Source organism: Suricata suricatta, chromosome 2, assembly GCF_006229205.1.
Source record: "Suricata suricatta isolate VVHF042 chromosome 2, meerkat_22Aug2017_6uvM2_HiC, whole genome shotgun sequence".
Classification (NCBI taxonomy): domain Eukaryota; kingdom Metazoa; phylum Chordata; class Mammalia; order Carnivora; family Herpestidae; genus Suricata; species Suricata suricatta.
In genome coordinates, this window is record NC_043701.1 from 149,932,886 (window position 1) to 150,004,974 (window position 72,089).

General features: G+C 43.7%; 2 long non-coding RNA genes and 1 pseudogene across 3 annotated transcripts; 1 reads left to right on the top strand and 2 right to left on the bottom strand.

Moving 5' to 3' along the window:
- Positions 1–13,698: 13,698 nt before the first annotated feature.
- On the bottom strand, positions 13,699–28,034 carry LOC115285670. Of its 2 annotated transcripts, XR_003905640.1 has the most exons (3): positions 27,884–28,034; positions 26,056–26,711; positions 13,699–14,227 (listed from the first exon to the last, which is right to left on the bottom strand). It is a non-coding gene; the product is annotated as an uncharacterized LOC115285670 (long non-coding RNA). The 2 variants fall into 2 exon arrangements; XR_003905639.1 differs by lacking the exon at positions 13,699–14,227 and having other exon boundaries at positions 25,630–26,711.
- A 2,977-nt stretch (positions 28,035–31,011) lies between these two features.
- On the top strand, positions 31,012–38,598 carry LOC115285669 (annotated as a pseudogene).
- Positions 38,599–48,157: 9,559 nt separating this feature from the next.
- LOC115285672 lies at positions 48,158–49,937 on the bottom strand. The gene is made up of 2 exons (XR_003905642.1): positions 49,833–49,937; positions 48,158–48,555 (listed from the first exon to the last, which is right to left on the bottom strand). It is a non-coding gene; the product is annotated as an uncharacterized LOC115285672 (long non-coding RNA).
- Positions 49,938–72,089: the final 22,152 nt, after the last annotated feature.

Consider the following 72,089-nt stretch of genomic DNA (forward strand, 5'->3'; position numbering starts at 1 on the left):
CTGTTTGACTCTTGGGCTTTACATTGTACAAGAGAATCAAGAAGAGCACAGGTAGCAGAATGAAGCAGTTAACGCCTGGCAGCAGAAGGCTCTGAAGGACCAATGGGCTGGTAATTTGAGGAAGGCCTTCCAGGTTTTTCACGGGAATGGCACAGCTGGTCTCTGAAACTGGAAAGGGATTATTCTGAGGACCGGCAGCTGTTGTTTGGACAGCCTGGACTTGACTGAACAGAGGGAATGTTCTGAGGCTACAGCTGTAGCTGTACCAGACTTTATGGAGAGGGATGCAGAAGAAGAGGTAGGGCTAAGTGGTGTGGAGGGACGAGGAGGCACAGCTGAGGGGACAGGACATTCGAAAGCCACAATATCCAAGTCTCACGTCTCAAGTCCTATAGGGTCTCTCATGACATTTAATTAGAATTTAATTAAATTCAATGGATGAATTTAGAGTCACTGTGCCCATTTTACAAACAAGAAACTGAAGTCTGGACTGATTCAGTGAATTTCCAAGGCCTGCCTGACTCCCAAGTCCCTGGTCTTAGCACTGTTCGGTACCACACTTGGCAACATTAACTCATTGACTCCTCACAACAGCACTATGAGGTTGACCCTATCAGTATCCTGTTTTATAGTCTGGGAAGTGAAGGCACAGAGAGCCAGATGGTAATCGGTGAGACCAGAATTAGAATCCAGGTCAGGTCCCATAATCTAGGCCTCAGGGCCAGTGACAGGTGCGGTGCTTGTTGAAGAAAACAATGTGGCCAGGGGGTGACGCGTGGTAGGGAGTGCACGAAGAGAAGAGCAGATTGAATTTGGGAGTTCCTATTTCCCACCTTTGATGTCCCTCTACTGTTGACCCGCCCTGAATTCTCCCAGAGCCTGGGAGGGCCCGAGCGGAGGCAGTGCTGGTTCTACTGATGAAGCAGTGAACTGAGCAGACTGCCCGGCGCAGATGAATTGATGAATCAGAAAAGGTCCTGTTGTTCATCAGCCCGGCAGGGGTCTTCACCAAAGCAGCCCAGGAAAGATTATTGGGCCCTCCTAATTCACAGCTGTTTATCAGCCTCAGTGGGACAGCCAGTGGGGAGAAAACCCACAGTCAGTTTTGTTTTCTCCTAGGCAAATGCTATAGATGTTTTTGTGTATGAAAATATACATTATGTAAATGGAAGAGAAGAGGCAAACATTCACCAGGAGGAGTGCAGGGGTGAAGACACCATGGCAGCCAGGTTTGGGAAGCTGGACGATGGGGCCTCCCACAGTAGAGGCAGCACCTTCACCTGTCCTGGGGAATGTCCTGACATGAGCTAATTTGTGCCAGAGGATCCCAGAAAGGACTAGGAATTACAGTGCCCAGGACCTTCTGAAAGTGGGTGTTCATATGTGCTGGTGGACTGCCTGGAAGTCCACTTTGAAGGGCAGGGGTATCTGCCCACTTTGCCCGGCCACTCTGGGTATCTGTGGCTCTACTTTCTGGGTCTGACTGGAACTCTCCCTCCCTCTCACTTTCTCTCACTCCTCTGGGTCTCTGAGTTCTTTGCTATAACTGGGTGTCTCAGAGCTTCCCTGCACGTCTCTGAAGTTTCTGGGACTCCAGATGTTCTGTTTTAGTACCCTCCAGGCCAGGCCCAGCAATTTGCCCCTTGGGCTACAACCCTAAGCATGAAGCCAGCGGTTAGCTCATTATTTTACTGCCCAGTGCCCTTTCCCAGGCGTGGCCTCTGAGTCCGGCCCAGCAAGGGTGTGGGATCCTAAGGCAGTTTTCATTTGTGGGAGACAGGGCAGAGCCCACCCCCAGTGAGCCACAAGGTGGCAGTAGAGGACTGTTGCATTATTCTTTTCCCTACTTCACTCCCTGTTGAGACACTGCAGGTTAGGGGGAGTATATTTGGGGTGTCAGCAAATTTGTTCAAACCTGAAGTTTTCGTTAAAAATCATCACTAGCCCACCAATTCTCATGACATTTAAAAGGTTTGTAGAGTTACTACTGTGCTAGACGTTCCTCGTTGAGCTGCAGTCTCCTTTCCTCTAACCTGGGGATAATGGAATAATCTACCTAGCGGAAGTAATGCCAAAGCAGACCTGGCACAAATGTAGTGCTCGATGACTTTTGAGCAACTTTCCCGTCACATGCTCGGATCCATTTTCACCACTGGCTGGTGCTATTCCCTTGGGTCAGTGTTCCCACTGGCACCCTAGGGCAGGATCATCCTTGGCTTGACCTGGCTGGAGTTTGGGGTGGGAAAAATTTCATAGTGTCCAGGTGCCTTAACAACTATACCTAACTAATCATTAAGTATCTGAATATGTATTTAAAAATTTTTTTAAATGTTTTATTTATTTTTGAGACAGAGACAGAGCAGGAGCAGGGAGGGTCAGAGAGAGAGGGAGACACGGAATCTGAAGCAGACTCCAGGCTCTGAGCTCAGAGCCTGACATGGGGCTCGAACCCATGAACCTGAGATCATGACCTGAGCCAAAGTCGGACGCTCAATCAACTGAGCCACCCAGGCGCCCCTGACTATGTATTTTTTGAATCACTGAATATATCCTATCAAGAAACGTGCAACAAAAGTCTGGATAGGGTTCATTTAAGCATTTTATTTATCTAACCACTGTATAGGTGAAAATGCCTGTCTTTACCTACCTACGAAGATAAACACGTGGATTTTTGCATATTTTGCTATTTCTCCACTTGGAATCAATTTCAGCACTATTCTGTACTTTTTCTTCATGTTGTCAATATTTATGTAACCACTATATTTGTCTAACCATCCTACATATTTATATATAATTTTTCCCAAACCAGTCTACAGTCTTCTGTAGGAAGGTAGTTGTATAATACATTTCTTGGATAGTTGGCACATCAGATTCCCTCTATATTTTATAAAATGTTTTTTTTTAAATTTTTTTTAATGTTTTATTTATTTTTGATACAGAGAGAGACAGAGCATGAGAGGGGGAGGGGCAGAGAGAGAGAGAGAAGGAGACACAGAACCGGAAACAGGCTCCAGGCTCTGAGCTAGCTGTCAGCACAGAGCCCGATGCAGGGCTTGAACCCACGAACATGAGATCTGACCTGAGCTGAAGTTGGAGGCTTAACCGACTGAGCCACCCAGGCGCCCCTAAAATGTTTTTTATACTGCATGCTTCATATCATTGCTGTGTGTACCTTGCCAGTGTTCTTCGTGAGGACCTTTTTTTTTTTTTTAATGTTTACTTATTTTAGCATGAATGGGGAGTGGTGGGCGGAGAAAGGAGGACCAAAGATCCAGGTGGGCTCCCTGCTGACAGCAGCGAGCCTGACTTGGGGCTCCAGCTCATGAACCATGAGATCATGACCAGAGCTGGAGTCAGATGCTCAACCCACTGAGCCACCCAGGCACCCCAGGTGAGGACCTTTTCTGAGCTTACTGCTGCTTCCGGTCATTCTGAACAGCCATCTTCTGGCAGGACTGGTAGCCACTCTGATCCAGAGGTTAGAGCGTCCAAGCCTGGGGAAGTAATGGTGAGCCTTAGTTTTCTCATCAGTAAAATGGGCTTAAGAGTTAGGATTGTGATCATTATTTGACACCCAGGGATTAGTAGATTGATGCTTACATGCCCCTCAAAATTCATCTGCTTAAATCTAATAACCGATTATATTTGGAGATGGGGCCTTTGGGAGGTGATCAGGTAATGAGGGTAGGGCCCTCAGGATTGGGATTTGTACCTTTATGAAAGAGACCCATGTTGCTGTGGTGGCTGCTGGGATGCACGGCAGTGAGTGGTCATGCTGGACAACTGTGTGACCTTTCACCCACACCCTGTGGTCCTGGTGGTGGCACAGGGCAGAAGCCACAGGCAGAAGAGAGAGAAAGACTGCAGAGAGCTCCCTCACTATTTCCATTGTGTGAGGAGGACACACAGTAAAAAGACAGCTGTCTGTGAACTAGGAAGCCAGCTCTCACTAGACACTGAATCTTCCAGTACCTTGACCTTGGGCTTCCCAGACTACAAACAACAGTGTGGTAATTTTGTTATAGCAGCCTATACAAACTCTGTCCATTTTGGTAGATCCTAGAGTAAGAGTCCTGTTAATGAGCTTGTAATTTTAAAAATAATGATTTTAGGGGCACCTAGGTGGCTCGGTTGAGCGCCTGATTTTAGTCCAGGTCATGGTCTTGAGGTTTGTGAATTCAAGGCCTGCATCAGGCTCACTGCTGTCAGCGCAGAGCCCATTTTGGATTCTTTGTCCCTTTTTCTCTGCCCTTCCCTGCTCTCAAAAGTAAATAAACATTAAAAAAAAACAATGACTTGGAGGCCTGGGTGGCTTAATCAGTTAAGCATCCGACTGGGCTCAGGTCATTGATGTCAGTTTGTGGGCTTGAGCCCAATGTCGGGCTTTGTGCTGACAGCTCAGAGCCTGGAGCCTGCTTTGGATTCTGTCTCCCTCTCTCCCTGCCTTCTGTCTCTTTCTCTCTCAAAAATAAATAAACATTAAAAAAGTTTTTAAGTGACTTTAAGAACTTGTTATGGAAGTGTAATATACACATAGAAAAGTATGCCTAAGTGTCTAGCTTGATGAATCTTTGCAGAGTGAGCACACCTGGGTATCCAGCGCACAGCTCAGGAACCAGCATTACCAGGACCCAGGGACCCCACAGGCCGCCCCCCACTTGGCCCAAGTAACGACTCTTTGAACTTCTAACCCCTAGATTTGTTTTTCTGGCCTTTGAACTTCATATAAATGGAATCAAACAGGCTGTATTATTGTAGGCATTTGTGAGCTTTTCTCATATAGTCAAGGCCTTTTTATTCTCATTATTTTATGGTATTGCCTTGTTATTGTACATTCTTCAATTTATTTATTATCTTTTAAAGTTTTATTTATTTATTTTGAGAGAGAGAGTAAGCAGAGGAGGGGCAGAGAGAAGGAGAGACAGAATCCCAAGCAGGCTCCACACTGTCAGCACAGAGCCCAATGCAGGGCTTGATCCCCTAAACCATGAGATCATGACTTGAGCCGAAACCAAGAGCTGGACACTTAACTGACTGAGCCATGCAGGAGCCTCTATTTATTATTTTTTTAAAGGCTCTTGGTTTTTTTTTTAATGTTTATTTATTTATTTTTGAGAGAGAGAGAGTGTGTGTGCACGAGCAAGGGAAGGGCAGAGAGAGAGAATGAGACACAGTGTAAAAAAATGGAACAACCACTGTTCTCTTGTACCTCCCTAGGCTTGGCATTTTCCAGTGTTTTTATGTTAACCTTTTTGGTAGGTGAGCTTTAAATCTGGGTTTCCCTGATGACTAATGAACTGGGGCTGCTCCTCATGTGCTTCTTGGTTATTGCATCACCCCTCAGGAACAATAGGTTTTCTTTTTTATATATAGAGAAAGGCACCCAGCACAGAGCCCAGTGTGGGGCTTGATCTCATGACTGTGAGATCATGACCTGAGTGGAAATTTACAGTCAGATGCTTAACTGACAAGCCGCCCACGAGCCCCAGAACTATGGGTCTTCTGTGTCTTCTTCTGTTAGATGATCTTTCCCTTTGACTTGTAGCAGTTCTTTGGATACTTCCTTGAGGCAGTAGGTTGCCTTCTCACTTTCTTTAACGATTTTTTTTTCCTGAACAGAAATTATTAAGTTGAAAATATCCAGTTTATCAACTTTTTCTTTTATGGTTAGTGCTTTTTACTTGCCATTAAGAAATGTTTATCTATGTTAAAGTCATGAAGGTATTCTCATTCGTTTTTTCTTTCAAAGTTTTATATATATTTTACCTCCACATTTAGATCAGCACTCCATTTGGAACTGATTGTTTGTATGTGGGAATTCAGCTGGCCCAGTACTGTTTATTGAAAGGTATATCTATACATATTTTTCTCTTAAAAATTTTTTTAAATCTTTATTTTTTGATAGTGTGTGAGCAGGGAAGGGCAGAGAGAGGAGACACAGAATCTGAAGCAGGCTCTGGGCTTTGAGCTGTCAGCACAGAGCTCGACTTGGGGCCCAAACTCACAAACTGTGAGATCATGACCTGAGCTGAAGTCAGACGTTTGACTAATTAAGCCACTCAGGTGTCCCCTGTACATTTTTTTCCTTTACCAGATTTAGGATGCTCCTTTCTATTTCTGTTATGCTAAGTGTTTTATGTATCATAAATGGACATTGTAATTTTATAAAAAATGCTTTTTTCCCCCTGCCTCTTCTATTGTGGTGAATTGCATTTATTAATTTTCTGGTCTTTGCCCAGCTTTGGAGTCTGCTCTGCTAGGCAGAGAGAAGGTCAGAAGGGCCTGGGATTTAGGGCTTCCCAGGAAATCTTAATCAATGACCTGGGTGAACTGCTGGAAAAAAAAAAAAACACCCTTTCCTGTGGGATACCTTGATGTGGGTGTTATCCACAGTCTCTCAGAGTTCTACAGCAGGATTGAGTTCCAGTTGTTTGCCATGATCACTTACTTTACAACGCACCATCTTTTGGTCCATCCTGCCCCTACCCAGCTTCTCCACCCTTTTTTTGAGATCAACTCTCAAATGGCTTGTACCAAATCCTTGTTTCAGGGTCAGCTTCTGGGGCACTGGAAGTCAAGACACAGTCTAATACAAATGATCACTCTCTTCAATATTTCTAATACTGCTAGAACCTTAGGATATTTGAACTCCATTAACTCCTTGTACCTCGTACCTTCTGCATTATTGCTGTCATGGATATGATTATTATTGTTGTTATTATTATTTGAGAGAGGGCACAATCAAGGGAGAGGCACAGTGGGAGAGAGAGAGAATATCAAGCAAGCTCCATGCTCAGTGCAGAGCCCAACGCAGGGCTCAATCTCATGACCCTGAGATCATGACCTGAGCTGAGATCAAGATGTGCAAGCAAGTGAGCCATCCAGGCGCTCCTGCTGTCCTCATTTTAGTTGTTTGTGTATATAATATGTGTATTTTTTCTCTTAAAAATTGTTTTTAATGTTTATTTTCGAGAGAGAGAGAGAGAGAGAGAGAGAGAGAGAGAGAGAGAGACAGAGTGCAAGCAGGGGAGGGAGGAGAGTGAGGGAGACATAGAATCCCAGGCAGGCTCCAGGCTCCCAGCTGCCAACCCAGAGCCCGACGTGGGGCTCCAACCCACGAGCTGTAAGATCATGACTTGAGCCAAAGTTGGGCACTTACTGACTGAGCCAACCAGGTGTCCTCCTTTTTTTCTTATTTAACAGCTTTATTGCAAAACTAATAGGCACCCAACAGAATGGGAAAAGATAGTGCAAATGGCATATCGGATAAAGGGCTAGTATCCAAAATCTACAAGGAACTCACCAAACTCCACATTTGAAAAACAAATAATCCTGTGAAGAAATGGGCAGAAGGCATAAATAGACACTTCTCCAAAGAGGACACCAAGATGGCCAACAGACACATGAAATGATGCTCAGCATCACTCATCATCAGGGAAGTACAAATCAGAACCACACTGAGATACCACCTCACACTGGTCAGAGTGGCTAAAATGAACAAATCAAGAGACTATAGATGCTGGCGAGGGTGTGGAGAGATGGGCACCCTCCTACACTGTTGGTGGGAATGTAAACTGGTACAGCTGCTATGGAAAACAGTGTGGAGGTTCCTCAAAAAACTATCAGTAGAACTCCCCTATGACCCAACAATAGCACTGCTAGGGATTTACCCAAGGGATACAGAAGTGCTGATGCATAGGAGCACATGTACCCCAATGTTCATAGCGGCAATGTCAACAATAGCCAAAACATGGAAAGAGCCTAAAATGTCCATCAACGGATGAATGGATCAAGAAGATGTGGTTTATCTATACAATGGAATACTATATGGCAATGAGGAAGAATGAAATCTGGCCATTTGTAGCAATGTGGATGGGACTCGAGGGTGTCATACTAAGTGAAATAAGTCAGGCAGGAAGGACAGGTACCATATGTTTGCACTCATAAGTGTAACAGGAGAAACTTAGCAGAGGACCATGGGGTAGGGGAAGGGGAAAAATAGTTGGGGAGAGGGAGGGAGGCAAAGCATGAGAGACTCTTGAATACTGAGAACAAACTGAGGGCTGATGGGAGAGGGGAGGGGGGAAGGGGGTTGATGGGCATGGAGGAGGGCACTTGTTGGGATAAGCACTGGGTGTTATATATATATGGAACCAACTTGGCAATAAACTATAAAAGAAAAAAAACAGCTTTATTGAGATGTAATTCACATACTATGCAGTTCACCCACTTCAAGTGTACATCTGAAGGTTTTTAGTAAATCCACAGATAGGTGCAACCATCACCACAACTGCATTTTAGATTTTCATTACATCAAAAAGAAACCCCATACTATGTCAGCTAGATTTCAATTAAAACAAAACAAAACAGGTAACATAAACTCCCTCCCAAAAAACAAAACAAAACCCAGCCCATAGCCTTTAGCTATCACCTTCTTAACGCTTTGTCCTCTCAGCTCTAAACACCACTAATATATTTCCTATGTCTATTTCCCTATTCTGGACTTTCCTATCAATGGAATCATATATTGTGTGGCCTTTTATGATAGACTTTTTACATGTAACCATGTTTTCAAGGTACTTCTGTTTTGTAGCACATGTCAGCACTTCATTACTTTTTTTAAAATTGTTTTTATGTTTTTAATTTTTTCTTTTTATTTTGAGAGAGACAGTGTGAGTGGGGGGGAGGTGCAGAGAGAGAGAGAGAGAGAGAGAGAGAGAGAGAGAGAGAGAAAGAGAGAGAGAATCTTAAGCCGCCCCACGCTCGGTGCTGAGCCCTGTGCAGGGCTCCATCCCACAACCCTGGGATCACAACCTGAGCCAAGATCAAGAGTTGGATGCGTAACTGACTGAGTCACCCAGGCACCCAGCATTTCGTTCCTTTTTATAGTCAAACAATATTCCATTGTGTGAGTACATCGCATTTTGTTTTCTATTCATCCACTGATGGACATTTGAGTTGTTTCCACCTTTCGGCAATTAGAAATACTGGTGCTATAAACATTTGTATACAAGTTTTAGTGTAGAAATATGTTTTCATTTCTTTTGGGCATATACCTCTAAATGTAATTTCTGGGTCACATGGTAAATCTAATAGTTTGAAGAACTGAGACATTTTACATTTTCACAGTGTGTAGTGTTCAAATTTATACACATTTCCATCAATACTTATTGTTAACTGACTTTTTTGATTTTAGACAACCTAGTGGGTGTGAAGTGGTATCTTTGTGGTACTGATTTGGATTTCTCTGATGACTAATGTGTCATGTTTCTTTTCATGTGCTTATTGGCCATTTGTATATTTTCCTTGGAAAAATATAGAGATCTTTTTGCTCATTTATAAACTGGGTTATTTGTCTAGTATTTTATTCTTTTTGGTGCTATTGTGAGCATTTTAGTAAGTTAATTTTTGGATTGTTCATTGCAAATGTATAGAGATACAAAAGGCTTTTGTATATTCACATTTTATCCTGTAACCTTGCTGAACTCATTATTAGTTCTTTTTTTAAACTATTTTAAGCATTTATTCACTTTTGAGAGAGAGAGTGTGAGTGGGGGAGGCTCAGAGAGGGAGACACAGAATCCAAAGCAGGCTCCAGGCTCTGAGCTGTCAGCACAAAGCCTGATGTGGGGCTCCCACGAGCGGTGAGATCATGACCTGGATGGAAGTCAGATGCTTAACCGACTGAGCTACCCAGGTGCTCCTCATTTATTAGTTCTAATAGTTTTTATTTTTTAGTGGATTTTCTGGGTTTTCTATAAACAAGATCATGTCATCTGTGAATAGAGACAGTTTTTACTTCTTTCTTTACAAAATGGATGTTTTTATTTCTTTTTCTTGCTTAATTGCCCTGGCTATCACCTCCAGTACATTTTATTTTTTAAGTTTATTTATTTATTTATTTATTTATTTATTGTTTGTTTTCTTTTTTAGCTTAATTTTTTTTGAGAGAGACAAAGACAGAGTGTGAGCGGGAGAGGGGCAGAGAGAGAGGAAGACACAGAATCTGAAGCAGCCTCCAGGCTCCACATTGTCAGCACAGAGCTCGACATGGGGCTCTCGTGACCTGAGAGATCATGACCTGAGCTGAAGTCAGATGCTTATAACCAATTGAGCCACCCAGGCACGCCATCCTCCAGTACAGTTTTGAAAAAAAGTGGCAAGAGCAGATACCCTTGTCTCTTTTTCCTGATCTTAGGAGAAAAGCAATGTGAATACAGATTCCCCACCACTTGTTCTGGCTTGCCTTGGTTGTTGTTTGCTTGCTTGTTTGTTTTGCGACCTCACTCATCTGTTAAATGTGGAGTCTGTTTCCCCTACAGTGTGGAGTCTCTGATGACAGAGGGAACAGTCTTGAACATGTGCCACCCTGGGCTGATAATGTTGTTAACAGGGCCCTTTTTGACTGTGTCTTTCCTTGATCTCTCTGTGAAGCTGTGTGCCTCATTTCGTATTACATCAATATGTTAGCCTCCACTAATTACTGGCTAATTGCTGTATTATTTTCTACAGAGCCCTGGAGCCAAAATTGTTCATTGGTCTGATCCAATTAAATTCAGGCAAGGGTAGTTTCAGAGGCCAATTTTTGAGTAGGTGGGCTATTCTTAGCTCTCTTTTTTCCTGGTTATCTCTAGTGAATTAGCTGGCCTATGGTTTAGTTTGTTGCTCTTAATTAAGAGGAACTATTGTTTTTAAGAGTGTCCTTAAACTTGAACTTCTCTACACTCTATTTCAAATAAAATCAATTCCTTTGGGGAGAGCTTCAGAGCTCTCTTTTCTAACTGGCTGCCTTTCCCCCAGGCAATGTCTGTGATCCACTATTTAGGGAGCAGAGTGGGTTTGGTAGCCTCAGTCTTCTCTGTCTGCTTTCCTAGTGTGGAACCTCTGTCCTAGCATGTCCTAGCAATGATGGGGCAGGAGGGTCAGGACTTCAATATTCTTGGCCTGCTGCCCCTGGGTTAAAGCCTCCATTCTTTAGGTTGAAAACAGGAACCCTTGACCTCTTGGCTACACTCACCAGTAACGTAGCCCCTTCAACTTGGAGTTGGAGATGAGAAGTGTTGGTAGCTTTCCTGTCCCGGTGAAATACAGTAACCCTTTATGAGTAAAACAATCCTGGGGCACTTTGATGGCTCAGTTGGTAGAGCATGAGACTCTTGATCTTGAAATTGGAGTTTGAGTTGTACATTAGGTATGGAGGTCACTTAAAAGTAAAATCTTGAAAACAAAGAAAAATACTTCTGTGTTTCTGTTTTATTCTCATACCGCTGTAACACAACACTTCTGACACTAGATGTGTGTGTTTCCCACCCATTATGAAGTTTTGAAACACCAGCCAGTTGTTCTTCAAGTCAGTTCGGTTCTGACACTACCTGGAGTTAGTGTTGGGTCCCACAGTCTAAGGGTTCACTCCTGCAAGACTGCCCCACTTCAAGTTAATTTGTTGATTTAAGTAATCTCTACAGCCAGTATGGGACTTGAACTCACAGCCCTGAGATCAAGAGTTGTATGCTCTTCTGACTGAGCCAGCCAGGCGCCCCCAAAGGAATGCCCTACTTCAGATGCCAAGGGCAAGTTTCAGTTTGTTGTCTGTACTTATGACTATAAATTGATGTTCCTATAACCCCCTCCTGGGGATTGATCACGTGCTAGAGTGGCTCACACAACTCAGGGGAATACTTATTTATGTTTGCCAGTTTATTATAAAGGGTATTATAAAGGATATGAATGAGCAGTCAGATGAAGGGATACATGAGGTCTGGAAAAGTCCCGAGAGCAGGAGCTTCTGTCCTCGTAGAGTTGGGGTGTGCTGCCCTCCTGGCATATAGATGTGTTCACCAACCCAGCTCTCGGAATCCCATCCTTTGGGAATTTTATGGAGGCTTCATTATATACGTGGAGGCATGATCTGTAAGTAACTCAATCTCCAGCCCCTCTGGAGGATGGGGGGTGGGGTTGAAAATTTCAAATTTCTAATCATGACTCGGTCTTTCTGGTGACCAGCTCCCATCCCGAAAGCTATCCAGGAGCCCACCCAGAGTGGCCTCATTAGGATAAAAGACACTCCTATCACCCAGGAAACCCTAAGGGATTTAGGAGCTCTGTGTCAGGAACTGGGGTCAAAGATCAAATATTAGAACAAAAGATGCTCAAAGTGCTTTTATCACTTAGGAAATTACAAGGGATTTAGCTCTGTGTCAGGAGCTGGGGGCAAAGGTACATACTGCTTATTAGTCTATACTCTTGGTCAGGGGCTGAGGGGAGAGGGACCCTTGTCTTCTTGGCTACATCTGTTCAGAGTAGAACTTCTGTCAGACTGAGCTTGGGAGAGGGGAGGAGGGAAGGAGCAGGAAAGAGTTCAAATCCAAGACTCTCACTGCCCAGAGTTTTAGTAGATTTTCTTGAATACATGTTTCTTCACTTATTGAATGCCCTTAGGACAATTTCCAGAAACTTTAAATGGTGTAGTTTTATTTTTTTAATGTTTTTTAAAAAATTTATTATTGAGACAGAGAGAAACAGAGCATGAGTGGGAGAGGGGCAGAGAGAGAGGGAGACACAGAATCCGAAGCAGGCTTCAGGCTCTGAGCTAGCTGTCAACACAGAGCCTGATGCGGGACTCGAACCCACAAACCATGAGATCATGACCTGAGCTGAAGTCGGCCGCTTAACTGACTGAGCCACCCAGGTGCCCCTAAATGGTGTAGTTAAAAAAAAAATTGTGTTTACCAGCTATGCTGGTTTCCCTGGGGAGTGGGTCATGGAGCTCCTCACTCTGCCATCCTGAAGGTGCTGCGGTCTCCACAGAGACCCTCCAGGAAAGGCCTTCCAGCTTGGTTCTGCCCTCAGGCACGCCCCCCTGCAACATGTGTAGGGAGGACTTGTTATCAGATACCTCAGGTCTTTATTTAGCACTTAAGTATGTGTGTCCCCATTTTGTTCCACTATTTTTACCAAAAAGCCCCCGTCCTTCCTCCTCTGCTCCAGCAGCAACAGAATTGCGGTGGCTCTCAGTATTCCCTGCTTACTAGTACCTCTCACTTTTCACTGCCTTGTCCTTTTCTTCGGGAAGAGGCCTTCCTTCATGAAGAAGGGTTCCAGGGCAAGTTAGAAAGGCTACAAATCATCTTGGAGCCTAAGGGCAGGCCCCAGAGTGTGTGTGTGTGTGTGTGTGTCCACAGGAATGAGCTGCAGGCAGCCTGACACCAGATGGCCTCCTGGCTGGCAAGTGGGGCCAGCAGCTGAAGGAAGCTGGGTGCTCTGCAGGGTTGTAGCGCAAATGCCTGACAGCAAGCTCTTGAGAGCCCAGACCTCCAGTTCAAAGACATCCATTTCAGGAGACAGCTGGCCAGCTGGCCAACACAGCCACTAGCTACACAACCGGATAAGGAGCCGAGCCTGCACCACCCACGAGGGTTCCCTCTTACAGACCCCTGGGTGATAACTGACCACTTGAGTGACCCCACTTTCCCCTTCCTGCCCCAATTCCTGCTCTTATGTTTTAAATTTGCCAATAAAGAGTGAACTCACGAAGTCCTAGATGCCCCCCCCCCATCTGCTTACCCCCTATCCCCTCAGGCACTAAGGGAAAGCAAGTGGTTGAACTTGGCTTCAGAGTTGGGCCTGCCTTGCTGTCCTGCTCTGGGGGAGCACAAGGACGTGAGGGAAGAATTGGGCTGTGCTCATTCCCTCCCCTGATCCTTTCCAGAAATTTTATTTCTTCTTCACATTCCCTTTCCCAGGCAAGTTCCCAACTTCTACTGCTTTATCCAGCTTATCTCCTCCTGTTCCCCCGGGACTCTGGCATGCCCTTCTCCAAACTTTTCCACTCCACCTTCCGCTGCAGGTGGTTGGCTTCCTCTGTGTGCCTCACCCAACCTGTGAGCCCTTTGGGGAGCAGCCATGTATCACAGGTACTGCAGCAGCCCTGGGGCCTGGTGGCCAGAGTCCACACGTGTCTGCTCCACACCCGGTGGCCGCTGCAGCTGCAGACGAGGGGCCTGTACAGTGGGCACCCGGTGCGGACTTCTCCGTCAGCACGTCAGGGGAGACTCTCCAGAGCGAACAGCAGTGATGGTCACTGCACTATGGCCACACCGTCTGGTCCAGGGGGAAGTCAGGCCAGGAATAAAGATTCGGAGGCTGGTTTTCTGCTCCTGAGCTGGTGCTGTCTCCATGGGCTTGGTGGGCAAACTTGACCTTCAGTGAGCCGGGGCTTCTGTTAGACCTGCAGAGACCAAGAAGCACCGTTTGCTGCCAGGAAAGTCAATGGAATCAACAACAGGACACCTACCAAGATATCCTGTTGTGGAGAGCTGGGGAGGGACATTTATGAAATCTGGGGCCGTCACATTGTTTTCTGTATTTGAGAAAAAAAAATGTAATTTAAAAAATGAATAGGGGCACTTGGATGGCTTAGTAGGTTAAGCCTCCGATTTCGGCTCAGGTTATGATCTGGCGGTTTGTGAGTTCTAGCCCCATGTGGGCTCTGTGCTGACAGCTTAGAGCCTGGAGCCTGCTTGGGATTCTGTGTCTCCCTCTCCAGCTTATGCTCTGTCACTCAAAAATAAAACATTAAAAAAATTAAAAAATGAATAGCAGACGCAGAGTACATTGAGCAAGCAGAAACTTGGGAGCCTCTCACAGCCCAACAGGATCTCTATGTAGCTTATGGTGCAGTGTCCCAGATAAGACTGAAAGTCTGACATCTGGAAAGAGGCAGAGGCTTGACTTCAGGCCCCCCAGGTAGGCTAGTACTTTACGCACTGCTCACCTACCCGGAGAAATGATGTAATAAACAACCTTTAGGGGCGCCTGGTGGCTCAGGAGTTTAAGTGTCCAGCTCTTGATTTCTGCTCAGGTCATGATCTCATGATTTGTGAGATTGAGTCCACATTGGGGCTGCCAGCACAGAGCCTGCTTGGGCTTCTCTCTCTCCCTTTCTCTCTGCCCCTCCCCTGCTCACGTGGGCGATATCCCTCTCTCCAAAAAGTAAATAACCTTACAAGTAATAAATGTTAAAAAACTGCATTTTCCTTTTAATTTTAATGTAAGTTTAAAAAAAATTTATTGAGAGACAGAGAGAGACAGAGCATGAGCAGGGAAGGGACAGAGAGAGAGGGAGACACAGAATCTGAAGCAGGCTCCAGGCTCTGAGCTGTCAGCACAGAGCCTGACGCAGGGCTCAAACTCATGAACCACGAGATCATGACCTGAGCTAAAGTCAGTTGCTCAACCGACTGAGCAACCCAAGCACCCCTAATGTAAGTTTAAATACAGGTATTTTCTAGAGTTTAATATAGATAAAATCATACACATATACTCATTTTTTTGTCTTTTCCCCATCAGCATAATTACTTTTAGATTCACTCATGTTAATGTATCAGTAGCTCACTCTTTTTATTGGTGAGTAGTGTTTCATTTTATGGGATGTGTCATAATTTGTTTATCCATTTGCAAATTGATGGACTTTTAGGTTGTTTCTTGATTTTGGCTATTACAAGTAAAGCTTCATGAGCATTAATGCATAAGTAATTGTGTGGGCGTATATTTTTATTAGACTTAGGTAAATAGCTAGAAGTGGAAGGACAGAATTGAATGAAATTTGTATGTTTAAATTTATAAAAACCTTCTAGGGCATCTGGGTGGCTTAGCAGTAAAACAGCCAACTCTTGATCTTGGCTCAGGTCATGATTTCATGGTTCAGGGGTTCGAGCCCCATAATAGGCTCTGTGTTGACAGCATGGAGCCTGCTTGGGATTCTCTTTCTCTGCCCTACCCCCTTGAGCATGCATTCTCTTTCTCAAAACAAATCAACATTTTTTAAAAACCCTGCTAAACTATTTCCCAAAATGGTTGAACCATTTTATGTTCCATCAGCAGTGTAGAAAGTTCCAGTCTCTCTACATCCTTGCCAACACTGGTATGGTCAGTCTTTCTGATTATAGCCATTGTAGTGGGTATGTAGTAGTATATCTCTGCTTTTGTTTTGTTTTAATTTCTTTCTTTCTTTCTTTCTTTCTTTCTTTCTTTCTTTCTTTCTTTCTTTCTTTCTTTCTTTCTTTCTTTCTATCTATCTATCTATCTATCTATCTATCTATCTATCTATCTATCTATCTATCTACCTATCTATCTATCTTACAGAGAGGATGTGTGAGCTGGGGAGAGGGTCAGAGAGAGAATCTCAAGCAGACATCATACTCTGGATGTAGCACTATGTGGGGCTGGATTCCACAACTCTGGGATCATGACCTGAGCTGAAATCAAGAGTCAGATGCTCAACCGACTGAGCCACCCAGGTGCCCCTCCCTGTAGTTTTAATGAACACTTCCTTAATGACTAATGACGTTGGGCATCTTTTCATGTGCATGCGTCATATCCATTTATCTTCTTTGCTGAAGTGATTATTCATATTTTTTATCCATCTTTTAAAGACAGGAACAAAATATTGTGTGAGGAGGGGCAGGGCGAGGGGATCGCTGTGAGGGCCCTCCCCTCACTGTCCCCTCCAGAAGAACCTAGACACAGCTCTTTTGTGACTGCTCAGAGCTTTTGGAATTGGGTCAGTGTTCCTTTTGGCCATGTCACTACATTGAAATGATGGGGGTGGGGGTGGGGAGTGGTTTTATTTGAGTGTTATATAAACATTGAGCAGTTGTAGTTTTATTCTGGGCCTTAGCAACAGAAGCCAGCGAGGGAGAGGAGCAGGGCGGGGACACGTTTTAAAAAAGAATATATATAAAAATTCTTTTATTTTGCAATAATTATAGATCCATGAGAAGTTACAGAAAAATGCTCGGCAGGTGTCATGTACCCTTCACCCAGTTTTCTCCAATGGGAACATCTTCCCTAACTACAGTACAGTACAAAACCAGGAAATTGGCAGTGCTCATTCAGATTCCTCTAGTTGTACATGTACTCATGTGTGTGTGTGAATAGTTCTGTGCAATTTTATCATGGGTGTAGATTCATGTAACTAGCCCTACTCTTTTTCTTTTAATTTTTAATCTTTATTTTTGAAAGATAGGGAGGGAGAGAAAGAGGGAGGAAGGGAGTTGGTGAGGGAGAGGAACAGAGAGAGAGTTACACAATCTGAAGCAGGCTCCAGGGTCCAAGCTGTCAGCATGAGCCCGATGTGGGGCTTGAACCCATGAACCATGAGTTGATGACCTGAGCTGAAGTCGGATGCTCAGCCAACTGAGCCACCCAGGCTCCCTGTAACTAGCACTGTTTTTTTTTTTTAATTATTAAAAATTTTTTAAAATGTTATTTATTTTTTTGAGAGAGAGAGTGTGAGCAGGGGAGGGTCAGTGAGAGAAGGAGTCACAGGATCCAAAGACAGGCTCCAGGCTCTGAGTTAGCTGTCAGCACAGAGCCCGACATGGGGCTCGAACCCTCAAACCGTGAGATCGTGACCTGAGCTGAAGTCGGATGCTTAACCAACTCAGCCACCCAGGCACCCCTAATTATTTTTTTTAAATGTTTATTTTTCAGAGAAAGAGACAGAGTGTGAGCCGGGAGGGGCAGAGAGAGAGGGAGAAACAGAATCTGAAGCAGGCTCCAGGCTCTGAGCTATCAGCACAGAATGCCATCCAGAGCTTGAACCCAGGAGCTGTGAGATCACGACCTGAGCCAAAGTCAGATGCTCAATGACTGAGCCACCCAGGCACCCCTAGCACTACTCTTAAGACACAAAGCAATTAGGGGCACCTGGTGGCTCAGTTATTAAGCATCTGACTTAAGCTCAGGTCATGATCTCACAGTTTGGGAACTCAAGTGTCACTTTGGGTGAGCATGAGCCCCCCCTTCAGGTAAAAGACAAGCCCTGATTCAGGTGAGCCCCACTTCTCTCTCTCCCTCTCCCTCTGCCCCTTGTGAGATTCTCTCTTTCTCTCTCTCCCTCTGCCCCTCTCTCACTGGGGAAGGGCAGAGAGAAGAGACAGAATCTCAAGCAGGCTCCACACCATCAGTACAGAGCCTGATGTGGGGCTCAAACTCACAAACTGCAAGATCTGTGACCTGAGCTGAGATCAAGAGTTGGAAGCTTAACTGACTGAGCCACCCAGGCGTCCCCAGAGCAATTGTTTCTTTCACCTCAAGACTCCCTCAGGCTGTCCTTTACTGGCCTTCACTCCCCGTCCCCCCTTCTCCTTTACTCCTAACCTGAAGCAGCCACTAATCTGATTTCCATTTCTATCGTTTTATCATTTCAGAAATGTTATATAAATGGAATTATATAGTATGTTGCCTTTTGAATTTGGGTCAGTGTTACTTTTCTCACTCAACTCACTTGAGATTCATCCAAGCTGTTGAACATGTCAATATTCTGTTCCATTTTATTGCTATTTCTTGGTATGGATGTACCACAATTTGTTTAAATTTCCAGTTTTTAGCAATTGTGAATAATGCTACTAGGAACATTTGTGATCAGATTTTGGTGTGAACATAAGTTTTCATTTCTCTGTGACAGATGTCCAAGGAAGAGATTGCTGTGTTGTATGGTGAGTGTATATTTAGTTTTATAAGAAACTACCAATTTATTTTCCAGAGTGGCTGTACCGTTTTACATTCCCACCAGCGATGTTTGCATGATCTCATTTCTTTGCATCCTCATCATCATTTGGTGTTATTACTATTTTTTATTTTTGTTATTCTGATTGGCATGTAGTGTACCTGATTGTGGTTTTAATTTGCATTTCCCTAATGGCTAATGATGTTGAACATCCTTTCATGAGCTTATTTGCCAATGTATATCTTGTTTGGTGAAATAAATGTTCATGTCTTTTGCTCATTCCTGATTGGATTTTTAAAAAAATTGAGTGGTTTGTCTTCTCATTGAGTTATAAAAGTTCTTTATATATTCCAGATTCAAGACCTTTGTCAGATATATATTTTGCAAATCTTTTCTCCAAGTGTGTCGCTTTCCTTTTCGTTTTCATAGCTGTGTCTTTTGAAGAACAAAAGTTTTAATTTCGATGAACTGTAATTACTGACTTTTGTTTTATTATGGATGATGCCGTTTGTGTTTCATTTAGGCAGTCTTTGCCAAACCCAAGGTCACGAAGATTTTCTCTTTTGTTTTATTCCAGAAGTTTGTGCTAATTACACACAATTATCTTCAGTGTTCGATTGCTGACCTGACCTACAGGACTCATACAGTTTGTACTCCTGTTTTATTCCAGGCATTGCCGTCCCAGCAGGAGGAAGAAACGCACTGGTCTGAGGATCTCAGGTGCAGGCTTCTTTGAACTACCACAGGGTTAGCCAGGACGCACTTTGATTTCAGGTCTCAAACCACTTGTGTATGCAAAGCCCCTCAAGTACTGGAAGCCTAAAGTCTGCTCGTGGTGGGGTCTTATACTGAGATGGTCACATGAATATTACCGCTGTATGACCAGCCTTAACTTTTAATATCTCCCAGATGCCATTAAGACTGGGTACAAATAACAAATTCTAGGATTCCTGGACAGTGTTGACAGGTTGGTGGTCCTGCTCTGAAACAACTCACAACCCGTGGTTTGGAACATCATTTATCTTTAGCTAATATAGTCCACGGTGTTAGGCAAGGGTCAGCACCTTAAGATAAACATATAGTTAACCTGGTTCAGCTGAAGTTAACCCATGCTATACACATTTTATAGTTTTAGGCTTTTTTTTTAAGTTTGTTTATTTTGGGGAGGGGAGAAAGCAAGCGGGGGAAGGGTAGAGAGAGAGGGAGAGAATCCCAAGCAGGCTTCACACTGTCAGTACAGAGCCCAATGCAGTGCTTGAACTCACAGAGCGAGATCATGACCTGGGCTGAAATCAAGAATTGGATGCTTAACCGACTGAGTCATGCAGGTGCCCCTATAGTTTTAGGTTTTACATTTAGGTTTATGGTCCATTTTGAGTTAATTTTTGTATATACAATTGATTTATATGTATTGGCCTTGTATCTTCCAATCTGTTAAACTGCTCAGTGAAGATTTTAGGGGTGTAGTTGTTTGTGCCATGCTTAGTAAAAGGCAAATGATTGTATCTCATACTTCCCACTAATAAGAATGAAGCACGATGTTTAGTAGGCTTCTTTGGGTCTGAGGTTGGTATATCATGTAGGTGGGACTGGCCCATTTACTAGCTACAGGGAAGGCTTTTGGTGTTGACTAGGGCCCTGAACAGGACGGGGCTCTGCAGTAAGTCAGGCTGTGCTGCTGGGAGCCCTGCCATTTGCACCCCACAGTCTGGCAAATTGTATTTGTGTTATTGGTGTTAGGAAAAGACGCTATCTAGAGTTTATGGCAAACCCCTATGGGAGAATCACAATGTTGACACTTAGGGTTTTGGATCAAGGCCGTGTCATCTCTAATTGAGAATTTTAGATAAATCATCCAAAAAACAAAACAAACCCAACAGCTTCTAGTGTGCTATTGGACCCTGATGGAGACACAACCCACCAAGAGAGTTCAAGTGACTCTACAGGCAGAACCGCCCATCTTGAGCTGGGGTCTGCCAGACTGAGTCATAAGGTCAGTGGGCCCAACAGCAGTTTGTAGTAAGATAGAAGCAGCTCACTTTATATTGGGCATGTGGCTTACAGGGCTTCTCAGCTCATAATTGGGGCTGCATGAAGGGTCCCTTATATACAGCACATAGAAGAGGGAGGAAAGGGGCCAAACTTCAGCCATGAATGTGTAGGTTGAGGTAAGCCAAAAATGCTGCTGACTTACCTGCCTGATATGAGGTGACCCTGAAATCCGCCCAATGGGCAGAAATTCAGACAATGCATCTGGTCATTCACTTTGTGTGGAAAGAAGTAGACAGGTTAGACTATGTATGAGCGCAGGGCAGTGACTATTGGCTTGGCTGGTTAAGCAGAAATCTAGAAGAAGAAAGATTAGAGGCTGTGGTTGATGAAAATTGTACTCCCATCCCCCAGAGGAATGTCCATATTCTAATTCTGGAAGCTGTAAATGTGACATTATTTAGAAAACAGGTCTTTGCATATGTAATTAACTTAAGGATTTTGAGATAAGAGCATCTGAGTTATCTGAGTGGGCCCTAAATGTCATCACAGTTGTCCTTATAATGCTGAGACAGTGGGAGACACATACATAAAGGAAGGCCATGTGACCATGGAAGCACAGACTAGAGTGAGGTAGCCAAAGGTCAAGTACACCAGGTCACCATAAACTGGAAAAGGCAATGAACCAATTCCCTCCTAGAGCCTATGGAGGGAGTGCAGCCCTGCTGATAGCATTGATTTCTGTCTTCTGGCCTTCAGAATTTTGGGAGAATAAATTTCTGTTTTCATAAGTCACTAAGTCATTTGTTGGTAGGCCTAGGAAACTGACAGACAAGGTGAGGACCTGTGGGACTGAGCAGGTAAAGGTCCATGCATCATGTATTCCCATGGATGAAGCATGTATAGGCATGTGTATGTTATGGCTTGCCCACTGGCATCACTCAGCACTGGCACAATGGGCACATGAACAAGGCAGCCATGGCGGCAGAGTTGAGGGGTGCATGGATCCAACAGCACAGGCTCCCACTCACCAAGGCTGGCCTGCGTATCACCTGGGCCAAAGTCCAAATTGCCAACAACAGGGACCCACACTGAACTTGCAAAGTTGCATTATTCCCCTGGGAGCTGAGCCAACTACTTGGTGGCAAGTTGATTACCTGGATCCTTCTGTTTTGGATCATCTTCCACTCAATGGTCATCTCGAGTGGAGCTGACACATATTCTGAGTGTGGGTTTGTCTTGCTTCGCTATCTGAGGGCGGATAGAGTGTTTAATGTGTCAGCGTGTGATTCTTTTAACACTGCATTGGACCAAGGAAACTACTTGGCAGCAAAGTGGGCATGTGACTATGGGGTACACTGGTTCTACCCCATAACCTCCTCCTTCTTCCCCTGGAGCTGCTAACCTGACACAGGGCTGGAATGGCCTTTTGATGGGGCAGCTGAGTCACCAGCTAAGAGACTAATCCTGTAAGGATGGAGTACTTACTGTAAGGATGGTAGTCCATTCTCTTTAGTCATTCCCACTGTATGAGGCTGTGCTACCTTCCGACAGGTAGAGTCCCAGGGAATGGAAGGAGAAGTGGCTCTCTCTCGTTAATCTACTTAGGTAATTTATATATATCTTTTAAAAGTTTATTTTGAGAGAGCACACATGCATGTGAGTGGGGGTGGGGCAGAGAGAGAGAGGGAGAGAGAATCTCAAGTGGGCTCTGCTTACAGCTTAGAGCCTGACACAGGGCTCGATACAACAAACCATGAGATCATGGCTCAGTTGAAATCAAGAGTCTGAAACTCAACTGACTGAGTCACCCAGTTGCCTCAGGAATTTATATTTTCTATCTCCAACCGTAGGCCCTGTAAGCCTAGATACCTTGGCTCCAGAGGGACATGACTGTATCAGCAAATGTGAAGCCATGACTGTCCCTTACTAAATTTGGATTCTTTGTGCTAAGAGGCTAGCAGGCAAGGTGTGGAGACACCATCCAAGGAGACTGGAGCCAACCTGAGCCCCTGATGCCCCTAAGCCAGGGTCTTTTTCTGTCTTCCTTCATCTTTCTGCTAACCATTTGGCCCTTTCTTCCTTCTGGGCCTCCACATTCTGTTCTGTTTGGTCTGATCTCAAATTTGTTGCTCTTTCCTCTTCTCTTCCTATTCCAGGCCACCCCTTCCCTTGCCAGCTTCTTCCATCTGGTCTAGTCAGTCTTTCATCCATCTATGAGCATGCCTTCTCTTTATATTTTATATCAACCCACCAGAGTTCTTCTCACACTATCCAGGCCCTTCTTTTTCTAATGAAAGCTGGAGCACAAGACAGAATGCTCTGGAGTTAGACTGCCTTGTGGGTTTGAATTCTGGCTCAGCCAGTATCTGTGTCCTTGGGTAATTAACATTTTAGGGCTTGGTTTTCCCCATCTGCTCACAATACTACTCGTATCACAGGGTTTGCAGGGTTTGAAGGAAGGTTAAGAGAGCTTACGGTGGACTGTTAGTAGTAATCAGTATTAGCTGTTTTCATGTGAGCTCTTTGAGAGTAAGAACCTTCGCTTTAATCTTTGAGAGGATGAACCTTCTCTGGCCATGAATAGGGACAAAGGAATACCCTGTTCTTATTGCTGTCTCTTTTCTGGCCCTTTGCGTCATCCCACTGGCAGGCTGTCTGCCCATGAGCTGAGTTCTCAGGTCTTCGTGAGGAGGGAGAACCTGGGACCAGTCCTCTGGGCTCCCACCAAGCCTAGCACTAGGGAAAATGGAGCCCTACCTCCAACTCTCCTGCCAGTGGTGAATATAGAATGTGTTTCTTTGGTTATTCATGGTGGCATGACCAGCAATCCTGAAGCTCATTGGCTTAGAACAACAGCCATGATCTCATGGGTAAGGAGGGCAGGCAGGGCTCAGGAAGCCACTCGTGCTCAGTGAGTGTGCACTGGGGTTCACTGGTAGCTGGAGTGGTCTTGAGGACCCATAATGCCTTCACTCACATGCCTGGTGTTTTGGTAGAGATGGGCAGAGGCTGGGCTTAGCAGATTCTTTCTGCAGTTTCAGGGTCTCTCAATATGATCTCTTTAGAAGGATAGTGGGAATTCTTACATGGCAGCTGAGAACCCCAAAACTGAGTGTTCTAAGAGACATAAAATCCTGAGCCCAAAGCTGTTCCAGTATTATTTCCTCTGTATTCTATTAGTCAAAGCAATTAAAGAGGCTACCCTACTTTTATATAGAAGTTCCAAAGAATTCATGGCCATCTTTCATCTGCCACAATGGAACAGCCAGATTCCCCCGAGACCCATGCAAGAACTGACGAGTTGGGGGGAAAGGAGAAGACCACCAGGCAGAGGTTACACGGCAGATGGAGGATCTACCAAGTGGGGGGGCTTCTTTCGGGGTCAGGACCCTTAGTCCCCAGCCGAGGCTGATCCATGGTCCCAACAGAGCAAGTCTCTATGCTCCCCTGGCATTTTTTTCCTTCTATAAAATACTAGTTGATGATTTCCAGCCTGTCCAGAACTGTCCAGGGTCTCACACATTTAACCTTGACTGTGGCTATGATATTTCTTGCTTCATGAGACCACAGTCATGGAAGCCAAAATGTCCTGGTGTAGGAACTGCCACTCTTATGAACATTTGCCATCTACCTTCCTAAAATCAGTCTGTACCCAGCCACAGGGATGAGATGCTGTGTTATACAAAGGGGCCTCATTAAGCAGTAATCCTCAAAGGTAGTAGGGTACTGTTTGTGTAAATTATTTAAAAGCCAGTGTACTTCTATCAGTCAGAGTTCAAATCCTCATAGCTGGTACTTATAATGGCTTTCTTCACTACTCATTCTGTATTCCTGTTGTCTTTAGCAAGCACCTCAGCTGGTTGTGATTCTTTACCTGACAGGGTGACCCAAATCTTCATTCCTGAATGGTCTGAGCAATTAGCAGTCATGCCTGACTTGGCTGTTATAGTTTTCCATGGACTTTAATCACAGGGCATGGTAGTTCTTTTTTTAAATTTTTTTAAGGTTTATTTATTTTGAGACAGACAGAGCATGAGCAGGGGAGGGGCAGAGAGACAGACAGACAGACAGACAGAATCTGAAGCAGGCTCCAGGCTCTGAGCTGTCAGCACAGAGCCAGCTCAGAGCCTGATGCAGGGCTCTAACCCATGAGCAAGATCATGACCTGAGCTGAAGTCGAATGCTCAACTGACTGAGCCACCCAGGTGCCCCAGGGCATGGTAGTTCTAAGAGACTCCCTAAGGAATCTTCTGTATTTCAGACATTTCTCTACCTCCACTGTATCCACTGTGAGTAGCAACCCAATTTGCCATTGGTAATCATGATCAATCACCCTACATAGCTCAATAATTTCCTTATTTGCCTGTTAGCTCAGGAGCATGAAGAGCCCAAAGTGGCCAGGTGGCAGTCTCAACTTCTAGTTCAGTGGAATCATTATTGTACCTCCTTTTGGAACTAGGGCTTCTAAATTTTTTTAAATCTTTTATTTACTTTTGATACAGAGAGAGACAGAGCATGAAAGGGGGGGGGGTCAGAGAGAGAGACACACACAGAATTGGAAGCAGGCTCCAGGCTCTGAGCTGTCAGCAAAGAGCCCGATGTGGGGCTCGAGCCCATGAATGTGAGTTCATGACCCGAGCCAAAGTTGGAGGCTTAACCAACTGAGCCACCCAGGTGCCCCAGAACTAGGGCTTCTAGATCAGTGGAGTTCGAGGTTATGGGAGTGGGAAGCAAAATTTTTGCTAGTGGATCATGGGGGATAATAGTGAGTGGAGCCACTTCCATTTCTACTTCTTGACTCCTAGACCCATGAATCCTGGTTATCTGCATCTGGCAGGACATTCTGACAGTCCCTCAAGGCATTTCTACCTACCTGGCACCAAACTGAATCTTTGAAAGGCCCTTCTACCATTATGTCAAGCCAACTACTTCAGGATGATGGGAAATATGGTAAGACCAGAGAATTCCATGAGCACAGGCCCATTTCTTCAATATATTTGCTGTGAAATGAATTCTTTCACCAGAAGTGATACCATGTAGAACACAAGATGGTAGATAAGGCATTCTGCAAGTCCGCAGATGGTAGTTTTGGCAAAAGCGTTGCACGTAGGAAAGGGGAGTCCATATCCAGAGCAAGCATTTATTTCCATAAAACCAAAGTGCTTGTTGTCCCTTCCATGATGGAAGCTGTTCAGCATAATCAACTTGGGAACGGTGCCATACTGGGGACTTAATGGTTTCTGTTGCTTGCAGGTCAGGCACTCATCAGTGGCTGTAGCCAGGCTGGCCTTGCTGAATTATCCATGTTGCTGAGCCCATGTATAACCTCCACCCCTGCTATCAGGGCCACTTTGTTCATAAGCCCACTGGGTGGTGACTGGGGTGGGTGGGAAAAGGGGATGAGTAGTAACTACCAAATGGGTCATCCTATCCACTTGATTATTAAAATACTCCTCTGCTGAGATCACCCTTTGGTGAGCATTCACACAGGACACAAATCATGTTTCTTTGCCCTGAGAGATCTACCCACACACCTCTTCCCAAAAACTCACCAATTTTCCAATTGGTGAAATTTTCCAAATTTCCAAACTCCTGATCATCTAACCAAAACTGGCTGCAACCCATGAATTGGCAGACACTTATGCCTCTGGCCATCTCTCCTTCCAGGAAAAGTAAACAACCAGGTTTATTATTCTCCAAGATTAGTATGTTTTCTGTGCAGGCCAAAATAGGGGAGTTGAGTCCGGATATGGTGCCAATCATCACCCCTGGCATCCTTCAAGTCCTCAGTGGTAGCACTAATCTCTTCAAACCTTCCAGGAATGCAGTATTGCTTTTGGTTTATTGTTTTCCTAGGTAGAAGTTCTAGTGGTTTCCATTCAGCCTTTCCTGCCATAATAGTCCTCATTCCACAGGTTAGGGAACCAATGTGAGAATTCTGCCAGTTGCTGAGCATGTCTATTCTAATTCTGGAACTGGACGAGTAACCGCAGGGTGGCATCAATGATCCACTGTGTCCACTGTGAGATGAACCTGAGTGAAAACCGCATGGATCACCTGTGCTCCATAAGCCGCTACTCTGAATGGTAGGTTTCCAGGAGTCAGTTGAGAGTCCACATCCAATAATCTCTGAAAGGTATAATTATTTCTCCTTCTCCAATGCACAGTGGCAACCCCGGCAAGTAGGTGTTAGTCCCTTTGGGGAAGGCTGAGAGAAAGAGTAACAATGTAAGTTTTTGGCAGGTTAGTAGGGTCCTTCCTCAAGGGGACCTGGCCTCCCCTTTATTTATGAAGTTCTGGGTCTACAAAATGGCATAAGCCTGGGAATTGAATGAAGGCTGTGACTCTCTATTTTTAGGATTCAAGTTAGAATTCTGTTCACCTGACCTAGAATTCGTCTACTAATACAGATCAAGTAAGAGTTTAGTAGTGTGCTCATCTATTTCTCTTCTAGGGATACTGTGATCAATTAGCCAACATCACTGGGTCTCTGTCAGACTATTCTGATTATTGCATTGACTCCGTTGTTCATAATGGTAGCCATGACTACCTTGCTTGTTGGTGATTGAGGGCCATTGCTTGGCCCCTGCCACTTCACATGATTCAATTATCTTCATTACATTTGGTGATCCAGTTCAGTGGCAGCAGTTCCCACTGTAATTTTGACCTTCAAGGACGTGGGGGGGGGTCCCTCACAAATTTATTTCTTACAGTCATGGTGAAAAGTGTCTCTTCTGGACCCTCCTGGGGTGGCTGAGCAGGTTTTGCTTATCAATAAATACACTCTAATATTACCATCTTCCTTTTCTTTGGATACCTCCCTCTACAGTATACCCAAGAAGTTCTGGCATTTCAACTTCATTTAGTATAGACCACTTTTGGGTTCAGCTTTCAGTCAACAAAAAAAGCCGGTTATAATACTTCCTAGCTCTTCAAGCTAAACAATGTCATCTGTACTTTCTGCTTCATAGGCCTACCTCATTAAATTTGGCCCAATCTAACTTTCTGTTCTTATTATGCCATTATTCCACACCCTAAATATGTATTCCACACATCACAGAGTGAGCAGAGAGGAGGCACCAGATCCACGCTGATGACTGAAAAACTTCTCACCAGACCCCAAATCTGATTGTCAGCCAACTGAAGACCGAGTGTGTCAGTTCAGGCGCTTTGGGTTAAAGTGAGGAGTACAAGAAGTTTGTTGGGGAGCAACTCCTGTGAGAGATAAAGCAGGAGGATGCAGGCCTGGGGAGAGGGAGATTTAGTCCCTGATGGCAGGCATGAGAGGGCTGCAGCCTCCTCATTCCCCACAGTAAAGGAGGTATACCTCCTTATATCTTTTTAAGTACTCCCTACACCCAAGGTGGGACTGGAACTCACAACCCGAAGATCAAAGCCGGATCCTCTGCCGACTGAGCCAGCCAGGCGCCCCTGCCTCCTTCTATCTTTGCCAGGCTCCAGCAACGGGAATTTTCCGGAATGTTTGACTGGTTTCCTGGCTGCAGCTGCCTTAAGAACCTCCAGGTGGCCTCTCGGCCCGCCCCTCTGCCAGCCCCGCCCCACGCCGCACCTGCCGGCCAATCCGCGGCACCGCTCCGGGCGCATCACAATAGCGCCCTCCCGGCCCCGCCCCTCGCAGTCCCGCCCCTCGTCACAAACAGCCTGGGCAAGTTGGGGAGAGGAGGACTTTCCCCAGAGAAAGCGGCCTCATCTAGGGAGACAGGCACCCAAGGAGCAGGTGAGCAGCTGACGTGCTGCGACAGCGCGAAAACAAGTCTCTCGGAGCCCCCACTGTCCCGCTTGTTGGTTAGGGAACCGTCCCCCTTGTTGGGCCCATCCTCCCGTCTCCTCATCTGCGTCACCTTGCAGATTCCTTCTGCTTACCCTGGCCTCTCATGTCCTTGACACCGTGTCTCCGACACCAATGTTGTTTCTTCCCAATAATCATTCCTTTCTTCCTCAAGGTAGTAACATTCTTTGGGCATCTTGAGCAAAGTGCGCGGAGCGGAGCCCCTGAGCGCCTTTCTCCACTGTCTTCCTTACAAGTGGTTTCTTCTTGGAGGGGACGCTCTGGCCCACTTCTGACCCTTATGACCCGGGACTTGGGACTGGGTGTGTTTGGTCTGGAGTTTTGTCTCCGGTAAACGACGTGTGGAGCTGTTGGGCCCCGAGGAAAGAAGATCCTTTTGGGGAGGTGGATTTGGAGCCCTGCTTACAGTGGTTGAGAGGTTGAACTAACTGACCCCGTGCGAGTGATACCCATTTCTCGCTTTCCGCCACACCTCCAGGCTTTCCACTTTACCTCACCTTCCCTTTTCCTTGAAGCCCTTTTCCCACTGTGCTTGAGGTGACCTTCCTTGGTCTTTTTTCAGTGGACCCTCCTGAACCTCACCTTCTCCCTCTGAGATGGTGGCAGGATTAGCTCTTGGACCCTTCCTCTTATTCTCTTCATCCCGCTAAGTGAAGTTATTGAGGTCGTGGGTTCATTCCCTTGGGCTGACTCTCCAAACTGCTGTCTCCAGTCTTTTTCTGGACACAAGGCCCAAATGGCCATCTACCTTATACACACCCATATGTGGGTGTCTAAAATTGATCTCAAACTGAGCATGGTCAAGATAAAATTACCGACGATCATGCTTCAGAAAACTTGCTCATCCATCAGCATTCCCCATTTGCCGGGAAGGAGCTGGCTTTGACCCTGTTTCTCTTCCATCTCGTATGTGGTTCATGGCTAAATCCCATTGCTCCCCATTGTTCCATTGCTCCTTCTCTAAACTACTGCAAGAGGCTATGAAGGGATCCTACTGCTGTTTCTGTGGATTGATATTGTCATTCTGGCTATAGCCAACTGATAAACTTTCATGGGAACTTTTATAATTCACAAAGACTTACAATTTTTTGTCTAGGAAACTTGCAGTGATATATAGAGGTAGAGAGAGAGGCTATAAAATATGCATTTGGCAAAGGTTCAGGAAATAGGAATGCTAGTTTCCTGCTTATAAGACTATAAATGGGTAGCAACCTGTTTGGAAGTCTTATTTGGCTGTATGTGTCAAAATTCTTACACTGATTCAAAAATTCTATTACTAAAAATTTATTCTAAGAGGGGTGCCTGGGTGGTTCAGTCAGTTGAGCATCTGATTTCAGCTACAGTCATGATCTCACAGTTCGTGGGTTCAAGCCTCACACTGGGCTTTGTACTGACAGCTCAGAAACTGCTTGGATTCTCTGTCTCCCTCTCTCTCTGCCCTTCTCCCACTTGCATGATTTTTTTGTAAAAAATAAACATTTAAAAAAATAAATTTTTATTCTAAGAAACAAGGACATGCACAAGATAATTATTGACAAGGGTATGCACTAAAATGTTATTTCAAAGGGTGGTGAAATGAAACTTTAGCATGGGACATTGTTGCTTTATAACTTCCAAATGATACACACAACAGCGTTTCTGACAGAAGCATCTGTTAAGTGGACTGCTTGGCAATGTGTCAGGCAAGGAGCTCTCTGAGGGAAGACTGGGACCCAAGTGTCCATGACCACTGTCCAGAGTTCACCTGGCAACATGGAATGAAGCTCAGCCATGACCTTTTTCTTGCTCCTGGGGGAGTGGAAATTCTGCCCTGAAGAGGTGGAGGCAAGAATGGAAGCAGGAATATCAGGTTCTCCAGCAAGGAGGGGGCGCAGACAGGTACCGGGGCTCCGGCAGGAGGGAGGGGACAACATTATTCTAGGGAAACTATAGGAACTTACTGTGCTGATGTCACAAACCTGCTCCCATGTCATCAATGAGTGCCCTTGACGCACTTACCCATGATCTTAGTTGATACCCAGGCTGGGGCTAAATCAGTGGTCGTCAAAGCTTAACGGAACAATTTTCTTTGAGGTCTCCAAGTGAAAACGAGATATAACACCATGGTCACTCATGATGCTGTGCTGTTCTAAGATCTTTGAATGCATTGATTCATTTAAGATTCATAATAAGCCAAAGTGGTGAGGCTCTCATTGTTATTTTATAGAAAGGGAGAACAGAAATGCAGAGAGGCCATGGCTCCTGTGGCAGAGCTGGGGCATGAACTCAGGAGTTGACACTCAGGTTCCATGTGCTCAGCCACTGTGATTTGGATCCCAGCGGGTCTTTTAGCCTTGCTCTCAAATGCCTTCTCCGTCTCACCACCTTGCTCTGGGAAAACGAGCAGTCTGAGGCTTGGAAGTAGGTGAACTGTCCTGGTTGGTCACGTCACAGACTGCTGCAAAATGTAAGATTTCTTCTTGATGCCAAGACCCCTTTTGGGCAGGGCCTGAAGCAGAGGATGAGCCTGAAGAAGCGAGAGCTGCAGATGCCTCCCCAGGCATGAGCCTCGTGTCCTTTCATGGGAGCTGGAGACTGAGGGGCAGGAGGCATGCTGGGCTATCACTGAGTCTTCATTTTATTCTCCACCAGGGCACAGGCCTGCTGCTGTCTATTCATGGAGTTTGTAAGTCAGCATGAAGGCCCATTGACTGAAGATGTGTGACTTTGCCCCCTCCCCCCCATATACTGAGGGCAATGTAGTGCCGATGCACAATTAAACAACACTGGATTCTTGAAACAGGTCAGAGCCCCAGCCCCAGAGTCATGGTGATTTACTTGTTTCTCTTCAAACTAAGAATCCAAGGACTCATTGCCCAGTTCCCTTAACCAGTCCCTTCCACCCTGGCTTTGAGACAGTCCTTTGTTGGACATGTAACTTCTGGATTTTAACTTGTAATGGGTCTTCCAGCAAGCATGGTGGAAAAGCAGAAACCATCTGCCTAAGGCAAGACCCGAGTGGTTAAATTATAACAGTAACCAGCAATATTAGAATGAAGAGAAGTAATCTTTTTTGGGGGGTTTGATACAGAACTATATCAGATGTCTCCAGAGTGATGAGCTCATGGACATAGCCAGGCTTTCCAAGTCACCCTGTGAAATGTACAGACTCTAAAATGTTTTTATTAATACAATATTTTATTAATGCTCTGTACATTTGCCTATACAAAATTAACCTCTGAACCATTGAACTTCATTTTTAGATTTTATAACTTTTCCTACCCTGTGAGATGGATAAGTAGGTCAGCAGGTCAACCATTTAATGGTGCACTAATAAAAAAACATGGAGCTAATTAAATTTAAAGGATAGTGCCGTGCCTATTATTTGCAGGGTCTCTTTTGCACATGATTGTCACGTCAGGGCGTAAGGTGAGGGGGCAGGCCTCTGGGGCTAGTGGCTATCCAGGAAGCACCAAAATGTGTTGGGTATAAAGTCATGCTGACAGTCTTGGTTTTTGACATCGAAAAGGCTTGTCTGAAGAGACTGGCCTCTTGGCTGAGGCTGAATCCCAAGTACTTGAGAGGAAGACATAGGCACAAGGCCACAGATAGAGAATGTTCAAAGGCATACGAGGCCAGCCCTTTCGGGATAAACACAATGTAGTAAAACTACAAAAAAAATCCAGGAAATCATTAAAGCTGAAGATAAAAGTGGACCTTAGAGTGGGTGAAGGGGTTATGTCCACATCCAGTGCCAATGGTTTCACCCTTGAGATGTAGACTCAGGCTCAGGCACACAGAGGACGTCAGAGATATTGGTGTGTTCTGTTTCACAGGCTGAGTCTTTACTTATGAATATACTGACCCTTGTTTGTTAGTGCTTTTTATATCTTACTTTTATGACCTCTCATATACAAAATATGACATTTATTCTTTTAAGGTGAGAAACATGATTCCATACAAAAACTTGAATCACAACATAATCTGTGGAAGCCTAGGAGGGTAACTCTTGAGTCTCTGTGACATAAATGTCCTACGCAAATGTGGTTCAGGAAAAACTCACCTTCAAGATGAGTTAAGGAAAAAGAACCAGCAAAGGGTCACTGTGAAGATACTGCATGAAAAGAGAAGTAAACACAAATGGATGAGGAAGAAGACCTGCCACAAGGTACCTGAAAAGTTTGACCAAACACCTTGTATCACACGACACAACTGATAAAGGAGTTACCTCTGCAAACAAGGGACACATGTTTTGATATGGGAGCCGAGGGGAAAGTGGCAGGACCTCAGAGGAGGTGAAATGTGACCTGGCAGAGCTTAGGGAGCAGGCAGTGGGGGAAAAAGAGAAAGGGAGTCACTGTTTGCTGTGATGCAGACTTACAGAAATATTTGGCTCTTCAAACTATTTGATATATAACTATGATTTGAAACATTTACAAAGAGCCTCTTTCTTCACTCCCACCCAATAGCTGAGCCCTCTGGACAGATGCCCTTGCAGGAATGTCTACAGTGGCCTGGAGGCTCATGATATGACTGCTTTGCAGTAGAGGAGGGCTTTCATTAGGAGAAGCTGTTCTCTGCCCTTGCCCCATTACTCCGTACTAGCTGGTTCTATATCTCTGCTTTCTGGGGCTCCATGAATCTCTAGGCTCCCTCTCATGGGTCTTCTACCCTTGTTCCTTAATCTAAGCTTCTTCTTTTATTTTTTTAATGCTTATTAAATTTTTTAAATGTTTTTTATTTATTTTTGAGAGACAGAGAGAGAGACAGTGCGAGCAGGGGAGGGTCAGAGAGAGAGGGAGATACAGAATCTGAAGCAGGCTCCAGGCTCTGAGCTAGCTGTCAGCACAGAGCCCGACATGGGGCTCGAACCCATGAGCTGTGAGATCATGACCTGAGCCGAAGCCGGATGCTTAACCGACTGAGCCACCCAGATGCCCCTTAATCTAAGCTTCTTCAACACCAGATCCCCAATCTCCCAGGTAGTACAGCCTTGGTTTATAGTCTCTGACCTCAAGGCCCTTTTTCTTGTGTCAAAAGTACCCTGGCCCTCCCTTCCCTAGGACCCTGGCCCTCCATTTGAGTCTCCATTTCTTTGTGTTCTGGCTCACTGCATCTGGACATCTGAGCACTGAATTAAAGATGGGGATGTGGGGACCTGGAAGTGAGGCAGAGACAACATTTTAGGTTGTATGTCATTACTATAGAAACATCCAGTCGTGTTCTGGGTGCAGCTTCACTGGGGTAGGACCAGAGATAGACCAGGAGGTGTGCCAGCCTCCACCCCACACAGTGTATCTGAGCAGCTGTTCTCCTGTTAGGTCTCTTCTCTCCCCTAATCTTCCCAGACCACTGGGCTCCTGGGAAGCATCAGGTTCCTAGGGCTCAGTGAGGAATTGGGGAGCTCCAGGATTGAGGGATTGCTCCACTTCTAGATCAGTGTGTGAGAGAGGTAGAACAAATATCGGATAAGGAGTCCATCACAGGATAGACAGGGCAGAATAAACACCAGCTAAAGGAGGTCATCAGATGACTCTTAGAATGAAAGACCAGAGTGAATGAAATGAGAGGTTCACTACATATCAGAGAAGACCAGAGAGTGGAGAGCAAGTCTGGGAATGAAAGTGCATGAAGAAGGCTGGATATACTAGAAATCCCATGTGGCCCCAAGAAATTAACACCTCTGACTCTGGCTTAGAGGTTGCCCAAGTCTTCAGGGTGTGGCAAGGTCAGGGCATTTAATGAAATAACATCTGTTAAGAAGGACCAGGCGATTTAAGATCTATGCTGCCTGAGGATCTATGGTCTGGGCCCATTTCTTGTTGTGTTCTGGAAGCCAGTGCTTATTACCACTTTATTCTTGGAGACACTGAGTGAATCAACAATGAACTGAGCCAAAGTTTAAAAATATCTGCAAGGAAATGTAGCAAGTGCTTAGAGTATGGCCAGATTGTGAATAGTAGGCTAAAGCAGCAGAATTACCTTTTGAAAAACTCGCAAGGCTGGAATCCAAAAGGCAGCTCTCAAAAGATATATTCATCAAATCTTTCCAGAAAAATCACATCCAAGTCAAAAGGGCTCTTTTGACTCACCTTCTGGAATTAGGAAAGTCCTTCACAACCTGTCAGCAATGTCCAAAACTGGTTCTCTAGCTTCTGAATGTGCCTGAGAATGGGACTCTGCCTCGCCTAGGGAATCACCCAAGAGGCCTCAGAGCAGTTAAGCTGGGTGCAGAAGGTGCAAGGCCACACTTGCTGGTGCTCCAGAGGGGTACGCCAGCCTGCAGAGGCTCACAGGGCTAGCGTGAGCAGCGGTGAAGGCCTTAGATATGCAGAAAGGATGAGAGAAATGACAGGTATGAGAAAGTGCCAAAATACAAAGCAACAAGCAAAAGGCATCTGAGCAAGTAAAATCTTACAAGGAGTCAAGAACTGGAGGAAAAATGACAAAACTGTGAACCCATCTGGAATGCAGGCAAGCGTCTTCAGTACTGGAGAGCCCCTGACCTCCTCACCCCTGCTAGTGGCTACAGGGCAAACTCTGGTCAAACACAAGACAGAAGTGATAATACCAGGAAAGTATTCATAACAAGCACAAGTAAAGACAAGCTCTGTAAAGTCATTTGTAGGTAGCCCTGGGGGTGGGGTCTCAAGGCAAGGCTTCTCTTGTTCCCGGAGTGAAATTTGGGCTGGAAGAGGGGCCTCCCCCTGGCCTCCATTTCACTTAGGGATTGAGAACTTTAGTATAAATGTAATTCTTTTCAAGAATGCATTTTTTCCTCCTAGTTTCTAGAATTTATTGTGAAGCGAAAGTTTTGTGAATCTGTGCCAAAGATATGTTTAAGGTTCTTCCTACTTGTGTATCTGTGGCTTCATGTGAAAAAAAATTTTCAAAATTAAGATGAATAAAAAGAATGCTTTTGTTTTATGTCATTTAAAAGAAGCTTCTGCAGACAGTTTGCTGTGCCCTGCAGGGTGGGAACTGTTCATCTTGTCAGAAGGAACTGGGATGTGAAGAATCCAGAGGTCATGACCATGTTCCCACTGGACCCTTAACAAAAGCAAGGTTGTCACTCATCATCTCATTTGGCTCTCAGGACTGTGCTGTACAGGAGGCGGTGTCCCCAAGGGTCACTGACGTTGTCATACCCCTTCCTCCACAGCAAGGACTGTGTCAGGAGAGCCAGCACAGGAGAGCTCGTGGTGCTTGAGTGGGTTCTGAGCTTTACCTCCATCAGAACTTACAATTTTTTTTTTAATGTTTATTTTTGAGAGAGAGAGACAGAGCATGAGCTGGGGAGGGCAGAGAGAGAAAGACACAGAATCTGAAGCAGGCTCCATGCTCTGAGCTGTCAGCACAGTGGGGCTTGAATCCACAAACTGTGAGATCATGACCTGAGCCGAAGTCAGATGCTTAACCGGCTGAGCCACCCAGGTGCCCCAGAACTTACAATTTTTGAAGTGAAAGAAATCCCTGAGATACCAGGTCACTTGCTCAAGATAGCACAACTAGTTTGTGACTGAGAGGTCCTGCCTTCCGGCTCCCAGGACTCCTGCAGCCTGTGCTCATGCTCGGTGTGCTTATCTCAGCCTCGCTCTCCTGTCTCCTCAGGCGATGGGCCAGGGGCCCCCTGCGGAGTGCCTTCTCCACTAGTGGCACGTGAAGCGAGGCCAAATGTTTGATCATGGAGGGGGCTGTCAGCTTAGGGCGCTGCTCCATGGGTGATGGGGTTTACTATCTCCATTTGTCCCTCAAGGGGGTGCACTGTACTGTCACCCCACCCTAGATGCTGTGGCACCCAGAACTGTGCAGGTTCTTATTGTTTTCATGAATTCTCTCTCCAGTTTTCTTAGGCTCTCTCTGCTTCCCCTGTGTTCTTTTCAGAGCACCTGATTTAAGGGCAGGGAGGTGGGAACAGTGAACTCAGGGCATAGGGGCTGTAAGAGAGGCCCACATGTTACATCTAGAGGCCACGCCCTGATTCCATGAGCCTAGAGCCACCTGCCCCTTTCTCAGTCCCTCTTCTACCTCATGAAAGCATGAGTGCTTTCACGTCAGGATGCCCTTTGGAGGCCCTGGCCAAGGCCGATTTTTCACTTTTGTGTTGATGCAGTGGTAGGGACTTCCTTGTCTCGGAACAAGCCTGCCCTGTGCACCATTGGTCTAACCCCAACTGACCACAAAGTTGCCTGGCATTCAGTTTGGCTGCTGTCTAAAAGGGCAGGCTCAGAATTTCTGAGATCAACTCCCAGAAGACCCATTGGATAAACAGTTGTTTTTGTTGCCTGGGACCTGGGCTATCTGGCTGATTCTGGAAGTGAATTAATTTCTTCTGCAAGCTCTTGACTGTCTCTCCAGTGGATGACCTGGCCAGCATCTCCCTGGGTAACTGAAAAACTAACCTCTTCCCACAGACTGCCAGGCTGATGTCTGTTGCGTCTGAATCGGGAAGCCTGGAGAATGCTGGCAGCCCCCTCCTTATGCTCTGCCTCTATTGAGATCTCAGCGGTCCCTAACAGTCCTCAGAAGCAGGTCTACCTAGAGAAACAGACTTATTTTGAGGTCCGTGAAGCACAAGGGTGCCTCACATTACATTCAATATTGTGTATGGAAATGATGTATTCAGAATTGTATGTAGATGACAGGGTGCAATTTCTGAGGAGATGACCAATAGCATTAGTTCAGTTCTCAAAAGGTCTAGGACCCATGAGAAGTTATGAACCATTTATCTAGGAGACCCATCCATCTCTGAAAGGCCCAAAATTGATACCCCCTGGATCCTTTTTTATTCCTGCTCCCAGATGCCAAATGGACAAGGAAGGGACTTGTGGGTAACCCTGTGGCCTGGGCTGAATGAGAGTGTGGGGCCAGTTCAGGAGCCTTTGGACTTCTGAGTGCCATTCAGGGTCCTACAAAAATGACCTAATCTAGGGTTATCAAGCTTCAAGAATCCATGACGTACCCTGGTATGGGTGGGTGAGGGGTTCCCAGAGAGGGTCCAAGTCTTTCTACTTTGAGCCTAGGATAGTCAAAACAGTGGCCTGAGGCTGACCCCTGGGTAATTTGCCCATGAAGTGGCTAAAGCATATAACCATGTTTCCTTCTAGGCTTGTAAACATTTTACTTTGAGACTCACCCAGGGTTCCTTTGTTCCAGTCTCTTATAATGAGTCCGTTGGTTTCCTTGGCAACTGGAGTTTACTATTAGGGTGACTTTTTAGACACAGCAACAGGCCTGGAATTTAAAATCAGAAGCTTCCTATTATGTACCTTATCAATACTGGGTACTTTGGTGAGGGCTAAAATCTTTGTACGTGGCCTTTCACTGAACTGGGACCTTGACAGCAGAGGGCCAGGGAGCAGATGGTGCCTGTTTGGAGGCTGTCTCACTTTCATACGTCCTAGAAGACATTTTCTTTTGCTCTGGATCTACCTAATGATCTATGTTACAAACATCCTTGCCTGAAACCTAGTTTTTCTTAACAAGTGGTTCCAAAATGTTACAAAGCTATTTGGTTATCTCATAGGGGTATGTTGGTGAAAAACAGACCACTGAGTGGTTCTCAATGACTGGTAATTGGGTTAGTGACACAAGACCCTACCTGTTCCTACCCACAAACTGGATGGAAACTCATTTCTTTCTTTAAGGATTGCCCCATTGTTCAGTGTCCATTCTGGCCCGTCAATTTATCCTCTTGGAAAAACGAATTTAGGTAACTTAATTCAAGTAGGAAAAACTGGGCCTTGACTTACAAACAGAAACCCTAACTACTCAAGGGGAATTCTAGATTGCTTTCTTCTTTCCTCATGTTTCTTCGCTTCATGCTTTACAGGAGGCCCCAAAAAATGAGAGATCCCATGTGCTATGGACTAGCAGGTGAGTTAGATCAAGCCATTGAAGCTGTAGACCTCCTTGATTAAGAAGTTTGTGAAGAAGGGCTGGGAGTGGGGTAAAGTAGGTATGGCACTCAGCCTGGGCACATTTCAGGGAATGTCAAAAAACCCTGTAATCAAGTCAACATGTTATTCCAGTGGCAGAGCAGTGGATTGCCCTGTACCTGGCAAAATGGAGCTCAAGGCCATGAGCAGTGAATTCACCAGTCCAGTGAATCTGGCTGTTTTCCCCCATCTGACTGTGGTGCTATGGCCATGGCATGTTCTTCACCACGTGGTTCTTCATTTATGAAATTACTTCCACCAAGTACACTTGGGGTATTTATAAAAAGTTCCTCATCTCCTTGATGGCCTTGCTTTTCATGGGCTTTGGAGTCCTCTTCCTGCTGTTCTGGGTTGACGTCTACATATAAAGGGTTACAACCAGGTGGCTTCCCCAAATCCCTGCTTTTGTGAATTATTATTATTTTTTTACTATTGCAACTTACAATAAAGATAGATATGTGACTGAGACAAAACAACAACCACCCTGTAATCAAGATAATATTTTAATATAATATAATCTTTTTTAAAAATCAAAACTAATACCAAAAAGTCCATGATAAGCAAAATATCATTACAGGGGCGCCTGGGTGGCTCAGTTGGTTAAGCCTCCAACTTCGGCTCAGATCAGATCTCACGTTTGTGAGTTCGAGCCCCGTGTTGGGCTCTGTGCTGACAGCTAGCTCAGAGCCTGGAGCCTGCTTCCGGTTCTGTGACTCCTTCTCTCTCTCCCCCTCTCAAGCTCTGTCTCTCTCTGTATCAAAAATAAATAAAACATTAAAAAAATTAAAAAAACCAAAAACAAAATATCATTACAAATTTTTAAAGTTTATTATTTTTTGAGAGAGACAGGGATAGTGGGAGTGGGGGAGGGGAAGAGAGAGGGAGAGAGAGGAACCCAAGCAGGCTCTGTGCTGCCAGCTCAGAGCCCGATGTGGGGCTTGAGCCCATGAAACTGTGAGATCATGACCTGGGCTGAAACCAAGAGTTGAATGCTTAACCAACTGAGCCACCCAGGCACCCCAACAAAATATCATTTTAAATAAAGAAGGATCAGTTACAGTGCTATGCTCAGCTATATTGGAAGTTGAAGCTGAAGGAAAAATCAGTAATGCTGATCCTGTTTTTATTTAAAACCATATAGATGCTGAAAGGACCACCCTCAGATGCCCCTCAGACCACATGGAGATATGCAGGGCTGGCCCCAGATACAATGCACCATCCAGGGGTGCTGCACCCACAGCTCAGCGTCCATACAAATGGGACATCACTGTTGGGCTGCCTTCATCAGCGCAATCTTACTCTCCTAGGAGACGCTCATAAACAACTTTATTGTTCATTTCAACAACTTTTGGAAAGACCCGTCAGCAACTTAGTAGGAAGCAGGAAACAACAGTTTATACATTAAAACTCTTTGAACCTTTGTTTTTCTGTGTCTGCCAGTCCTAAACTAACATATCATGGCCCTTACACAATTCTAAGTCCTCAAGTTGAAAGGCCTACACTAAACCAGATTTCAAAGTCTCAAAATGTCTTGGCTTTGCTTTTTCCGACCAACCTATCCCACAATACTCTGGTGAGGTAGTGTTCTCCCTTCTTAATTGTGGAAAGAAAAGGAGAGAAGGAAGGAGGGTTGGGGAAGGAGGAGAGAAGGAAGGAATGAAGAAGAAAAGAAAAACAGTAGGTATGTTAGATGAATTTCTTTCTATTCTTCGTCTTTTATTTATTATGCAAACAGAGTAAAGAGTAGTCCAGAGAAAAATAATCACCTAAGATACAATCTTGTGGAGGGACTAAATTTGTTTTTTCTTTTCTTTTCCAGTATCTGTTCAAACCACTAATAACTTAAAATCTAAAGAGATCATAAGTGAATTTTTATATTCCCTATATTTTTAAGTGAAATAAAAATGGAAAAACCCTGAAGCCCATCGAGTGCGGGCGGATGGAGTAGCTCTGTCTGTGCGCTCTGGGAGGGATTGTGTCATCCCTGAGCTTAATCTGAGACCAAAATCAAGATTTCAGTGAAACCTGTCCCTCTATTCTGAATGTCTCCTTCCCAGTATTATAGTATGAGGGTTTACTGGAAGAATATTTCCTGACATTAATATCTCAAAAGAAACTTGAGTGGCTGCCTCAAGTTCTTAAGAATAAGTAGAAATAATTCATAATCTATAATTGAAGAAGCAGAAGTCCAGAGACCAAACTACTAGCATCTGTCCCCAAGAGGTTAATATATACCCAATATACAGCATCATTTACACTTCTATGGACTTCTGGCAAGTGACATCTTTGTAGGGTTCATTTTTATTCTCTGAAGAACTCAGATTTCTCTGCAGCATTTCTTCCTGAGTTCAGGCACACTGACTGAGAGTGGAGCCGTCATGTTCCCAGTCAAGAGGGTATCTTTTCCAGCCTCCCCAGCATCTGGATTCCCTGTGTAGGCCCTGTCACTACATTCCAGGCAATGATTTGTACAGAAAAGACCGTAAGTGGTTTCTGAGCAGTGTTCTTTTTAGGAAGGGGGTGTGCCCTTCTCCCTTTCTTTCTCTTTGCTGCCCAGAAGAATGTATATGTCATGGCTGAAGCCCCAGCAGCAATTCTGGGTAATCCTGCCCTAGAATGGCAGTGCAGAGAGCTATGAGCCTGCATCCCTACGGATAAACAGAGTCCTATCTGTGTTTACACTATAGCTCTTTGGGATTTCTTTGGGCATAGAATTCATCCTTCCTGATAAAGCCTCTCTGTTGGAGTTGCTGTGTGGACATCCAAGGGAAAAATCTTGGGTATTTCCACAAAGTCTAATGTCTAACATGACTAAGCTCAGCACAGGGAGATTTTAGGTGATTGCTACTTTTTTTCCTACTGTTTGACTTTTTGTTTTTACTAATTTTTTTTATAATGAACAAGATTTATATCATGAAAAATGAAAGGAATATTCCAGGAACTGAGCCCAGAGAAAGTGAAGGCATTATAGCAGGACTTTGGGGTAGTGGCCCAGGGGACTAGATAGCTTTGTTGTTCTAGGTAGATAACATCATAGAGCCTAGGGACAACAAAAAGGTCCTTCTACAGAAGAATGGAGAAATTGTGTACAGCCATTAGAGTGGAATGCTGCCCAGCAGGGATAATGACTAAGAAATGTCACCACTTCCTCCAACTCAGAACAAGCGCTCAAATATAATGTTGACCAGGAAAAGCAAATCACAAAGTAAGATATACAGCATAAAACCACTTCTTTGAAAGCCCAAGTATACGTGAAACAATTTAGTGTGTAGGGATGAAAAAGACATGGAATATCAGTGAAGAACAATAGGTGATTAGTAAGCACGCATTTAGGGTCATGGTAGCCCTGCACTGGGGGCACAGCGAGGGCCCCCAGAATGGTGATAACACCTAGTTTTGAAATCTGAGTGTCAGGTACATTGGTCTTTATTCTATTTGCTTCTTTATCTTAGATATACATTTTATATTTCATATATTCTCTTATATGCCATATATTTCCATTTTTTTTAAATGGAAAGAAAATCTCATATTAAAACTTTGACTAGCCTTGAGCCCTATTTACATGAACCTTGTGCAAAGAGCTGAGTCAGAAACATCTCAAAGGAGATGAGTTATCAAAAAGGAACTGGAAAAGAATCTACACAAAAACATTATGAGGAAAAGGGTAGGAAGAGGAAAAACAAGAATGCTGAGAACAACATTACAAGGCCAACACTTTGTACTGACATCCAGAGACTGGGTGGTGGGATGTTTTCAAATACCTTGACAGAATGGAATATGGAACTGCAGCCTGGCCCTGCCCCCTGGCTAGAGGTTAGGTTGAAACCAGAATGTTCCCTGGAACTAAAGCTTTGACTTGGGGGATTTTCTTAGAGATCTCCTGGGTCTCTATCATTGTAGCTGAACCATTTAAGCCATTTCAAATGGTGTCTATTTTTGACTCACTCAGCCCGTTTGGAGATCTTTCTGTGTGCTAGGTGCTGTGCCTGCTCTAGAGGCTTTGGTGGAGGTGGAGATGATGATTAAATGGTGCCGAGGGAGGGATCATCCAAGGTCCCTACAGCAGAGGGTCTAACCAGTCCAGGGGTCAGGGACACTTGCCAGAGGAAATAGCCTTCCAGGTGGAACCTGAGGCTGAATAAGAGTCAGTCATGGTAGATGAAGGGTGGAGGCCAGGAAGAATGTTCCAGATGGGAATAAATATGCAAAGGCTGAATGGAGGCAGTGAGTTTGGAATCCTAAAGGAGAGGCTTGAGTGGCAGGCCAAGCCTAAAGAGGAATGCCTTACAGGCCAAGTTAGGGAACATGATGCTATCTTACATGAATTGGACAACACTGGCTATTGTAAGCAAGGGAGTGATATAATCAGACTGATTTATTTTAGAAAATTCACTCTTCTCCATTAGATCAATTTTTGCCCTATTGACACCTTTAATCTACCTAGTCTCCTACCTTCAATTTTCTATCACCTTCCTCACTTCCTTCCCTACATAGCTGAGATTCCACAGGTCATCATCATAAGCACTCCCTCAGATCAACTTTCCCCCTTCTTGCTCCACTCTCTCATTGCTAGATTCACCTGGCTACACCCCACAATTCAACCTGTAACACTCTGGGGTAAGATCAAGGTATTGGCCGTATTGTATTCCCTCTGGAGGCTGTAAGGTAGAGAATCTGTTTCCTTACCTTTTCCAGCTTCTTGAATCTTCCCATATTCTTCGGCTTGTGGCCCTGTATCACTCCAGACCCTGCTTCTGTCCTTAGGTCTCCTCTGATTCTCCTCTCCCCCTCTTTCTCTTATGAGGACCCTTCTGGTGACATTAATTCAGGATAATCTACCCATCTTAAGATCCTTAGCTTAATCACACCCACAAAAGTCCTTTTGCCATGTAAGTTCCCATGCCCAGTTTCCAGTGATTAGGATGTGAGTGAACCGTTATTCTGCCCACCACACCATCTTCCAGGACAATATATCATACTGTCTTCACTCCCCTCACAGTCCCAGCTCTGTCTCCCTACCCATCAGACCATAACTGCCTTGTCATCCCATCATCAAAATCACCCCGCCCTGGATCTGGACTCACTGTCAGCTCAGCCTCCTGTCATTCTGGACACCATGTCCCTGCTCCCATCTACAGTGAAGACATTCACTCTTCTTGCTCTGGCTCTTCTCAGCAGACAGTTCTCTGTGGTCTCTTATGTTGCTGCACATTTTGCTAGGCACTGACCTTTGCTCTGGATGGTCCTTGCTTAGCAAACAGCCTTGGAAGACAGAGATGATTTCTACCCCCGGAGCAAAGGGCAGGCGTGTGTCTTTTACCAGCATCCATGAAACTTGGCCGGCTAACTTGTTAGCTTGCAAATAAAGTTTAATGTCAGTCTTATCACAGTTCTCAGCAGAACCCATCTGCTCTCGCTTCTCTAGGTCTTCACGCCTCATTACTTTTCCCCACCACCCATTCTTGCGTGTCTAGGGGCTCGTTCTCATCAGCGTACAGTCGTGCTCCAGCATATCTCTTCTCAAAACCAAAAAGAACCCCAAACCAGTCTTGTTTGACACCTCCTTGTCTTCCAGCTACAGACCAATTTCTCTGTTCTCTTCCCAACAAAACTTCATAAAATTATTTCTCTAGCAATGCTGTCCAGTAGAACTTTCTGGGATGGTGGCTAATTTGGTAGCCACTGGCCTCATGTGACTGTTGAGCAATTGAAATGTGGCTAGTGCAACTGAGGAGTGAATTTTTAATCTAGTTTAATTTAAATTAAATTTATTTTTTATTTTTTAAAAGATTTATTTATTTTGAGAGAGAGAGAGAGCAAGAGAGAGCAGGGGAAGGGCAGAGAGAGGGAGAGAGAGACTCCCAGGCAGGCTCCATGCTATCAGTGAGGGGCCTGATGTGGGATTCAAACTCATGAACCATCAGATCATGACCTGAGCTGAGATCAAGAGTTGGAGACTTAACTGACTGAGCTACCCAGGTGCCTCTCAATTAAATTTAAATAGCCACATGTGGTTAGTGGCCACCATATTGGAGAGATTTTTGCACTTTTGTCTCTGGCTTCCACGACTTAGCTCTTTTCAGCCTGCTCTACCGCTGTCCAACTCAGTCTCCTTGGTTGGCCTCCTCTGCTGTGTCACCTGTGTCTGAATGCCACTAAGATCATCCTATGCCCTCCACTCCTTTGTTTACATTTCTCTCTAGGTGATCACATCCAGTTTCCTAGTGTTTGATATTATCCACAGGCTGATGAGTCTCAAGTGTGTGTCTCCAGCCCTGTGATCCTCATTGGGCACTGGATACTTATACCTATTGGTTACTTTATATATCCATGTTGGTGTTCAGTAAGCATCTCATTTAATACATCCAAAATAGAACATTTGATTTCTTCACAACCTGTTTTTTCAGCTTTTCTATCTCAAGAAATGCGCCCTCTCTACCCAGTTGCTCAAGACAAAGTCCTGGGAGTCTTTGCCCAATCTTACTGTCAATACTATGGGCCCAACCTCCAAAATATATTAATGTCCATGTCTTCTATCTATACGCCTAGTACCTGACTTTAAGCCCCCATCCTTGCTCCTGATTTATGGCAGTGGCCTCACCACTGCTCTCTCTTGCCCCGCTCTACATATGATGACTGCACAGCAGCCAGAAGGAGCTTCAAAAGTGCAAAAATCCTCCACTGGTTTTCTCTTCCATGTAAAATATGAGATCAGTGAGCCTGTCCACCTACCTGGAAACCTCCCACCTCTGGGTCTCCTGTTACATGAGATTTGGCACTGTCCTTATTGTTTAAACCACTTAGACTTAGATTTACATTTGCTTGAAGCACAGAACATCCTAACTTTTGCTTGTTAGAAAATGGCAAATTAGCAATTAAAAGTTGGAAATGAATAACGAAAACTAGAGAACTGATTATGAAGCCATTGTTGTACAGGGGATAGTATGTAGGAGAGAAAATATGATGCCATGGGTATCTGTTTATTGACATTAGATGATGCTTATTAAGTAATATCAAGTTTAAAAAGCAAATTTCAGTGGTATTTATATATGAATACACATACATACACATGCCTGTTGTAGTGAATATATACATATTTGACTTCGAGTGAACATAAACCCTATAAAATGCATACACACATTTTACAGTGATTATTACTGGGTAGTAGGATTATGGCTTTTTGTTCTTTATAGTTAAAAAAATTTTTTTTGAACATTTACTTATCACTGAGAGACAGAGAGAGACAGAGCATGAGCATGGGAGGGGCAGAGGGAGAGGGAGACACAGAATCTGAAGCAGGCTCTGGGCTCTATGCTGATAGCTCAGAGCCCAATGCAGTGCTCTAACCCACAAACTGTGAGATCATGACCTGAGCTGAAGTTGGATGCCCAAATGACTGAGCCACCCTGGTGCCTCTGTTCTTTATAATTTTTGATATTTTTCCAAATTTTATTTAACATAAAATAATTTTATTAATTTTTTAATGTTTAATTTTGAGAGAGAGAGAGAGTGCAAGTGGAGGAGGGGCAGAGACAGAGGGAGAGAGAGAGAGAGAGAGAGAGAGAGAATCCGAAGTAGGCTGCAGGCTGCAGGCTACCGGCATCAGCAAAGAACCCTACATGGGGCTCAAACTCACAAACTGTGAGATCATGAACTGAGCAGAAGTTGGGTGCTTAACCGACTGAGCCACCCAGATGCCCCAACAAAAATAATTTTATAATAAAAATAAAAGGTATTTTACATGAACAATAGTATTTTAAGGGTGCGACTGGTTAAGCAGATCGCCATATTTATGTATCTCAACTTCATTGAAATATAGTTGACATCCTCATGGTTATTTAGCATCTTCCTTTACTCACTAGTGTTCTGGGCTCAGTAAACACACTTTGTAAGGTGCTGTCAGGTAAACTCTAAGGTGTCCTGTAGTAGAACTGAATTTAGAAATGTTTGCAGAGCAAGTGGGAAGAAAGATATCTGCAGGGGACAACTAGGCTGAATGAAGCTTGGAGGGGCTGGGTCCTGATTGCCCCTCCCAGGCAGTGGACAGATAGTGATTTACACAGTCCCTCCCTCCCACTCTCGACCAGAGGCCTGTGGCAGCTGCCCATACTCAGCTGCCCCAGAAGGGGCCCCTGACGAGCTCATAGACAGGTCCTATCTGATGCAGCCACTAGAGGGCGAGCACAATTGTTTTGAGTTGCTCTCTTGACTACGGGACAAGCATAACCTGGCTTCTGTTTCATAATCATGTTACCTTTCAGTTTAGTGAGTTCCTATACTATAGTGGTGCAGGTAACTCCCCACTTACTAGAGTTAGGTATTAAAATTTTTCCCCCTCTGCTCTTCAGGGACATAATAGGGGTATTTCATCCTGAGGTGACTCTGCAGTGTGTGTTTGTGGAGAGAGCATGTGCTCCCTCTTCCCCCAGGCCCTGAGCCTGCCCAATGCTCCTGCCCTGAGTGCAAGACAGCCAGGACACGACACTGTGCCAAGGGAAACCTGTGAGCACCTAAGCAGAGGGAGTCTGTGTTCGTGGACTGGATGATGTAATATCACTAAGACGGCAATTCTCTCCAAAGTGGCTATACATCCAATGCAGTCTTTCTCAAAACCCCAGCAGGATTTTTTTTTTCTTTCAGAAATTGGCAACCTATCCCCAAGGGCAAAAACAGCCAAAAGAATTCTGAAAAAGAACAAAGTTGGAGGGCTTACGTTTTTCCTGACTTCAGAACTTACTGTAAAGCTTCAGTAAAAAACAAACAAAAAAAAGTGTGGTACTGGCATGTGGGCAGATCTATATATCAATGGAACAGACTTGAGAGTCTAGAAATAAACCACTACATTTATGGTTAATTGGTTTTCAACAAAAATGTCAAGGCAATTCAATGGAGGGAAAGTACAGTCATTTTAACAAGTGGTGCAGGGACGAAGTAGGTTAGTGGTTGCCTGGGGAGGGGGTAGGCGTGGGGAAGGACTGCATATGGGGTGATAGAATGTTCTAAATGCGGATTGTGGTGATGGTTGCTTAACTCTATAAATTAACTAAAAATCGTTCAATTCACACTTAAAATGGGTGAATGTTATGGGGGAGGGAGAGGAAGTCACCTCAGCCCAGAAGCAGGTAAGGTGAGATGTGCCAGCACCGGGTCGCATGCTGAGGTAGGAGGGCTCGCGTGCGCGTCACCATCCCCTTGCTGAGCCTTCCAAAGCCTCAGCCCCTTCTTTTTTTTGAGTTAAAAAAAAGTTTATTTATTTATTTTGATGGGGGGAGAGGGGAGGGGCAGAGAGAGAGGAAGAGAGAATCCATGGAGCTCGACTCTGTTCCACAAACTGAGATCATGACCTGAGCCAAAATCAAGAGTTGGATGCTTAATGGACTGAACCACCCAGGGGCCCCAGCAAGACATTTTATATCTTTTTCTTACAAAGTTTTCCAAATGTGATGTGTATTTTACACTCACAGCACATTTCAGTTTGAACCTGCCATGTTTCAAATGCCCATCAGCTGCCTGTGGCTTCTGGCCAACGTAGTAGATGGTGCAGGCTGAGGTGCCTGACGGACACAGGGCAAGATTCCACATGACACTGTGGAAAAGCACATGGGTGGCCACCTTTGGAAAATACCATTGCAAGAGTTCCTAAATTCATGTGCAACCTAAATCGCAATCCATCAAGAAATATGTAGCCCATCCAGGTAAGTTCTTCCTGCATCTTTCCAAAATGCTTTTACACCACTCCCCTATCTTGACCGTGGAGGAGAGGCTGAATTATCCCCACCGTCACAGGCAGATTGCAACCTTCAGGTCCCGGAGATCTGAGTTCCCTCTCTGGTTCCGCCTCCTACAAGCTGTGTGACCTTGTTGGACAAGTCTTCTAATCTCTTCAGCCTCTGTTTTGTTATTTTAAAAATGTGGATGATAATGACATCCCTTTTGTAAGACAAATATTTATTGAGTTCTACTGAATGCTAGGCCTTGTTCTAGATGATTGGATGTAGTGGTAAAAAAAAGTCCTGCTTTCATGGAGTTCACGTTCCAGGCGGCTGTGTCTGCCTTCTGAGCTGTTGAGAGAATTTCAACAACACAGTGTGTGAACACAGCACTCAGCTCAGCTTGGCCATAAAAACTGCTCGGGCATGCTGACAGTCATTGTCGTCGTCATCTTCATCATCATCATCATCATCATCATCATCATCACTAGCCTTTCTTCAATGCTCTCCCTCCTACAAACAGGCAAAATGAATATGTTCCCACGGACCACAATGCACAGGAACTTGTGCTTCAAACTACAGGTCTGAATCTTTTGGGACAAAGAGAAGAACTGGCTGGAAAGAAAAAAAAAGAGAGCATTTCTTTTTTTTTTTCCCACCCCCCCTTCCCCAAAAGAGAGCATTTCAAGCACATCATCAGCAGTGCTATAATCACTTAAAAACAGTTAAGTCAACCATGAAATTAACAAGGAGCAGAAATCTCTGTTCCTTCCATTCAGATCTCTGTGGCTAGGCTTCACATTTACTGAGATAAATGTCTCCCATGATCACCCTGTGCCGCCAAGGAGAGTGTCCCTTCTTGGAGATAATATTCTCATTAATGGTAGACAAACAGAAGGCAGGCTTCAGCAGCAATCCCATTCCCAATATCTGACTATGTGATGGTCTCCCTCTCGTGGAGAAGCCTGGGCTGGGGGCAAGGAGAGAGGTCTTCTTCACGTGGCTCTGCCCTGCATCCAGCCCACCTCTCCCACTCTGACCAGTGCGCCTGTGCTCTGCCTCCAGCCTCTGATCTCCCAGCCCATAGCGTCATACCTCTACCAGAGTGGAGCCAGAGTGACCTGGGGAGCACCACAGGAAATCCCAACTGTTACTCTGGGAGATGGCACACAGAGGCTGGTAGAATTCTCCTAGAGTCTAGTTAGACTGGTCAGGAAAGGGCAGGGTTGCCTTTAGGAGGTAGGCAGGATGGTCCACAGGTGGGAATGGGGTGCTGACAGGAGGGGAACAAGATAACCCACAGAATAGGAATGGGGTGGTCCACATGTGGATCAGGCTTGCTCCAGCTCCCTTGGCTCTGCGAAGCCCATCTACATTTCCCCTTTGAGCCTTTCTCTAGGATCAAGGAAGGACTTGCCTGTCCTGGCTAACAAGGACCCTGTTTCACCATCCCTAGTTTCTCCCTTCATGACCTTGGGCTCTCAGGAAATGGGCTCAGTCATTCAAGGTGAAAGGCTTTTGCTCACAGGTATTCTCTCGGTCCAGAGGACTGTGGGGGCCACTCCCCCTGATAGGGTGGGTTCCGTTCAGTGAACTTTATCAACAGTCTTTCACCACCTACTATGTACAGAGTCAGGCATGATGAGGCCTAGAGTCCTTGGTCCAGATACTACCACCAGGCTCCTTGGGCACCCTGGCAGAGAAATGAGGCTTCACCATCTCACACAGTTTTCTTTCTGGAAATCACCCAATTGCAGAGCTCTAGGAGTTGGGAGGGCTCTCAGAGACACTCGAGTCTAATATGCTGTCTCAGCACTACAGCCTAGGGATGAGAGGTCCAGAGCAAGGTCACCAGCAGGTCAGGGCTGAAACAGAACCAAAGCATAGCATACCCAATGCCCTCCTGGCCCCAACGGTGTCTGGTCCTGTGGACAATGAGAACCATGCTGGGCCCCCCTGGGCGTTTACAGGGTCTGATACATGCTGTATGGTCAAAGCCCAGCCCCCAACCCCTCCTCCAGCAAGCTCCCTTAGAAGTGTAACTGAATAAACACTGGGTTCAGAGCCACAGGTCATGAGATCAAGCCCTGTTCTGTCATTCATTGTTCTGTCATTCATTGACTGTGTAACCCTGGGGACTTGACTTAACCTCCCTGAACATCTGTAAAGTTGGATTAGAGCTGCCTCCGCCACATTGGTGGTGGGTTATAAGAGGACTACGCCACCTTTCCTGCCCCACCCTCCACCCCCTGTTCCCTACAGATTAATGACTTCACTAAGTGTTTGAAGTTGATGGGAGAGAAGTATACATTTAATCAGTTCTGAAATACACACTTTTACACCTCAACATTTCAGAAATCAAGACATGTCTCTCCATTGGCAGTCTTAACTCTCAATTGCCTAGGTGGCAGTCCTGAAGTTAATATTGCTTCCTGCGTCTGTCACTCCTCCCAGCTCGACTGGATAACCTTAGCCCTTTAGTGTTTCCATTAACAAACTGTTGAAGGACTGTCGGAGGAGAAAGGAGTCCTGGATGGTGTCTGAAACATTCTGCTGACACCTTCTGGTAAGACTGAGAAAGTACCAGCATCAAACCTTGAAGAATGGGAATCAGTGGCATGGGAGAGTATCCAGAAAGAGAGACTGGGGTGTTGTGTTCAGAAATGCCACATTATCCGTAGAGGATGGCATCATGTGGAAAAACCTGGACATTGATGTGTCAGAGTCAGAAAAGGAACATCACCACACACACACACACACACACACACACACACACACACACACACACACATTCTCTGCCCTGGGGATAAAGTACCTCCCGTGACTGGGACGAGACTTGAGTTCTCTCCTCTTCTTTCTGCCCGCACCGCCTCCCGTGCTCTCCTGGGTCTTTGTGATTGGGAAAGCAGCCCAGGAATCCATGTTAACCATCGCTAAGCTCAGCAGGTGCTTTCGTATGTACCTGTTCGTTGCCTCAAACCAAATCAAATCCTTTATATTTGCACTTGATTATCTTCTAATTATACCCACAATACATGAACATTTTCTGTTATTTACAACAATGAAATTTACAGTGCCAAAGAATTCCTGCATGGCCACACCCTCCCTGCTACCAAGCCCAAGGCCTTCCCCAAAGATGACATTGTAATTGTTGTGTGTATCCCTGCTGACAGTGTTTTTTTTTTTGCTTAATTTGCTTTTGCATAATTTAGATTTCATCTGTAAATATAAATGGTTAACATAAATGGCATTCTATGTATTCATGCTTTTGCAATATGGTTTCTCCACTTAATATAATCTTGGGAGGACGTCTCATATTAATGCATATAAGACAACCTCATTTCTAAACCACTTAACAGTGATAATTTATTTACATATTTCCATGTTGATAGACATTTGGGTTATTTATTTTGTCTTATATATTTGCATTGCTATTACAAACAATCCTAAATAAACATTCTTGTAAATCTACTTAGTGTGTATATGCAGGAAGTGGAATTTTTTGGTCTAAGTGATTATGCATTTTCATTTTGGAAGATATGGCCAAATTGGCCTCCAGCATTGCTCTACTTATGTACACCCTCATCAGTCCTAAGTAGTACCAGTATTTACAGCTTTTCCCAAGTTGATGAGTGAAAAATATATCTTGAATCTTGAGGTGGCACATGTTTTTCATGTCTCTTGGCCATTTCTATTCCCTCTACTTTGACCTACTTGTTCAATCCTCACACCCCTGCGTCACTGAATTTTCCTCACTGATGTCACAGGGACTGTTTTGCCTATTGTAGTCTTGCCTGTTAAAGATGTGGTGTTTGTTGTTTTCACACTGTAATTCATCTTTTACATTTGCATCTAGTATCTTTTATTGTAGAGGAAGTTTTTTTCTTTTTTTCTTCTCTTTTTGAATGTTTATTTATTTTTGAGACACAGAGAGAGCAGAGGAGGAGCAGAGAGAGAGGGAGACACAGAATCTGAAGCAGGCTCTAGGCTCTGAGCTGTCAGCACAGAGCCTGACGCAGGGCTTGAACCCACAAACTGTAAGATCATGACCTGAGCCAAAGCTGGATGCTTAACCGACTGAGCCACCCAGGCACCCCTGAGGTTTCTTTTTTCTTAATAGTTTATTGTCAAGTTGGCTTCCATACAACACCCAGTGCTCTTCCCCACAAGTGCCCTCCTCCATTACCACCACCTCCCTCCCCCTTCCCCTCCCCCTCCCCTTTCAACCCTCGGGTTCGTTTTCAGAATTCAATAGTCTCTCAGGTTTTGCGTCCCTCTCTCTCCCCAACTCTCTTCCCCCCTTCCCCTCCTGTTTTTTTTTAATTAAAAAATTTTTTTTAATGTCTTTATTTTATTTTGAGAGACAGAGCAGAGAGCGAGCGGGAGAGGGGCAGAGAGAGAGGGAGACACAGAATTTGAGCAGGCTCCAGGCTCTGAGCTGTCAGCACAGAGCCCGATGTGGGGCTCGAACCCATGAACTGTGAGATCATGACCTGTGAGATCATGACCTGAGCCGAAGTCGGCCACCCAACCGACTGAGCCACCCAGGCGCCCCTGTAGAGGAGGTTTTTGTTTTAAATTCAATGTAGCCAAACATATTAATCATTTATTTCACAGATTTTGTGATTTGTGTCTTAAGAATGACTTTCTTACCTCAAAATATATATTCTATCATGTTTTCTTCACTTGTAAATGTGTCTTAACATATTTCCTTCAAATAATTTTTAAAATTTTGTTAGGATAAATCATCTGGGTTTGTCTGGGTATTGGGGAGCTTGCTCCCTAACATTATTATAGTCAATCCAGTACCATTTTTTGAATCTATGTTTTTACACATTTCTAGTTCTTATAGTAAATTCCTAAATGCATGAGCCAGTTTCAGGACACTACCCTCTTTAAAAATGAATATCTATTCTATATAAACATATAGAATTCTTACATATTCTTTCAATTATAATAGTTTATTATATATTTTTATGTATCTAGGAGAATTTCTACCTCATTGCTTTCTTTTTTTCATAACTGTCTTTACTATTCTTGCACATTTTCTCCTTCAAATATAAGAATCTCATGAATTTCATTGGGAAAATCTCATGTGATTGTAATTAATGCTGAATTTAAGTTCTGCACTAATTTGGGGGAAAGCTGACATTTGTATCATATTTAACCTTCCACCAAGAGCACAATGTATTTATTCATACAAATACATTTATAGGCATTACATTTTATAATTTTCTCCATGTAAGTCCTGCACATTTTTGTTTCATTTACCCCTGGCTGTGCTACAACAGTGTTCTGTTATGAATGACATTTTTCTTTATACGTTATAATTCATCATTACTAATAGATAAGATTGGAGGACTTGGCATAGACAAGCGGGTCTCTCCACCTAGTGGAACTTGTCCTAATTATTCTTAAAGTTTGTTAGTTGAGTTTTCTAGGTAACAAATCACATTGTCTGAAAAAAGTGACACTGCATTTTAGTGTAAACCTTGTAGTCTCTTATCCATTCCCTCCCTTGCAGTTATAGTTCATTGGGTTTTTTTTCCTACTTATTTGATAATTCATGTTTCTCCGTAAATTTCTCCACAGTGTCTATGTTTTCAAAACCTTTTATTGTACATACCGGCCTACTTTGATTTATTTAATTTCTTTGATCTTCTTTAATATTTCCTCATACTGCCTGTCTTGGTTTTTTTCTCATTTTCTCCTGGTCAGTTTGACCAGGTTGCAGAGCCACCCATCACCTGTCCAAGTCAAATCAACATTGTTACATTCTGAGGCCCTGCTTTGGGTTTTATCCATTACTCGTGTGAGTGGTGTTTTTTTTTTTTTTTTTTTAATATCATAGGTTTCGTTTCTATTTCATTACTTTCTTTCCTCTTTCACAATCAGTTTATTTAACTTTCCTTTGGTTTATTTTGATGTTGGCACTCCTGCTTTTGAACTAAGATAGTGGTTCATTTATTTCTAAGCTTTCTGTTTCTCTAAGAAATGCACTTAAGGTTTTAAATTTTCTTTGGATACTGCTTTGAAAACATTTTGCACGTTTCAAAGTGGAATACTTTGTCACCCATTTCCCAGTGGTTGGTCATTTCTGTTTGATATTCTTTTAAGCCCAAGAGTTATTTAAAATTTTTAAAAATATTTTTATTCATTTTTGAGAGACAGAGACAGAGCAAAGCAGGGGAGGGGTAAAGGGAGAGGGACACACAGAATCTGAGCTGTCAGCACAGAGCCCAAGGCATGGCTTCAACTCACAACTGAGAGATTATGACCTGAGCCGAAGTCAGATATTTAACTGACTGAGCCACCCAGGTGCCCCAAACCCAACAGTTATTTTAAAGTGTCCTGTGATTTTGGGATTACTCATTTGAAGCCAGTAAATACGGGCTATTTGAATTATACTTTTGATTTTAATACTGAGAAGTTTACATCTCAGGAAATTTTTGTTTTTTTTAAAAAAAGATTAATTCTATTGCTTATAGAAAGGTTTTAATGAAATAATCCAAATTATTTGTGTATCTTCCTATCATCCATTTTTTTTTCATTTTATCTGTTGATTTCTCAGTTAAGTGCATTAAAAATCCCCACTATAAGGAGAGCTATTTTAATATTTCCTGATGCCCCCTCAGTTTTTTAAAATAGCTTTTTCCTAGTTTTATTGAAATATAATGAACACACAACACTGTATAAGTTTAAAGTGTACAGCGTGACTTGACACACACATATATTGCAAAATAATGACCACAATAAGTTTAGTTAGCATCCATCACCTATAGTTACAAAAAAGGTTTTCCCCTTGTGAGGAGAACTTTTAGGATTTATTCTCTTGCAACCTTTGTATATACAACACAGCACTATTAACTATTGTCATCATGTCCCCAATGTTTATCTGAGAAGCAGAGGTTTGCACCTTTTGACCACCTTCACCCAGTTCCCTACCCACATCTCCTGCCTCTAGCAAACCATAAATCTGATCTCTTTTTCTACGAGTTTGATTTTTTTAAGATTTCACAGGTAAGAGTGATCATATAGTATTTGTCTCTGTTGTCTCAAATGCCAGATTCTCCTTTTTTTTGATGATTTCATTATACCCATATCGATCCATATATACATACCCATATGTATCTATCTGTATTATATATTATGTCTCCATACCTCATATTTTCTTTATTCATTCATCCATCAATGGACACTTGGGTTGTTTCTATATCATGGCTACTGTAAATAATGTTGTAATGAACATGGTGGTGCAGATCTATCATCAGCATAGTGACTTTGTTTCCTTCAGATATATACCCAGAAATGAAATTCCTAGATCATCTGGTAATTCTATTTTAAATTTTTTGAGGAACCTCCATACTGTTTTTCATAGTGGCTGTACTAATTTATATTTTCATGAACTCTGTTTTATGAACAGAGTTCCCTTTTCTCCACATCCTTGACAACATTTATCTCTACTCTTTTTTTAAAAAATTGTTTCCATGTTTATTTGTTTATTTTTTGAGAGAGAGAGACAGAGACAGAGAGACAGTGCACAAGTGGGGGAGGGGCAGAGAGAGAGGGAGAGTGAGAATCTGAAACAGGCTTCACACTGTCAGTGTAGAGCCCAACGTGGGGCTCGATCCCATGAACTGTGGGATCATGACCTGAGCTGAAATCAAGAGTTGGACATTTAACCTACTCAGCTACCCAGGCGCCCCTATCTTTTCTCTTTTTGATGATAGCCATTCTAACAGGTGTGAGGTGATAATTCATGTGGTTTTGATTTACATTCATGTACCTGTAGGCCATTTGAATGTCCTCTATGGAAAAATGTCCAGAGTGCCTGGGTGGCTCAGTCGGTTAAGCTTCCAGCTTTGGCTCAGGTCATGATCTCATGGTTCATGAGTTTGAGTCCCACAGTGGGCTCTCTGCTGTCAAGACAGAATCTGCTTTGATAGATACCCTGTCTCTCTCTCTCTTCTCTGTCCTTCCCCATCTTTCTCATGCTTTCTCTCTCTCAAAAATAAATATTGAAAAAATAAAAGGAAAAGTGTTCAGTTCGTTTGCTCAAATTGGAATATTTGGTTTATTGCCATTGAGTTTTACAAATTCTTTATATATTTTAGATTAACTCTTGCCAGATATAGGATTTGGGAATATTTTCTCTCAGTCAGTAGGTTGCCTTTTCATTTTATTGACTGTTTCCTTTGCTGTGCAGCAGCTTATTGGTGTGATGTAGTCTCACTTGTTTATTTTTATTTTGTTGCTCTTACTTGATGTGTCCTCTCAAAAAAACCATTGCCGTGACCCATGCCAACAAGCTTTTCCTCCATGTTTTCTTCTAGGAGTTTTGTGGTTTTAGGCCTTACAATTAAGTCTTTAATCCACTTTGAGTTAATTTTTGTGAGTGGTGTAAGATAGGAATCTAGGTTCACTGTTTTACATATGAGAAATAACTTTACTGGGATATAATTCACATGACATAGAATTGACACATGTAACATGTACAATTCAGTGGTTTTGGTATATTAAATTGCTAATTTTAAAAAGTTGTGGAAAAGACATATAAAAATTTGCCATTTAGAGTGTTCTATACATCAATTACATTCACAATGTTATATAACCATTACCAATATCCATTCCCAAAACTTTTTCATCATCCCAAAAAGAAACTGTGTATCCATTAAACAAAAACTCTCCAGCCTCTCCCCAGCCCCTGGTGATCTTTAATCTACTTTTAGTCTCTGGATTTGCCTATTCTGGGTGCCTTCTATAGGGGAAATTATACAATATTTGTACTTTTGTGTCTGGCTTATTTCACTTAGTACATTGTTTTCAAAATTCATCCATGCTGTGTATCAGAACTTCACTCTTTTGTGTGTCTGGATAAATTTCATTGTATATATATACATAACACATTTTGTTTGTCCATTCATTTGTTGATGTCACTGAAGTCTTTGCCTTTTGGCTACTGTGAATAATGCTGCTATGACACTGAGATACAAATATTTATTTCAGTTCTTGTTTCTCTCCCATGGCTGTCTATTTCTAGGTATCAATACCTAGGGGTAGAAGTGCTGAATCATACAGTAAATCCATGTTTAGCTTTTTGAGGAACTGCCAAACTGTTTCCCATAGCAGTGGCACCATTTTAGATTCTCATCAGCAATCTATAAGGGTTCTAAAACTGTGCTTTTGGTGTTTAATCCAAGAAATCATTGCTACGTCCAATGTCATGAAAATTTCATCTATGTTTCCTTTTAAGAGTTTTATAGTTTTAGCTCTTATTTTTAGGTCTTTGATCCATATTTTAAGTTTATTTATTTTTGAGAGAGACAGAGAGGGAGAGAGAGAAAGCATGAGTGAGGGAGGGACAGAGTGAGAGGGGAGCAGAGGATCTGAAGCAGGCTCTGCCCTGACAGTAGGGAGCCCGATGTGGGGCTCAAACTCACAGACCTTTGAGATCATGATCTGAGCTGAGGTTAGAGGTTCAACTCATTGAGCCACCCAGGTGCCCCAGGTCTTTGATCCATTTTGAGTTAATGTTTATACATGATATTAAATAAGGGTCTAACTTCATTCTTTTGCAGGTAGATATCCAGTTTTCCCAGCACTTTTTGTTGAAAAGACTATCTTTCCCATCGAATGGTCTTGGCACCCTTTTCAAAAATCATTTGATTACATATGTAAGAATTTATTGCTGGGCTCTATATTTTCCTCCCTTGGTCTACATGTATGTCTTTATGCCAATACCACACTATTTTCATTACTGTTGATTTGTAGTAAATTCTGAAATCAGAAATGGTGAGACCACAAGCTTTGTTCTTCTTTTTCAAGATGTTTTGTCTATTTGGGGCTCTTAATAGTCCATATGAATTTTAGGATGGATTTAAAAAATTTCTGTAAAAACCACCATTGGGATTTTGATAGATATTACATTGATTCTTTAGAGCATTTTGAATGGTATTGTCATCTTAACAATATTAAGTCTTCCAGTCAGTGAACATGAGACGTCTTCTCATTTATTTAAGTCTCCTTTCAGCAACATTTTGTAGTTTTCAGTCTAAAAATCCTTAAGTTTCTTGGTTAAAATTATTTCTAATTATTTTACTCGTTTCAATGCTATTGTAAACGGAATTTTAAAAATTCCATTGGATTGCTCATTGCACGTATATCAAAATACAAACTGTGTACCAATTTTATATCCTATAACATGGCTGAATCATTTATTTGCTCTAACAATTTTTGTGTGTGACTTCCTTTGATTATCTACATATAGAGTCTGGTGCTTGCTTCAGCAGCACATAGACTACATATAAAGTCTGCAAATGGAAACAATTTTACTTTTTTCTTTCCAATTTGGGTGCTTATTATGTCTTTTTCATGACTAATTGCTCTGCTAGAACTCTCAGTACTATGTTGAGAGCGCGCTCTCTCAAAATAAATCAACTTAAAAAAATTATTCTGATGGTGCCTGGCTCAGTTGGTTAAGTGTCCGACTCTTGGTTTTGGTTCAGGTCATGATCCCATGAACTGTGAGTTCAAGTCCCATGTTGGGCTCTTTGCTGACAGACTTCTGTCTCTCTCCCTCTCTCTGCTCTCTCACTTGAGCTGTCTCTCTCTCTCTCACTCTCAAAAAATAAACATAAAAAAATAAAAATAATTCTCACTCAGGATTTTGAAGATATTATTCCATGTAAGTTGAATATTTGTGGAAAAGAAGCTTTATGTATATTTCTGTTCCTTCAGATGAAATCTTTTATTTTAAATCTCTGGAAGTTTTAGGTACCTTTGTTTTTGGAAGTCTGGAATTTCACTGAGATTATCACTATTTGTGTGTGTGTGTGTACACATTAAGTTTTAGTAAACTTAAAGAGTTGTACAACCATTGCCAGAATTCAATTCTGAGCATTTCCATCACCGAAAAAGATCCTTTATGCCCATCTTCAGTAAGTATTCCTATTCACAGTCCTAGGGAGTAACTAATCTACTTTCTGTCTGTAGATTCTGCTTGTGTTTTTTGGACATTTCATAAAAATTAGGTCATCTGATGGGTGGTCTTTTGCCTCTGATTTCTTAAATTCTTCATAATGTTTTTAAGGTTCATCTGTGTGGTACTTCATTACTTTTCATTGCCAAATAATATTGCTTTGTATGGATACGCTACATTTGGTTTACCAGTTGATGGACATTTGGGTCATTTCCACCTTTTGGCTACCGTGAATAATGCTGCTATAAACCTTTGTATATACATCTTTGTGTGGGGATACGTTTTCATTTCTCTTGGGTAGATACTTAGGTGTAGAATTTCTTGGGTTATATGGTAAATTTATGTTTACCTTTTAAAGAAACTGCCAAAATGTTTTTCCAAAGTAGCATCATTTAAATTTCACCAGCAATGTGTGAGTGTTCTAGTTTCCTCAAATTTTCACCAACAGTTGGTATCGTGAGCTTTTTAAAAAAATGTTTGTTTGTTTGTTTATTTTTATATTTGAGAGAGAGAGAGAGAGAGAGAGAGAGAGAGAGAGAGACAGACTGGGGGAAGGGCAGAGAGAGAGAGGGAGACACAGAAGGTTTGTAATTAAATATTTTCCTGGCTTTTTTTTCCACTTCTTGTGGATACTAATTTATACTTATTCTAAAGTTTATTCCATTTTCTCAATTAACTTTGGGTCCTTAAATGTTGGTTACCATTGGATGCATTGGTTTCCTCTTTTGTGTTTGTTTTCCTTGGGTTTGCATTAAATTATAGGGACACATGGTTATGCTCATTCTTGTCTTTGCCATTTCCTGTTTACCCACAGAGGAATGTTCTGTTACTTCCTGCAGCACCCCCTTCAAAGGAACACGTGTAAGTCCAGCAGTCAGTTGTGAGCTCCAGTGGTGGAGGTTCCTGGAAAGGGTTACTTGTCCTTTGGGGAGTTGGCCAGGCTCTCTCTGGCCTCTGAAGCCCAAGTCTCTGCACCTACTGCCTCTGTCCTGGAGCAAGTGAAGGGGAAGGAGACAGGCGCTAACCCCCCAATTATTGCCTCCTCAAATCCCAAACCCTCACTCCTCAGTAGCCCAGGCCCCTCTGCTTTTGTGATTCCTTCCCCTCAGAGCCTCCAACACAACCCGTCTTTTAGACTTCTCCTGATAGGACTTCCTAAAATAGATATTTTGTTATTATATAAATTTATGGCCACAGGGACTGGAAAACTGACCTCATTAGTTTCATCCTCTCATCTGTACCACAGACATTCCTCTCTTAAAAGATGAACATGTAAATGAACACAGAACACATTTTGTACAGCACCTATGCATTGAGGTGTCTTCAGTGTCCAAGACTGCCCTTCACCTCACTGCAAGCAAGTTTGGAAAGTGCCTGCACCAGGCTGGCCTGTCTGTGGTTCTGAGAGGTTCTGTCTGGGTGGCCAGACTCTACGGGAATTTACAGGAGCAGAAAAAGCCAACCACCCTACCAACATGGCTCCAACCCCTCAGAACTCCAGAGATTCCAACAAGCTTCATTGCCTTTGCTGGCAGTGCCCCCCATGATGATGCCTAAGCCCACGGTGGTGGCATACGATTGATGCTCACGCTCAGCCTGGGGGTGCCCATGGGTTTCTCTGCTCACACATGCAGTGTCACACATATCCCCCCTGCCCCTGCTTCATGTATAAACACCCACATAGACATGCATTGCACTCCACATGCCCAAGCATGGATGTGCACACATAGGTGCACACACACACTGTTTTTTCCTTCAGATTTTATTCTTCAGTTTTACTCTTTCTTTTTCCACAATTATCTCTGCTTTTTCTTTATCTTTTCCTATTCCTTTTCTGCTCTTCCTTCATCTATCTCCTCTGTTCTACTTTTCTGGGCTCTCAGCCTCAGTTTTCATTTTCTGTGTTATTTTACCAGCCATTAGCTATGCTGCAGACAGAGCAGCAGAGGTCCATTCAACGCCACTCACTCCACCATGCCAGGCCCTTGTCGGGTTTGGCCCTAGAGATGGGGGGTAAGGCCGCTGCTCCACTGCCCCTGACTGAGGAGGGCTGGTCATGGTAGGAAGCATACAGTGGTGTGAAAGTCAGGACCAGAGACCCACTGTGGTGAGCTCACACGGCACAGATACTGCTGCCCTGGGAGGAGGCCGAAGGTGCCTGCCCAGAACACCTACTCCCATCCCTCATCCCCTAGGTAGGGGTTTATGGGCCACCCCCTCCAGGGGCAGCTGTGGTTCCAATCTCACAGTCATCAGAGGAAGTGCTTCTGGTTTAACCTAGAAGAATGGTTGGGGGTCTGGCTATGAACAACTCAAGATCAGGTAAGAAGCCTCACAATGGATGGAACGGGCCTGTAGCTGGGTGGTCTCAACTCTGCCTAATCCCTGCCATTGTCTTGAAGCAAGTTTCTCAACTTATCAGGGCTTAGTTTCCTCCTTTGTAAAATGGCTGCCTATTTTTTCCCCACAGTATGTGAATGTAACAAGACCCAACTGGCCATCTTGCCCAATTAAGTGAACATGAGTCTTTCCTTGCATTTCCCACTTTTGTGTCTGTTTTTTCTATGCATTCATTCACTCATTCACTTATTTAATGAGCATGTGCTGAGGACATGGCCCCATGCATCTAGGATGAAGCAATATCATCCAGCTCTGGCCCTTTGAAAACCCTCTTGTTTCCTCTTTCACATATTCTTCCTCCCCTCTTCTCTAGGAGGTCTTTGGCTTGTGGGCCTTCCCAACCCAGAACCCATTGTCTGCTTTCTTGGAGTTGACATTTAGAAGCAGATAAATCAGAAGAATGGAGAAAATTTTCTAATCAGTTATAATCTGTTTAGATTAAAAATAAATATTGTTGTGGGGCACTGGGTGGTTCAGTTGTTTAAGCATCTGACTTTGGCTCAGGTCATGATCTCATGGTTTGTGGGTCCGAATCCGCATTGGGCTCTGTGCTGTCAGCTCAGAGCCTGGTGCCTGCTTCGGACTCTATGTCTCCCTCTCTCTATGCCCCTTCCCAGCTTACACTCTGTCTCTCTCTCTCAAAAATAAATAAACATTAAAAATTAAAAAAAATATTGTGGGGGCACCTGGGTGCTCAGTGGATTAAGCATTTGACTTGGGCTTAGGTCATGATCTCATGACTTGTGAATTTGAGCCCCATGTCAGGCTCTGTGCTGACAACTCAGAGCCTGGAGCCTGCTTTGGATTCTATGTCTCTCTCTATCTCTCTCTGCCCCTCCCCTATTTGTGCTCTGTTTCTTTCTCCCTCAAAATAAATAACCCCCCCCCAAAAAAACCACAGTTATTGTTAACAGCTGCACCTACATAGGAACTTTTTATCTACATTAGGGTTTGTTTTTTTTTTTTACCCGAATGAGAAGAGTCATTTAATTTGTGAGAAGAGATGGAAGTTGGATTTTGACAAACACATCAACCTCCAGAAAGGAGTGCTCAACTGGTGGGAACATAACTCCCTCTGCGTGTGGCTCTCCCCTTTTTAGGGGAGAAAGGAGTGAAGAAGGGGACATCCACACATCATTGGTGTCCTGACATATTCTGGGTCAGGAGCCTGGGAGGTGAGAGAAACAGGCAACGTGGCCTACAGGGCTCCATGCCCTTCCTCTTCAAGACCAACCATACTTTTCTTCCAAAGAGGCTCAGTGTGCTGTGTGGGAGACAGGGCACTGACTATGCTTCTGGAGAAATGCTATCAGCATCCAGGCATTTATCACTCTCAAATGAATGTGTCCAATATTAAAAACCAGTCTCCAGTGTTGAAGAGCTTGCCCTGCTGGACTAGTTTAGCACATTTTGGAAGGTATGTGTATGTATCATCAGCCTCCGTTCCATTACCATGTGCTGGACACTGTACTGGTGTCTTCCATGTGTTCCCTTCTACTTTATCTGAAGAAGGGGCCTCAGTTTATTTCACTTTACTGATGTGGTAACTGCTGCTCTCAGGGTACAAGTGACAGTAAGTGGCAGATCTGGGAAGGGAACGTGGCTGCCTCCAAGCCCTCTGGGGGCACAGCTCTTTTTGTCTCCAGTGTAGGTATCCCTAGTATCCTCCTTTGACTCTCAGTTTGGGATACCAGCCCTTCCCTCCAGATTCCCATGCCCTGTGGGCTCCAAGCAATTCCCTTACTGAGAGGCACATTGGGGTTCCAAAGAAGAGAATCATGGGCCAGAGATGCTCACAAACTGACCTACAAAAGCATAGGAGTAAAGGAAATCTAAGTGACAGGGGAGTGGCTATGGGGAAGATCCCATGCACTCCACCCCCAGGATAGCAGGCCCACCATGATGCCACCATGCAGGGGCCGTGCCACCTTCACAGCCCCCAGGTGGAGGCCTGCTGCCAGTGACTCAGTGTCCAGAAGGAATAGGTTCAATTCACAGGTTCCCAGTATGCAGCCAGGAAAGAGGTCATGTTTACTGAGCATGTATGTTGGGCTAGACATCTTTTAGTGAAATTCCTCTCTTGGGCCATGCTGTGAGAAAGACATGATTGTCATGCTTTCATTGAGTAGGAGAATAACAGAGTCTGGGAGGTTGACAGTGCATGATTATGTGTGCATTAATGTTGGCCTTCCTGCCAGACTCTTGGCTTCAGGAGCAGAGACCTCCTAAGCCCAGCACCAAGCAATGGTATTTGTTGTCTGACCCCCAAATCCAAATCGCCTTCAACTGCCCAGAGAAGGAAGGATATGTAGCCAAGTTATGGTGTATCTTTTACTCCAGATTAATTGCCCCAGGAATTCTCTGCCCTTGGAGCCATGTAGTACAGAACAGAAACATCGGTGTGAGGCATATCTGGGTTAGTTCTGGACTCACCACTCTAAGTCTCAGTTTCTTGTCTGGAAAATGGGAGTAGCAGCAGTACCCATCCCAAAGGGTTGCTATGGTGATCAGAAGAGAGGAGAGATTAGTGTATGCAGGATATAAAGGAAGTGGTCATTAGAAGGTAGCCCCTCAGGAGAGAAGGAACAATGTTGCACCACTAAGTGGTGCTTGGAACAGGGGTTTTCAATTCAGATGGAGCCTTGCCCAACCAGCAGCCATGTTGGAACCTGAAGTGTCATTCCAGCGAGACTTCCTTGCTCTTGCAGTGGCCCTTACTGCTGTCAGGATTTCTCCATATGAAGTTCTGGGCCCATAAAAGCATTTTCTTTCCCAATTCAAGGGCCCTTTGGAAGCAAACATCTCAGAATCAGCAGTGTAAGCATTCAAACCAGAGAGAGAACACATGTTTTGGCCAGGATGTAGAGCCATGAGATCAGTCTGTGTTGATCAGGCAGAATTTGACAGTTTGGAGAACACATCACATATTTCTATCCAGGGAGTCTGCCCAATATCCAGTCCTCTCATGGCATCCATTTATACTTGATGTTTGGCCTCCCAGCCCCTAAGTGACTTGGCGCCTCATACTTTAGAAGGTGCAGCTAGATAACTCTGGTTGTGATGAGAGGAAGGGGCATACCAGCCGCCTGTGACATTTGCAGGACACTTGGGCACACCCCTACCCTGACCCTTCCTAGTGTCAGTAAAGAGGCCCTTCTAGCCTGACCACCAGCAGGCCTGGGCTCTGTCCTTGGTGCTGACTTAGCATAACATATCCTAGTGGCCAGCTGCTAAGGACCCCTAAGGCAGAAGTGGGCTTTCCAATCTTTGTATGAAGCTGGATTTGACTGTAGAGTTGTAAATTCCTGAGCCTCCAAGGTACCTGAAGCGTGACACCACTGACACCACCTGCATTCCTCAGTTTCAGAAGCAGGAGCAGAGGCGCTGGTTGGCCTTGGAACATCACAGCATGCACAACCTGCTGCTTATAGGGCAGTGGCCAGCAGGCCATGGTAGCTGGAGCAGAAGCAGCTGCAGTGGGAGCACTCTTCCCTCACGGGCAGAAGCTCTCCAGAGTGGAGGGATTCAGTTTTGGCCATTGTCCCAAGTAAGTGTTGTGCTTTGCTACTATACTCTTCCTTTCTATGTAGTAAAGTGTTTTTGTTTTAATCCCCAATCTTCTGTGAAATTAGAGAAATTGGACGTCTTTAAGAGACAGATTGAACCCTAGCCTTTGGTACAGCTAGGGCTGGACTCTGCACCACTTCCCGAGGGCAGGGTCTTTTTGGCTCCCCCGTAAGACATCCTGGCTCAGGATAAGGACTGAGCCTCAGAAGCCCCCATGTGCCTCTCACATCCTGGTTCAAGTATGCTTATGGTATCCTGATCAAGACTCAGACCATGTTTCTAGCATAAATACACATACAGTTGCTTGGATGAAGTTGGAACTGGGGGCTCTGGGGTCTCACATTCAGCCTCCTTCCCACTCCTCAGGAGCCCACAGAAGTCATACTGAAAACCATAACCATAGAAAGAACTTTGTAAACTGTGGGGCCAGGAGGGGTTAACAGAAAAGTATAGCCTGGAGGCATTTTGAAGGTCTCCCCCACGCCATTTCCTTACTTTTCAGCTCCTCCTGGCCCTGCTAACTTGGCAAAGGTACATACTTTGGAATAGCTTAAGGTATGAATTCTTACCTCAGATGAGATAGAATGTCTCAGTTCAGAAAACTTGCCCATAATTATGCCCTATAGGCAGGAAAGAATACTTCTATTTTGTGCTTGATGCAACAGACTCTCATATAAAATGGCTACGTTTGTATGCAACTCTAACTTCTTGCCAAATTTGTACTGAAATGACCAACAACAGATTAGAGAAATAGGAAAAACATGGGTCAATGATAGAAATGTAAGTGTGGCATTTCCAAATCAGAAATTCAGATATTTAAGGTAGTCTTCCAGAAAAAAAATGGGATAAGACCAAATAGAGAGAAGGGCTGACTTGACCCCTGACAGAGCCCTACGATCATTCTATTTGGAGATCCAGGAGCTGAAGGCAAGGGCCGCTGGGGGCAGATCTGGATTCCACTCTCCTGATGAGAAGAGACTAAAACCTTGGGTCATGGTAAAGGTGGAGCATAAGGTTGTGCTTGATTTGTATACAATTAAAAAAGGGCTACTGTGCTAAACAAAGAATGAGGATACTGTCCCAAATATGGTCATCATAATAAATGTGGTTAAGAGCAATGGCTCTGATCAGGGTTAGAAATGTCTGGATTTTTATCTAATCCTCAGTAATTGAGTGACACTTGGTTATCTCTGAACCTCAGTAAAGGTTATATTGGGATCCAATTCATAGAGCTATGAGAATTAAATACAATAATCCACATTATGTACTCAGCACAGAGCTGGTACTTAATAGGTAAATATTGTTTTTTGTATATAGCAGTGGTTTCCACCGTTGAGTAAGCAAATGACCCAATTTTTGTGTATGTATGTATATATGTATGTACGTATCTAAATTTTTTATCTTCTTCAGATTATTTGTTTATTTTGAAAGGGGCGGAGAACAAGTGGGAGAATGCTGGAGAGAGAGAATCCTAAGCAGGCTCCATGCTCTGCACTGAGCTGGAGCCTGACACAGGGCTCTATCCCATGACTGCAAGATCATGACCTGAGCTGAAATCAAGAGTTGGATGTTTAACCCACTGAGTCACCCAGGTGCTCCAACATATCTATTTATTTAAAATTGACACATCCAAGGGTGCCTGGGTGGCTTGGTTGGTTAAGCGTCTGGCTTCAGCTCAGGTCATGATCTCATGGTTCATGAGCCCTGCATCAGGCTCTGTGCTGAGAGCTAGATCAGAGCCTGGAGCCTGCTTCAGATTCTGTGTCTCCCTCTCTCTCTGACCCTCCCCTGCTCATGCTGTCTCTCTCCATCTTTCAAAAATAAATAAAAAACATTAAAAAATTTTAAAGTAGACACATCCAGCTTTACTAATGCCTAATATGCAGACACAATCCAAATGTCAGGTGAATTTTGGTCATGTCTGGTAGAGGCCAGGTGCTGGGGGAAGAGCAGGAGATCCCACTGCAGAAGGTGATCACTGGTCCTCTCACACATTTCCTGCCTTCAGAATTTTGTTCCTATTGTAGTTTCCATGGGCCCAGCTAAGGATGCACATAGATTATATTTTCTTAAATCGCTGAATCTTTGCTTATATTGTCTTTGGCTTTCATCTTAGGGTAATGCTGGCCTCACAGAATGAGTTAGGAAATATTCCCTGTACTTCCATTTTCTGGATTACACTTTGGTGTAATTTATTTCTTGAATGTTTGGCAGATACCATCAGTAAACCCATTTGGACCTGGTAGTTTCTATTTTGTAAGGTTACAAATTATTGATTCAATATCTTTAATAGATTTGGACCTATTCAGATTGTGTATTTGTCCTTTGTGTGAGTTTTGGCAGATTATGTTTTTTCGGAGAATTGGTCTGCTTCAGCTAGGTTACCAGATTTGTAGAGATAGAGTTGTTTGTAATATTTCTCTATTATTCTTTTAATGTCCATGGGATCTGTTGTGATGTCCCTACTTCAGTTTTGGTGTTAGTAATTTGTGTCCACTCTATTTCTTCCCCTAGCTAGAGGCTTATCCATTTTCTTGATATTTTCGAAGAACTAGTTTTTGGTTTCATTGATTTTCTCTATTGATTTCTGCTCTAATTTTGATTACTTCTCTTCTTTGGCTTGCTTGTATTTCACTTGCTCTTCTTTTCTTAGTTTTCCAAGGGAGACTCTTAGATGATTGATTTTAGGTCCTTCTTCTTTTCAAATATATGCATCCAATTTTCCTTTAATTTCCATTGGAGGTTAAAGGATGGGGCTGAAATTTCCAGGCTTCAAATCAAGGTTTGGTCCTTCTGGCACCCAGCCTCCATTTTGAAGTTATCTAGGGGTCCACCAGGAGTCATCTTATTAGAACAAAAGATGCTTCTATCACTCAGGAAATTCCAAGATATTTAAGAGCTCTGTCAGGAATTGGGAACAAAGCCCAAATATATATATTTTAACTATGCTACAGAAGTACAGGCAGATTGGAGGAGACAATCTTGCTGAGAATCCTGGCTCTGAATGGGAAGAGAAGGCAGGATGGAACCTAGGAGGCATAGTGGGTATTCTTCGAAAATGAAGAAAGTTAGATGTTTATATGGAGGACATTAAATGGAGAAATAAGAGAAGATATACTGGAATGCACAGTATGAAAGAGGAAGTAGGGAGGAATAGCATCCAGGACAGAGGACAAGAGAGTGATGTGAGAGGAAGGTGTAGTGTTCTCCATTATGAGAGGAGGGAGGGAAGAATGGATGCAGACAAATGTATAAATTTGGGGATAGTTGAGACAGTTCCTGGTGATGGTTTTGAATTTCCCTATGAGGTAAAAGATGAAGAATCATCATTGTCAGGGAGGGAATTAGAAACCTGGAGTTTGGGAAATGTCTGGAGGACTTGAAATTGTTGGGAATATTTGGAGAATTTAGAGATAAGTAGATTGAAAAACTCAAACTATAAAAGAAGAGAGCCTAAATGGGACTCTATTACACAAATTAAAACATTCTTTCCATTAACAGACAGCACAAAGTGAGCAACAGTATAAGCCACAAATGGGGATAAGATTGTCCAAATAACAGGACATTTCCCAAAACGTAACACATTTAAATCTCATTGCATTGGCACCTAGAATATATAGAAAGCTTCTAAATCAATAAGAAAAAGAACAACCAATAGAAAACTGAGGAAAAACCTTGAATAGGTATTTTACTAAAAAGTAAATCCAAATGACTAAGACATCTGAAAAGATGTTTGGTATCATTTATCATCAAGAAAATTAAAATTAAATCCACAATGAGATATTACTATACAACCAACAGATTGGCAAAAATTGAGAAAAAAGTCAATGTTTAATGAAGTATTGGCAAGAATTATATATTAATTTCCTATTGCTGCTGCTGTAACAAATTATCACATATTGTGGCTTAAAACAATAAAAATTTACTATCTGATCATCCTAGAGGTCAGGAGTCCAAGTGTCAGTCTCACTGGGATAAATTTAAGGTGTTGGCAGTGTTGGTTTCTTCTGGAGATGCAGGAGAGAATCTGTTTCCCTGACTTTTCCAGCTTCTATAGGTCTGTAATCCTTAGCTTGTAGTACCTTTCTCCATCTTCAAAGTCGGCAGTGTAGCATTTTCAAATCTCTCTCTCACTCTTTCTGACCTCTGCTTCTATTATCACATCTCCTTCTATGACTTTGACCCTCCTGTTTCTCTTTTTATTTTTTTAATGTTTACTTTTGAGAGAGAGAAAGAGAGAGAAAAAGAGAGCATGCATGAGCGAGTGGGGGAGGGGCAGAGAGAGAGGGAGACCTAGAATCCGAAGCAGGCTCCAGGCTCTGAGCTGTCAGCACAGAGCCCAACGTGGGGCTCAAATATAAGATTGTGAACTGAGCCAAAGTTGGAAGCTTAACCCGCTTAACTGACTGAGCCACCCAGGCGTCACTTCCTGTCTCTCTCTTATAAAGGCCCTCGTGATTATGTTCCTCCCTGCCCAATCTCCTCAAGTCAAGATCTTTAACTAATTACATCTGCAAAGTCCCTTTTATTATGTAAGAAAACATATTCCCAAATTTGCGGGATTAGGACATGGACTTTTTGGGGGCCATTATTCTACTTACCATAGATTGGAACAATGAAAACTCTACACACTGCTGGTAGAGGTGTATTTTGTTATAACCACTTTAGAAAACAATTGGATATTTCCCAGTAGAGTTGAACATGTGCATTTCCTATGAATCAGCAGTTGTAAATCCAGCCTACACCTAAGAGAACTCTTGCACCTAGGCGCCATGAAACAGGTGCTGGAACAATCAAAGGGATCTAGCCCTATTAGCTCTCTGATTGCATCTCCTTTTTATTCTTGGGGCTGCTTACTCTTTTCTAGCCATACAGGATGTGTAATAAAGAAATTGGCTGGCTTTTGTCCCCTGATTCCTGACAGGGGGACTCTAAATCTTTGGAATTTCCCAAATAGAAGTATCTTTGTTATTCATGTTATTGAGACCACAGCTGAGTTAAAGCTAACAAGGTGACTCAAGATCAAGGCTAGTCATACCAGAAAGACTAATCATGTGATGAGAGGGTTGGGATCTTGAGTCACGTGACATCAGTCCAACTACTGGGGAGGGGGAGGAGGTTGGAGATTGAACCACATGGGCAATGGAATTCAATCATGCCTATGTAATAAAGCCCTGGAGACAGAAATAAAACTCTGAACACAAAAGCTCAGGTGAACTTCCCTGATTAACAATATTCCGTGCTTGTAAGGTGACACATTCTGACTCTGTGCAGAGAGGACATGGAAACTTGTGTTTGGGACTCTCCCAGTCTCCCAGAGCCCTATGAGACTCCTTTTCTGGCTAGTCCTCATGTGAATATGTTTTGTTATTGATAGGACTGTAATCATGAGTGCTTACCTGAAATCTGTGACTTCTTCTAGTGAATTATCAAGCTTGAGAAGATAATGGGAACCTCTAAATTGGTAGCCAATTGGTCAGAAGTTGGGTGGCCCGGGGACCCCCAGACTTGTAGCTTGTGTCTGAAGTTATTGGAATCTCATGGGGACTGTGGCCTTAACCTTGAAGTTTGGCCTAACTCTGTAGTTAGTACCCAAAGTGCATTGCACAGACCCTTCTGTAGCAGTCCTACCTTGAAACGGCTACACTGGTTCCTGCCTCTGCTGGAACACCTCATCTCAGATGGCCTCATGGCACCATCTTCAACCCCTTCAATTCCTGGCTTAGAGGTCAACTCAGTGGGAAATATAGAATTGCAGCCTGTTTAACCCTGGTACTTTTCACTTTTTCCCCAGCTTTCATTCGTAAATAGCACTTCTTGTTAACATTTTTTTTAATGTTTATTTTTGAGACAGAGAGAGAGAAAGAGAGAGACAGAGTGTGAGCCGGGGAGGGACAGAGAGAGAGGGAGACACAGAATCCAAAGTAGGCTCCAGGCTCCCAAGCTGTCAGTGCAAAGCCTGACATGGGACTCGAACCCATGAACTGCAAGAGTATGATCTGAGCCAAAGTTGGATGCTTAATCAACAGAGCCACCCAGACACCCCAACACTTCTCATTTTTAACATACAATATAATTTATCTTTTAAAAATTGTTTATTGTCATCAGCTGCTCCTAGGATACTGCTGTGGGAAGGGAATTTTACCTGTTTTGAAAATTTTACCAATTTTGTCCTAATTGCTAAAGTAGTACCTAGCATATAGTAGGTGCTCAGGAAATATTTGTTCAGTGAATGAATGAATAATAGCAAAAATATATTAACTCCCCAAACATCAACTAATAGTAGATCAAATAAATATAACAGAATATCAAACAACAGTGAGCATGAATAAACAAACTACCCTTATCAATGTGGTGGATCTCACATAATATTGATGCTACAAGGAAGTGACTGTAAACAGAGTATGGTTCTCTCCACAAAAGTTCAAAAACAAGCACAGTTATCTAGGGGTAAGAGTTTAAACGGGCAGGGACATGAATATCAGGACACTGACTGCCTCTGGGAGGGAGGTGGTAGGGAAAGGGTACGAGGGCAAGCAATGGGGAGAGGATACAAAGGGGAGTTCTCGTGTGCTGGCCGTGCCCTGGTTCTCAACCTAAGTCCTGGTTCCATTGGTATTCTCACTGTGATTATTTCTGAAACTGTACATATACATTTCATACAGTCTTTGTATGTATCATATATTTTCACAATTTAAGAAAAGGAAAGAAAGAACTATAGGAGGATGATTGAGCAGTGTTGAGTTCTCAGCTCCACTGATGAATTTATTGTGAATTTAGAGTGATAGCAGGGCTGTATGATTGCCTCTAGCAGCCCTTCGATACCTGAGGGGACATCTGGAGAAGGCAGCATTGGATTTATCTGTCACTGGAGTTTTGCCAAGTGGGAGATATGAAGCCAAAAGGAGCACGTAAATCCAGGGTATTGGCAAGGGAACAACTGAAAACCTGTTCTATGGAAATAAGGCTAAAAAGAAGGCAAGTGAAGTCAGGAGGGAGAAAGTGGAAATTCTGGGAAGATCTGGTGTAGACGGGGGATCAGAGATCTAGAGGACCTAGTGCAATTGCTGACCTGGATTCCAGGGAAGTAAAAAGCTGTAAGCCAGTGCCGTTGTTGCAATGAGAGTCTTGAAGGGGGACCTATTTGAGGCAAGACAATGTCTGGGTGTAACAGGAATGGTGGATGGCTGAATTGTCACGGATG